Source organism: Salvelinus fontinalis, chromosome 17, assembly GCF_029448725.1.
Source record: "Salvelinus fontinalis isolate EN_2023a chromosome 17, ASM2944872v1, whole genome shotgun sequence".
NCBI lineage: Eukaryota > Metazoa > Chordata > Actinopteri > Salmoniformes > Salmonidae > Salvelinus > Salvelinus fontinalis.
Genome location: NC_074681.1, coordinates 37,221,243 through 37,293,331, shown reverse-complemented (window position 1 = coordinate 37,293,331; position 72,089 = coordinate 37,221,243). Strand labels below are relative to the sequence as shown.

The window sequence follows — 72,089 nt, the reverse complement described above, 5'->3', positions numbered from 1 at the left end:
GACCTGGCCAAGATAAAGCATAGCAGTGTGAACAGACAACAACACATAGTTACACATGGAGTAAACAATAAACAAGTCAATAACATGGTAGAAAAAAGAGAATCTATATACAATGTGTGCAAAAGGCATGAGGTAGGCAATAAATCGAATAATTACAATTTAGCAGATTAACACTGGAGTGATAAATCATCAGATGATCATGTGCAAGAAGAGATACTGGTGTGCAAAAGAGCAGAAAAGTAAATAAATAAAAGCAGTATGGGGGTGAGGTAGGTAAATTGGGTGGGTAGTTTACAGATGGACTATGTACAGCTGCAGCGATCGGTTAGCTGCTCGGATAGCAGATTTTTAAAGTTGTTGAGGGAGATAAAAGTCTCCAACTTCAGAGATTTTTGCAATTCGTTCCAGTCGCAGGCAGCAGAGAACTGGAAGTAAAGGCGTCCAAATGAGGTTTTGGCTTTAGGGATGATCAGTGAGATACACCTGCTGGAGCGCGTGCTACGGGTGGGTGTAGCCATCGTGACCAGTGAACTGAGATAAGGCGGCACTTTACCTAGCATAGCCTTGTAGATGACCTGGAGCCAGTGGGTCTGACGACGAACATGTAGCGAGGGCCAGCCGACTAGGGCATACAGGTCGCAGTGGTGGGTCGTATAAGGTGCTTTAGTAACAAAACGGATGGCACTGTGATAAACTGCATCCAGTGTGCTGAGTAGAGTATTGGAAGCTATTTTGTAGATGACATCGCCGAAGTCGAGGATCGGTAGGATAGTCAGTTTTACTAGGGTAAGTTTGGCGGCGTGAGTGAAGGAGGCTTTGTTCCGGAATAGAAAGCCGACTCTAGATTTGATTTTGGATTGGAGATGTTTGATATGAGTCTGGAAGGAGAGTTTGCAGTCTAGCCAGACACCTAGGTACTTATAGATGTACAAATATTCTAGGTCGGAACCGTCCAGGGTGGTGATGCTAGTCGGGCGTGCGGGTGCAGGCAGCGAACGGTTGAAAAGCATGCATTTGGTTTTACTAGCGTTTAAGAGCAGTTGGAGGCCACGGAAGGAGTGTTGTATGGCATTGAAGCTCGTTTGGAGGTTAGATAGCACAGTGTCCAGGGAAAGGCCGGAAGTATACAGAATGGTGTCGTCTGCGTAGAGGTGGATCAGGGAATCGCCCGCAGCAAGAGCAACATCATTGATGTATACAGAGAAAAGAGTCGGCCCGAGAATTGAACCCTGTGGTACCCCCATAGAGACTGCCAGAGGACCGGACAACATGCCCTCCGATTTGACACACTGAACTCTGTCTGCAAAGTAGTTGGTGAACCAGGCAAGGCAGTCATTAGAAAAACCGAGGCTATTGAGTCTGCCGATAAGAATATGGTGATTGACAGAGTCGAAAGCCTTGGCCAGGTCGATGAAGACGGCTGCACAGTAATGTCTTTTATCGATGGCGGTTATGATATCGTTTAGTACCTTGAGAGTGGCTGAGGTGCACCCGTGACCGGCTCGGAAACCGGATTGCACAGCGGAGAAGGTACGGTGGGATTCGAGATGGTCAGTGATCTGTTTGTTGACTTGGCTTTCGAAGACCTTAGCTAGGCAGGGCAGGATGGATATAGGTCTGTAACAGTTTGGGTCCAGGTTGTCTCCCCCTTTGAAGAGGGGGATGACAGCGGCAGCTTTCCAATCCTTGGGGATCTCAGATGATACGAAGGAGAGGTTGAACAGGCTGGCAATAGGGGGTGCGACAATGGCGGCGGACAGTTTCAGAAATAGGGGGTCCAGATTGTCAAGCCCAGCTGATTTGTATGGGTCCAGGTTTTCCAGCTCTTTCAGAACATCTGCTATCTGGATATGGGTAAAGGAGAAGCTGGGGAGGCTTGGGCGAGTAGCAGCGGGGGGGGGGGGGGGGGGGGGGGGGGCGGGGCGGTTGGCCAAGGCTGGAGTCGCCAGGTGGAAGGCATGGCCAGCCATTGAGAGATGTTTGTTGAAGTTTTCGATTATCACGGACTTATCAGTGGTGACCGTGTTATCTAGCCTCAGTGCAGTGGGCAGCTGGGAGGAGGTGCTCTTGTTTTCCATGGACTTTACAGTATCCCAAAACTTTTTGGAGTTAGAGCTACAGGATGCAAATTTCTGCTTGAAAAAGCTGGCCTTTGCTTTCCTGACTGACTGCGTGTATTGGTTCCTGACTTCCCTGAACAGTTGCATATCGCGGGGGCTCTTCGATGCTATTGCAGTTCGCCACAGGATGTTTTTGTGCTGGTCGAGGGCAGTCAGGTCTGGAGTGAACCAAGGGCTATATCTGTTCTTGGTTCTGCATTTTTTGAACGGAGCATGCTTGTCTAATATGGTGAGGAAGTAACTTTTAAAGAATGACCAGGCATCCTCAACTGACGGGATGAGGTCAATATCCTTCCAGGGTACCCGGGCCAGGTCGATTAGAAAGGCCTGCTCGCAGAAGTGTTTTAGGGAGCGTTTGACAGTGATGAGGGGTGGTCGTTTGACCGTGGACCCGTGGCGGATACAGGCAATGAGGCAGTGATCGCTGAGATCTTGATTGAAGACAGCAGAGGTGTATTTGGAGGGCAAGTTGGTCAGGATAATGTCTATTAGGGTGCCCATGTTTACGGATTTAGGGTTGTACCTGGTGGGTTCCTTGATGATTTGTGTGAGATTGAGGGCATCAAGCTTAGATTGTAGGACTGCCGGGGTGTTAAGCATATCCCAGTTTAGGTCACCTAACAGAACAAACTCTGAAGCTAGATGGGGAGCGATCAATTCACAGATGGTGTCCAGGGCACAGCTGGGAGCTGAGGGGGGTCGGTAGCAGGCGGCAACAGTGAGAGACTTATTTCTGGAGAGATTAATTTTTAAAATTAGAAGTTCGAACTGTTTGGGCATAGACTTGTAAAGTATGACAGAACTTTGCAGGCTATCTCTGCAGTAGATTGCAACTCCTCCCCCTTTGGCAGTTCTATCTTGACGGAAAGTGTTATAGTTGGGTATGGAAATCTCAGAGTTTTTGGTGGCCTTCCTAAGCCAGGATTCAGACACGGCAAGGACATCAGGGTTGGCAGAGTGTGCTAAAGCGGTGAGTAAGGCAAACTTAGGGAGGAGGCTTCTGATGTTGACATGCATGAGACCAAGGCTTTTTCAATCACAGAAGTCAACAAATGAGGGTGACTGGGGACATGCAGGGCCTGGGTTTACCTCCATATCACCCGAGGAACAGAGGAGTAGTAGGATGAGGGTGCGGCTAAAGGCTATCAAAACTGGTCGCCTAGAGCGTTGGGGACAAGGAATAAAAGGAGCAGATTTATGGGCGTGGTAGAATAGATTCTGGGCATAATGTGCAGACCAGGGTATGGTGGGGCACGGGTACAGCGGAGGCAAGCCCAGGCACTGGGTGATGATAAGAGAGGTTGTATCTCTGGACATGCTGGTCTCAATGGGTGAGGTCACCGCATGTGTGGGGGGTGGGACAAAGGAGGTATCAGAGGTACGGAGAGTGGAACTACGGGGTCCATTGCAAACCAAAACAATGATAACTAGCCTGAACAACAGTATGCAAGGCATATTGATATTTGAGAGAGACATACAATAAGGCATAAAGTGATTGCAGGTCATGATTGGGAGAGCTAGCTATAACAACAGGTGAGATAACAGCAGCTAGTCAGCTAACACAGCAACAGAAGGTAAAAATGGCGATGACTGGGCAGAGAGGGTCGGATTAACTACACACAGATCCTGAGTTAAGGCACAGAGCCGACAGATAAAACACAAATAAACAGAATGGAGTACCATGAATTAATGGACAGTCAAGCAGGCATCAGCTATGTAGCCAAGTGATCATAGTGTCCAGGGGGCAGCCGTAGATGGAGCAGTGAGGCCTCCACTAAGCTAGCACGCGTTTAAAGTTAGTAGCCCGGGGGGTGGTCTGCTCAGACGGAGGGGGTCTGCTCAGACGGAGGCCGGTTGAGGGCACCGGTTGAGGGCACGTCTGCAGACCAGACGTGGTCGTGTCGACAGAGAATCCAAGCCGGATAGCGATGGCGAAAGAGAGGTTGTGAATTGTAGAATTGTGTTTGCTAACTGGTGCTAGCTTCCTGGCTGCGCTAGCTGCAAGATAAGCTAGCAGTTAGCAGACCGGGGCAGGCAAGTTAGCCTTTGGGGGACGTCGCGATAGGGGGGGAAGTCAGTTTTTGCCTCTTCGTGCGGTGACGTCGATAGACCAGTCGTGGAATTAGTAGGGTTCCAGGTAGCTCTAGGTAGCTAACAGGCCTAGTAGGTTAGCAGAATGGGCCTTCAGCGGGCGTCACGCCTGAGGGGCCTGTTGGAGTCCTCGGGCAGATTATGTCGGTATTCCAGTCGTAGAGGATCGGCGGGGTTCCGTGCTCCGTACCGGCAGTAAAGGGGTCCGGATATTGTAGCCCAGGAGTGGGCTTCAGTGGTAGCACAGGAGCCCTAGCCGGGCTAGCTTCAGGCTAATTGGTGCTTGCTCCGGGATGGAAACGCTAGCCAGGAGTGGTCACCCGGGATTGTGGTTAGCTAGTTGCGAAGATCCAGATGAAAATGTTCAGAGTTTGCGGTAGGAATCCGGGGATATGGAGAGAAATAGGTCCGTTATGCTCTGGTTTTAGTCACGTTGTTCGAACTAGCGAGAGCTTTCCGAGCTAAAGGTTAGCTGATGACCGCTAGCAATGGTTTGCTAACTGATAGCTGGTAGGCAGTTAGCTGGCTATCTTCAGTAGATGGATTCCAGATCAGAAGTAAATAGAAATACTTTAGAAAAAAGCAGATCCACGCCACATTGGGTGAGGCGGGTTGCAGGAGAGTATTTAGAAGTTGAGGTTTAAGAAAGTATTTTTAAAAGATATGCGAAGAAAAAGATGTAAAAAGATATATACAAGGGACACGGGACACGACAGGACAAAGACGTCTACACTGCTACGCCATCTTGGAAACCTTAAGCCTACCCCTAACCACTTTCAATAAGGATCCTGTTAACCATCAGCAGACAATGAAGTATGCTAAGTTGAGAGCCTAGTCAGCCTCATCAACTAGGTTAACAGAGGGTACTGTGACATAGCATGAGTCAACAACAACATTCCTGCTCCAGTTTATTCCAGTTTATTCCAGTTTATGAATGGAACAGATACTGAGTGTTTAGGTGATTCACTTAAGTGTTAGTAGTATGTGTTATTAAATATATCTTTGAAAACCAGGAAATAGGGGTGAAACAGTGAGTCAGCATGCCATTACTACAGTAAATGACAAGTGTGTGAGTCTTTGAAGTTTTTGCTAGGGGAAATACAGGAACGTGTGTCTAGAAAGCTGGTTCACAGAAAAAAAAGGTAATAGAGCTGAGTCATTGTTTTTGTAATGATCTCTTTTCGGTCCACCAAGAGCTGTATGTGGATTCCTTCCACTTGCATACATCGCACGTATACAATCACACAATACAAATCCAATACAATTTTATTTGTCACATGCGCCGAATACAACAGGTTTAGACCTTACCATGAAATGCTTACACACAAGCCCTTAACCAACAATGCAGTTCAAGAAAATTTTACTAAATAAACTAAAGTAAAAAATAAAGAGTAACACAATTAAAATAATAATAACGAGGCTAAATACAGGGGGTACCACTACCGAGTCAATGTGCGGGGATACAGGTAAGTTGAGGTAATTTGTACATGTAGGTAGGGGTAAAGTTACTATGCATAGATAATTAACAGTGAGTAGCAGCAGTGTAAAAACAGAGGGGCGGTGGGGGGTGTGTCACGCCCTGACCTTAGAAATCCTTTTTATGTCTCTATTTGGTTTGGTCAGGGTGTGATTTGGGGTGGGTATTCTATGTTCTTTAGTTCTATTATTTGTATTTCTATGTTTTGGCCGGGTAGGGTTCTCAATCAGGGACAGCTGTCTATCGTTGTCTCTGATTGAGAACCATACTTAGGTAGCCCTTTTTCCCACCTGTCTTTGTGGGAGGTTGTCTTTGTTTGTTGGGACTATAGCCTTTAGCTTCACGTTTTTTTGGATTGTTTATTGTTTTTGTTGGCATCATATAAATAAATTAATATGTACGCTCACTACGCTGCACCTTGGTCCTCTTCATTCAACGGCCGTGACAGGGTGTCAATGTAAATAGTCCTGATGGCATTTGATTAATTGTTCAGCAGTCTTATGGCTTAGCGGTAGAAGCTGTTTAGAAGCCTCTTGGTCCTAGACTTAGCGCTCCGGTACCGCTTGCCATGCTGTAGCAGAGAGAACAGTCTATGACTTGGGTGACTGGAGTCTTTGACAATTTTTAGGGCCTTCAACTGACACCCCCTGGTACATAGGTCCTGGATGGCAGGAAGCTTGGCCCCAGTGATGTACTGGGCCGTACGCACTACCCTCTGTAGAGCCTTATGGTTGGATGCCGAGCAGTTACCATATCAGGCGGTGATGCAACCGGTCAGGATGCTCTCGATGGTGCAGCTGTAGAACTTTTAGAGGATCTGGGGACCCATGCCAAATCTTTTCAGTCTCTTGAGGGGGAAAAGGTGTTGTCGTGCCCTCTTCAAAACTGTCTTGGTGTGTTTGGACCATTCTAGTTTGTTGGTGATGTGGACACCAAGGAACTTGAAGTTCTCGACCTGCTCCACTACAGCCCCATCGATGAGAATGAGGGCTTGTTCGGCCCTCCTTTTCCTGTAGTCCACGATCAGCTCCTTTGTCTTGCTCACATTGAGGGAGAGGTTGTTATCCTAGCACCACACTGCCAGGTCTCTGACCTCCTCCCTATAGGCTGTCTCATTGTTGTCGGTGATCAGGCCTACCATCGTTGTATCGTCGGGCAAACTTAATGATGGTGTTGGAGTCGGGCTTGACCACGCAGTCGTGGGTGAACAGGGAGTACAGGAGGGGACTAAGCACGCACTCAATGTTCTAATGCAGATCTTAATTTCTTGAAGATATTAGTGCATCAAGAATGACAATGCAACTTATGTGGGCTTATTCTGTCAAAAGTTTGAGTTACTACACACAGGACTAATTTAAAAGGCAAATAGCAGTTTAATTTGTCATGTAAATAAACATTGTCCCATTTTCTAAACACATACCATCGCACACATATTGTCCAGTCCTTGTGATGCCATTTCTTTATCAGTATTTGATACTTGTAAACAACATTTTCTACCTGTGAAACAGGAACCCATAACTTTTATTTACATGAAACATCGCTACACTACCGGTTCACAAAGACAGATTTTAAACACATTCAAACCATTAATGAATCATTGCATCTCCTGGCCCACTTTTTGAATACGTCTCTGTATTGGCAACAGGGCAGTATACTATTTGTTATCTATTATATACAAATAAGGGGTTAACCATTCCACAGGTATAGGTTCACTTTGTTGCATGATATGGCCAGTGGCAGAGTAGCTAAAAGCAGCCCAAAGGAAGAGGTTCCTTAGTGAGACACCATCAATGGAATAGGGCCATTCCAATGTGGAATGTGTGTATAATGAGCTTATGATGTGTTGCCAATCCATTTCAGCCTGCAGCCTGCCAGCCTCTGAGAAACAAATACAGGTTTGCTCAACCTTTCACACAACCACATTTCTTTTCACCCTCACATCACGCCATTCAGTCAGCCATCCCCTGCTTCTCTCCCACTGGGTAGAACAGGGGAAGGGGAGGAGAGCGCTAACATTCCCCCAACTCTTTCTCTGCTTCTCTTCCGCTGTGAAGGGGATGGAGAAGGAGGGAAAAGGAACTGAGCATTGTGTGAATGATGTGAATAGTGAGGTTGCGTAGGGAGAGTGTGGGTATGGGCCAATGGAATTTCACTGATTGACTCACATAAGGAGTGGTGGCGCTGTGGAAAGGCAGGCATGTGCTTCTCATTAGTATAGTGAGTGGTCAGTATCCCCGCCTGTCACGGGTGGGCCAGTCGTGTATAGCCGTAGCACAATTTTGGTGACCTTATGACCTTTTTTAAGACATGGTTTGATCCCACCCAGGAGCACATCATTATTTACAATACTTGTCACACTGTACTTAATAAAACATGAATCATGTGATAACGTTTACTCTATTGATAGGGATCAATGGCGGACTATAGACAACACAGCAGAATGCCTCAAGATAAAAACCTAATATTCAATATCTGACTAAATATTAGCACTTCACTCCACATACTCGTATACTTGTGGGAAATAACTTTCAATCTGGATAACACAAAACAAATTATAAGACTAGAGAAATGTATCAACCAATATTACCAATACATTCAACACCAAAACATGTTGAAGAATAAGCACAGAGAACCAATCCCCAAAAGGAAAACTAGACTCCTCGACTGACACAAACGATTTATGCTTTTCACCACCAGGAACGGTAAGCGCAGAAACCAACTTGCTAAAGTCGATAAATTATAAATTGGGCGTACTTGAACTTGAGATGAGTGACGAAAAAAGACACGACAATAGAGAAACAAACAAACAAACAAGCTTAAAGGTGCAGTCAGTACCATTGAAACGAACGTTCCACATTTCTGAGAGAAGTCTTACTTGAAATACAGACTAAATCTAGGCGAGAAAATCTGGTATTTACCGGTATTAAAGGGAATGAGGGTGAAGATCCAGAGAGTGTGGTGAAAGATTTCCTGGTTAAAACGCTACAGATCCCAGGTGATACTGTAGACAAAATCAAACTTTAGCATGACATAGTTTGAGTCAGATTGGTATTCTTTAAGGATAAATAATGGTTAAAAGCCAGAGCAAATGACTCGCTGGCACGGAAATAGACATGAATGATCAGTTCCTGAAGGAAATTGCAGAACGGCACAAAGTTCTGTACCCACTCTTCAAAGTGAGTAGACTAAAATGGAAACATGTAGCTCTCGTAGTCGATAGACTGTACATTGATAACCAACTATTCCGAGATACCAAGACTACTCCGTGGCTATTTGAAATCATACAAAGTTTGAATAATGGAACACCCAATACTATCCATGGTAGGGATTGTAATATAAAATTGAGGAAAACAAAACAATTGCTGAAGACATAAATTACAAATACACTATACCATTCACGATAGGGAATGTTGTAAAATAATTTGTATTTGACTTTCTTTTTATAAATAGGTAAAAGACAGCATTAGAAGAAGGGACAATTATAGAAATAATACTTTTTCAAATATAAGGAACTGGAATGCAAAAGTACTCAAAATCCCCAAATTAGGTAGGAATCAACATGGTAGGGATAAAAACACAATAAACAGAGGACATAGAGGGCCAGTATGTGGGTATGTGCGGGTGTATATATGGGAGGAGTGTGGTTGTAATTGAATATGGGGTGTGTGTTTTTGTGATTGGAAAAGTGTGGTGAAAAAGGGAAATGGTTGCAAATGCCAGAGCCCATGTGTGTCTGTGAGCAGGAGTTGTGACAGAGTTTTCTATTTTGTGCAGATATGGGATATACATTTGAAAATAAATGACAAACTGGCTATTTATTTATTGTCATGATGGAACGGCCCCCAACCCTATACCCTAGACACCCACCTGAGCGACCCATACACTAAGGCGGAGTACTTATCTGTTTTATAGGCCTACTGCAAGTAGCCTATACGTAGCCAAGACAGAAAGATAAACACGGTCAGAGACCCACTAAAGCAACACTAAAGCCCCCTCAAGAGTCTGAGCCTGCCTGGCAAGGTTGGTCAAACAAAGCCAAAGCCCCCGGGTGGGTGAGCATTATATACAAGGAATTTCTCAAAGCTGCTAATGAGAACCTTGATGACCTTATACCTAGCTGGTGGGAATTCTGGTGGAGATATATTGGAACCAGTGGATATATGGAGGCATAAATATCCTGACCTAGTGAGATATACATGACAGAGGCCCAATCAAGCTAGTCATCTTGACTACTTCCGTATGTCATTCTCGCTGGCACCAAAAGTAAAACATGTATTGATAGGGGACAGAATGCGGTCGGATCATCAAACAATTAGCATATACATTACTCTAACAGAATTTCCACATGGGCGAGGATATTTGAAATCTATTGGAGGACGTAGTGTTGTTATAGTCAGATGTCATTCAGTAGTGTTGTTATAGTCAGATTGTTTTTAACCAGGACAAAAGAATTTACAAATTACTTTTTCCATCCAACATAACATACAGTGCATTTGAAAAGTATTCAGACCCCTTGACTTATTCAACGTTTTGTTTTGTTAGTCTTATATTGATGAAATTGTTTTTCCCCCATCAATCTACACACAATACCTCATAATGACAAAGCAAAAATAGATTTACCTAAGTATTCAGACCCTTTACTCAGTACTTTGTCTTCTTGGGTATGACATTACAAGCTTGGCACACCTGTATTTGGGCAGTTTCTCACATTCTCTGCAGATCCTCTCAAGCTCTGGTTGGGGAACGTCGCTGCACAGCTATTTTGAGGTCTTACCAGAGATGTTTGATCAGGTTCAAGTCCGGGCTCTGGCTGCGCCCCTCAAGGACATTCAGAGACTTGTCCCGAAGACACTCCTGCGTTGTCTTGGCTCTGTGCTTAGGGTCATTGTTCTTTTGGAAGGTGAACCTTTGCCCCCAGTCTGAGGTCCTGAGCACTCTGGAGCAGGTTTTCATCAAGAATCTCTCTTTACTTTGCTCTGTTCATCTTTCCCTTGATCCTGGTGCCAGGTTCCTACAGACGTGACGCTTGGCATTCAGGCCAAAGAGTTCAATCTTGGTTTCATCAGAACAGAGAATCTTGTTTCTCGTGGTCAGAATCCTTTAGGTGCCTTTTGGCAAACTCCAAGCGGACACTCATGCGCCTTTTACTGAGGAGTGGCTTCTGTCTGGCCACTCTACCATAAAGGCCTGATTGGTGGAGTGCTGCAGAGATGTTTGTCCTTCTGGAAGGTTCTTCCATCTCCACAGAGGAACTCTGGAGCTCTGTCAGAGTGACCATCGGGTTCTTGGTCACTTCCCGGACCAAGGACCTTCTCCCCCGATTGCTCAGTTTGGCTGGGCGGCCAGGTTGCTGGTTCAAAACTTCTTCCATTTAAGAATAATGGAAGCTACTGTGTTCTTGGGGACCTTCAATGCTACAGACATTGATTGGTACCCTTTCCCAGATCTGTGCCTTGACACAATCCTGTCTCGGAGCTCTGAGGACAATTCCTTCAACCTCATGGCTCGGGTTTTGCTCTGACATGCACTGTCAACTGTGGGACCTTTATATAGACAGGTGAGTGCCTTTCCAAATCATTTCCAATCGATTGAATTTACCCCAGGTGGACTTCAATCAAGTTGAATAAACATCACAAGGATGATCAATGGAAACAGGATGCACCTGAGCTGAATTTTGAGTCTCAGAGCAAAGGGCCTAAATACTTATGTAAATAAAATAAAATTGCTAAAATAATTTGTCATTATGGGGTATTGGGTGTAGATTGATGAGGAGAAAAATGATTGAATCAATTTCAGAATAAGTCTGTAATGTAACAAAATTGAAAAAGTGAAATATATAATATATATATATATATATAATATATAATAAATATATACAGTGCTGTGAAAATGTATTTGCCCCTTCCCGATTTCTTATTTTTTTGCACATTTGTCACACATAAATGTTTCAGATCATCAAACAAATGTAAATATTACACAAAGATAACCCAAGTAAACACAAAATGCAGTTTTTAAGTGATGATTTTATTTATTAAGGGAAAAAAGCTATCCAAACAGATCCAAAAGTAAAAGTTGCCAAAAATATATATTGTAAAATAAAATACATATACCCCCAAAAAAGACTTAAGTAGTACTTTAAAGTATTAAGCATCACATATAAAACATATTAAGGACGTCAAAGGCAAATAACAATTTTTAGTAGCCTGGTCAGTCATACTACTTTCACTGTAAAGCAGTGTTGTAAAGTACTTTAGTAAAAATACTTTAAAGTACTACTTAAGTCTTTTTTTACTTTACTTTTACTCAAGTATGACAATTTAGTACTTTTCCACCACTGCTGTATAGACAGTTGTATATTTGTCCACATGTCGGCGCCAAATGACTGCAAATGCGTCTGACCGTCCATATATCTCCCACCGTCCATACTGTTCATGGTCCGTGCACGTGGTCCGTTTTGACAAAGCTCTTAAAAAGTAAAGAATAGAACATTTATATTTATCCTACTGTTTTTACTGAACAAATGTCAATGATTTCTATATATATGGTCCATGCCTTACTTACTGGTCATTGCTTTGGAAGTTTGCCAATAATGAATTTTCACCCAAAAAAGAAATCAGGATTATATCTTGAAATAATTGCTTAATTACACAACTATTACACAGCCTAACATTGATTAAATATCTAAATATTAAACAGTAAAATAATATTGTGTTCATATGAATGAGAATACAAATGAGAAAAACAACTATATAAATAATAACCATAATAATAGTCCTAATAAATATTTATGGATGATTATGATGATGATTTATTATGTGATATCCAATTGATTGATTTAACCCTTGTGCTGTGCTGGCGGAAAAATGACGCCCATTGTGGTATGGCTCAGATTGACACGCACAGTTTAAACATGCTCAAGACAGTCAAAGAATCAAGTAAAAACAGACAAAACTTTATTTTGTCTTCTCAGACCTTACAGAAAGAAAAAATACAAGAACATTTGATTTCAAAAACTCTATATTTGAGAATTATTTGTTAAACATATTTCCTTTCTCACAAACAAGCATTTTCTGTTTCCCCAAGCAGGCATTGGTTTTGAATTTCCCAGTAACAGTAACACTTAGGTGTGATTTGACCCTATTGGTCAAAATGATCCCTTCAGTCTTTCTCTCCACATGTTGAACACAATGTACATGTGTGCTTTCTGCAGATGTATTGATTGCATTCTACACGACTGGTGCTGGTTTTACTGTCTTGGCGAGGGGGGGAGAGCAAATTGTGTAGGCCCTGGAACAATTTTGATTACACTGGAAGCTGACAGTCTACCTTGACTTCGTTGTGGTGATTGATGGTGGCCATTCTATAGTACCATCTGTAGACCTTCATGTCCTCTCATCTGATGGACGGGATGGTATGTTAGACTCCTCCTTTGAATCCTCTTCACCAAAGAAAAATGCACTATCTGGATCATCAACAGCATTGTCCTCTGTCTCTGAAATGTCATCTGTCTCTGAAATGTCCTCTGTCTCTGAAATGACCTCTATCCCTGAAATGTCCTCTGTCTCTGAAATGTCCTCTATCCCTGAAATGTCCTCTGTCTCTGAAATGTCCTCTGTCTCTGAAATGTCCTCTGTCTCTGAAATGTCCTCTGTCTCTGAAATGTCCTCTGTCTCTGAAATGTCCTCTGTCTCTGAAATGTCCTCTGTCTCTGAAACCTTCACTGTCACAGTCCAGAATTTGTGAGAAGGCTTCGTTGACTGAACATTTTTTGGAGCTAATTTTGGAGCGTCTGTGTCAGAGATCTGCTGCTCTCGCACAGAGAAGGAGACGCTTGGGGGAACTCCTTTTCACCCAAACATAATGATAAAAGTGCAACCAGAACCAGTCAAAACAAAACACATCAAAGACACTTGTTTATTTTGGACCTGTGCAAATATCTATACACATGAAATGCCCCGGGTCAAAAGGACCCACAACATCATGTTTGTATACAATCTACAGACATTCCACAACACATCAGTGTGTCAACATTTTGAAGTTAGGTTTATGACCCTAAATTAGGAAAAGTCATTTCATTTCATGGCGAAAAAGAGAGGTTAACTAGTATTTTAGACAACTCAAAAGCAGAAATGGGTCAAATTGACCCGCAACATAACAGGAGGGCTAACAATTTAAAACACATACAAATGTTACAACCGGAAACAGATACATACAGTATACCAAAAACTGTTGAGGATATAAACACAAAAAAGTCAAAATACCTTATTATTGTGTGGCAAAACTTTTGTTGACAGCATCAGATAGCCTATGATGGTAAAGTAAATCTTCCCTATGGCCGACAAACTTTAGTGTAGTATTAGCCTGGTGTCTCAAATAACAGTGGATACTTAGACGCAACAGTGTAGGGCTGTAGGCTGTATTTCTTTCAGTTTTGTTATCAATATTCAGTGGGAAAACAAGGAAAAGTCTCAACACGCGTCCAGTCAGATTTATTTTGATTGTAGCTACGCTTTCGGTCAGGCGACCTTCATCGGAGCATTTCTTCAAAAACCATAGTGACAGATAAGGACACACAGAGAGCCAGCGGTCAACTTGCCGAAAGTTTAGCTACGATCAAAATACTTTTTGGATCTACCTGGAAGTGTGCGGAGACTTTTTCCTGTTTTTCGTGGTTTTACTAATCGATTTTGGATGTGCGGTAGATTCTGCCTGTTATACGTTTTTAGAAAATGTGTTACTTTTCTTATCAATCTTTATACAATAGAATAAAATAAGACGAAAAACCAATGTTCAGTGATTGAATACACTGTAAATACCGTTACTTTTGTTTTATTGTTTTAAATTCTCACTATGTGGATGCCAAAAATAGACTGGATGCAGAATAGACCAAGTACCTCCAAGAGGAAGCTGATTGGTTAAAATTTTCCCCTCCCGGCTCCCCCCGACAGGAGCGTAATAGTTTGCGTGGGAGCTTGGAATGAGCATCATACATAAATATGGACCAGGCGTCCAAGAACCTCAGAATCACTGTGACCAGGAGTGAGCAGGAGTCGACTGGAACTTGACATTTTATACCGGATTGCGATTCAATAGAATCTTTCGGAGATGAATAAAGTAGTCTGTATAATTTTGCTCTTGACTGTGGGGCTCTATTTCTGCGAAGGAGGTGAGCATATTTATTTTGATTCTCATATTGATCTTTTTGGTATCTTTAGTTATTCTATTGTGAAAAAAATGTATTTGGCTTATTATAATTATACCTTTACTGTACATAAGGTGTTTTCGATTTATCTGAATTGTTTGTTAAATATTATAATGCTTGTAATGAAGAAAAAAAGAGTCATTAATAATAATTTTGTATCGCCTTCTAAACTTTTGCCGTATCTTTTCAGTTGATCCCTGCTGTGCACAGCCCTGTGAAAATAGGGGGTTATGTAATTCAAAAGGCTTTGACAACTATGAGTGCGACTGCACAAGGACGGGATATTATGGAAAGAACTGCACAACTCGTAAGTAAATCATTTTCAGTAATACAGATTATTCCAACGATATAATGGGGCATTCTTATTAACGTGACTTATTCGTTATTGTTGTTATAAATATTTCCCACTTCTATCCACTCTGCAGCTGAATTCCTAACATGGATTAAAATATCATTGAAACCAGCTCCGAACACTGTTCACTACATCCTTACTCACTACAAAGGGTTGTGGAACGTCATCAACAAGATCACCTTTGTGAGAAACGCTATAATGAGCTATGTCCTGACATGTAAGTTGAAATAGTATAACCTTTTTGTCAGCTCATTATAGAAGTTTGCATTAAGTTTTGCCTATGAATGAAAGAAAGTTGACTCAATTAATCATGTGGATATATGATATTTACTGATATGGGAAGTATGGAGATAAAGTAAGAAAAGAAGAAAGAAATAATACATTGAAAATATTTTTCATTTTTACATTAAATTTAAAAGAATACGTTTTAGCTCAGCTTCCTAACAAAATAATATTTCTGCCTTTGCCTCTATAGCCCGCTCACATTTGGTGGACAGCCCACCGACTTACAATGCTGATTATGGCTACAAAAGCTGGGAGGCCTACTCCAACCTGTCTTACTACACACGGACGCTCCCCCCATTGCCAAAGGACTGCCCTACACCTATGGGAACCGCAGGTAATGAGCTCACGTCTAACCAGTCTTTTGGGATTCCTTACAATTTACCTGAGATTATCGAAACCTTAAAAATCTCCTCAAATGGGTTACTCAATCATTCCCACCAGTCGAAAGTCAGACTTCCCAAGAGTCCAAAACGAGACTGAACAATAACGCAGTCATATGAACATTATTCTAACTGTCTTTCGTAACCAAATAAAGATTTTGTTGAGATAGAACCCCAATTATGTTCCTAACATTTTTTTGTTGTCTCTTGATAGGAAGAGCAGTGCTCCCAGATGTCAAACTTGTGGTGGAGAAGGTTTTGTTGAGGAAGCGGTTTATTCCGGATCCTCAGGGTTCCAATCTCATGTTCGCCTTCTTCGCCCAGCACTTCACCCACCAGTTCTTCAAATCAGACTTAAAGAAAGGACCAGCTTTCACCAAAGCCTTGGGCCATGGCGTAAGTCTAATTTACAATACATGACAAATAGTGCGTCTGTCACATGAAAATATGTTTCCATTTTGTTTCATGGTTGACTTTAACTTAGGCTTAGAGTGTATGTTTAGACTCACTCTTTACCTCTGTGTTTCAGGTGGACTTAAACCATGTTTATGGAGACAGTCTGGAGAGACAGCACAAGCTGAGGCTGTTCAAGGATGGCAAACTGAAGTATCAGGTTTTGAATGGCGAGGTCTACCCCCCATTGGTAAGGGAGGTTGGGGCCGAGATGCACTACCCACCCCAAGTGCCCGAGGAGCACCGCTTCGCTGTGGGCCACGAGCATTTTGGCTTGGTCCCCGGCCTCATGATGTATGCCACCATCTGGCTGCGCGAGCACAACCGTGTCTGTGACGTCCTGAGGCAGGAGCATCCCGAATGGGACGATGAACGCATCTTCCAGACCACACGCCTCATCCTAATTGGTGAGTCACCAGTACCAAAAGTGGACACGCATACTGTACCTACTTGTCATAAACCCTTCAGATCCTTATAATGGGAATCGTATATGATCAAAGTATGGCAATATTCAAGTGTGTTCTAGAAACTGTACAATGCATACAGGTGAAAACAGCTCTGTATAAAACAGATCAAAACTCTATATTTGGGTGTCAGGTGTTAATTGACGAATGTCTCACCAACCTCAAGGACTGTTGTCATGCATTCTCTTACTCCCGCCCTCCCTTCTTTCCTGGATCGCAGGCGAGACCATTAAGATCGTGATCGAGGACTATGTCCAGCACCTGAGTGGCTACCACTTCCAGCTCAAGTTCGACCCGGAGCTCCTCTTCAACCAGCGTTTCCAGTACCAGAACCGTATCGCAGCCGAGTTCAATACCCTGTACCACTGGCACCCGCTGATGCCTGACACCTTCAGCATTGAGGACCGTGCCTACACCTACACCCAGTTTGTCTTCAACAACTCCCTGGTCACAGAGCACGGCATCAACAACCTGGTGGAGTCCTTCACCAAGCAGATTGCTGGAAGGGTGAGTTGTCTGGTGGGGCGGACACAGTTGGTTCCAACGAGGAATAGCGGAAATGAGTGGACACTAAGATCCTCACAGCAATAGTCTTTCATTGAGGCCTAAGTGACAACTCTTATATCAACTTTATATGCTAAGTGATGAATAAATGAGTGGAGCTGTATAAGGGCACTGGAGATTGGTAGGTGTTCACTTCGTAGGGCAACAACACCTATATCTAATGCAGGCTTTATGTTAATGAGAATGACAACAGACACCATACCCCAACAAGATATTTTTACTTAGAAAAAAAGGTGTCAAAAGTTGATATTGACCGAGGATCTTGATTCCCTTTGGTTCCTAGGTGGCTGGTGGACGGAACCTGCCTCCTGCACTAGTGGGCGTGGCAGCTAAGGCCCTGGAGCACAGCAGAGACATGCGTTACCAGTCCCTCAACGCCTACAGGAAACGCTTCAACATGAGGGCCTACACCTCCTTTGAGGACCTCACAGGTGAGAACTAAAACTGTACACACCCTATTATGATATGTATATATCCTCAATCTAATAGTTACCTAGTTACTAGGTGAAAGGTAACATTTAGTAAGCACAGGTCCATGGCAACTGAAGTAGTCCCTGGATAAAGTGACAGGATTGGTTCAGTCAGGCTCAGCTCTTTTGTTATTGGCATGATTACCCACTTCGTGACAGCTGCTGATAGAGAGTGGGCAGGGAGGGAGTGGCTGTCTCCTTTTAAGCTTAAGGTGTATTATTCAAGTCTGCACCTCTAATCTTCAACGTACAATTACATACACAGTTACACTATCACATGAGATTCACACAAGATCCAAGTGTATGGTGTCTGTACTTGTGTCATTGAGTTCCTGTAAATACCAAAACACAGACTTGTCATAGCATGCACCTTGTTTGTCTACTTATTTTTTGGGGAGGTGAGGATGTATTGCAGGCCTTTCTTTTGCTGCATTGTGGTAAAGACATTTGTGAGTAGCAGGCTATATTTATTAACCCTTTGTATGTTGTTCTGTTGGTGTTGCAGGAGAGACAGAGCTGGCTGCAGAACTAGAGAGTCTATATGGGGACGTAGATGCTGTGGAGCTGTACCCAGGCCTTCTGGTGGAGCGCCCCAGACCTAACGCTGTTTTCGGGGAGACTATGGTCGAGATGGGTGCACCCTACTCCCTGAAAGGTCTCCTGGGAAACCCCATTTGCTCGCCGGAATACTGGATGCCCAGCACGTTCGGAGGGAGTGTGGGCTTTGACATCGTCAACACTGCTTCATTGGAGAGGCTGGTGTGCAGCAATGTCAAGGGCTCTTGTCCGATGGTGTCCTTTCAAGTGCCTGATTTTTTGAGAGCATTTGAGTCGGCGTCAGTCAACACAAGTGAGGCACACCTGAGGGGCATGAACCCAGGTGTTGTGTTCAAAGAAAGGACTTTAGAGCTTTAAATAACTAAAACACTAGGGTCTATTCAAGTACACAAATACACAGTTTCTCAGTGTTCTGAAGCTGCTCTCATTTTAGCTTGTTTTGCTTTATTTAGTTATTTATTATTGATTAATTTATGTATTTAATATTTATTTTGTATTGTTGAATATTGAGTTGTTATTAAGTTATTAAGTAATTATTATGTTTTTAAATATGGATACCTATTACAAATGTCTTACATGAACAAAAGCAGGTTAGTTTACTCTGTATACAATGTGGAACTTGAAGGAGTCACATTTACTTGAAGAAAATAACTATTAGAAATACTGTATGTTGTTCAGCTACTGAAAGGATACAGCTGGGCTGTATTTGTCAATCATTTTTTGTTATTTTAAAGACAAACACTTTATTATTGTAAATGGATGAAGTGAATAATGGATGTAGAAATATACAGTGTTTTCAGAAAGTATGAAGACACCATATATTTCACCAGCCCCATCCCTCAGCTGTTAACCAAAGACAGTGGCGGGCTGTCTGGTTTTTTGTTGTTTTAACTGCGGATTGCCCCTTAAATGTTATGAAAGTCATAATTTACATTCCAATTAAAATGGTTAGGCACTTGAGAAAACATTAAAAGACAATTGATTTGTCAAGATTATAATTTTATTAGTCTGATTCAATTGCATTTATTCATGTCACTTTGTTACCACTTGACTTTTTCCACATTTTGTTGTTACAGCCTGAATAAAAAAAATATTAAATTGAGATTTTTTGTCAATGACCTTTACAAAATATCCCATAATGTCAATGGAGAATTATGTTTTTTGAAATTTTTACAAATGTTGAAATATCTTGAGTCAATAAGTATTCAACTACTTTTGTTGTGGTAAGCCTAAATAGACTCAGGAGTAAAATGTTGCTTGATAAATCACATAAGTTGCATGGACTCACTCTGTGTGCAATAATAATGTTTAACATTATTTTTGAATGACTACCTCATCTCTCTACCCAACACACACATCAATCCAGCAATACATTTCAAACACAGATTCAACCACAAAGATCAGGAAGGTTTTCTAATGCCTTGCAAAGAAGGACACCTAGAGTACCTTGCAAAAGTATTCATCCCCCTTGGCGTTTTTCCTATTTTGTTGCATTTAACCTGTAATTTAAATGGATTTTTATTTGGATTTCATGTAATGGACATACACAAAATAGTCCAAATTGATGAAGTGAAAAGAAAAAATTGACTTGTTTCAAAAAATTCAAAAAAATACAAAACGGAAAAGTGGTGCCTGCATATGTATTCACCCCCTTTGCTACGAAGCCCCTAAATACGATCTGGTGCAACCAATTACCTTCAGAAATCACATAATTGGGTAAATAAAGTCCACCTGTGTGCAATCTAAGTGTCACACGATCTCAGTATATATATACCTGTTCTGAGAAGGCCCCAGAGTCTGCAACACCATTAAGCAAGGGGCACCACCAAGCAAGCAGCACCATGAAGACCAAGGAGCTCTCCAAACAGGTCAGGGACAAAGTTGAGGAGAAGTACAGATCAGGGTTTGGGTATAAAAAAATATCTGAAATTTTGAACATCCCATGGAGCACCATTAAATCCATTATTCAAAAATGGAAAGAATATGGCACCACAACTTTACCTGCCAAGAGAGGGCCACCCACCTAAACTCACGGACCAGGCAAGGAGGTCATTAATCAGAGAGGCAACAAAGAGACCAAAGATAACCCTGAAGGAGCTGCAAAGAGATTGGATGATATGTCCATAGGACCACTTTAAGCCGTACACTCCACAGAGCTGGGCTTTACGGAAGAGTGGCCAGAAAAAAGCCATTGCTTAAAGAAAAAATAAGCAAACACATTTGGTGTTCGCTAAAAGGCATGTGGGAGACTCCCCAAACATATGGAAGAAGGTACTCTGGTCAGATGAGACTAAAATTGATATTTTTGGCCATCAAGGAAAACGCTATGTCTTGCGTAAACCCAACACCTCTCATCACCCCGAGAATACTATCCCCACAGTGAAGCATGTTGGTGGCAGCATCATGCTGTCGGGATGTATTTCATAGGCAGGGACTGGGAAACTGGTCAGAATTGAAGAAATGGTGGATGTTGCTAAATACAGGGAAATTCTTGAGGGAAAGCTGTTTCAGTCTCCAGAGATTTGAGACTGGGATGGAGATTCACCTTCCAGCAGGACAATGACCCTAAGCCTACTGCTAATGCAACACTTGAGTAGTTTAAGGGGATACATTTAAATGTCTTGGAATGGCCTAGTCAAAGCACAAACCTCAATCGCAATTGAGAATCTGTGGTATGACTTAAAGATTGCTGTACACCAGGAGCTGGAGCCGTTTTGCCTTGAAGAATGGGCAAAAATTCCAGTGGCTAGATGTGCCAAGCTTATAGAGACATACCCCAAGAGACTTGCAGCAGGAATTGCTGCAAAAGGTGGCTCTACAAAATATTGACTTTGGGGGGAGTGAATAGTTATGCACGCTCAAGTTTTCAGTTGTTTTGTCTTATTTCTTGTTTGTTTCACAATAATGTGTAAATCGAATGATACAAACCCCCCATAATATCTATTTTAATTCCAGGTTGTAAAGCAACAAAATAGGAAAAATGCCAAGGGGGTGAATACTTTCGCAAGCCACTGTATTTGTAGATTGGTAAAAATTAAAAAGCAGACATTGTACATCCCCTTGAGCATGGTAAAGTTATTAATTGCACTTTGGATGGTGTATCAATACACCCACTCACTACAAGATACAGTCATCCTTCCCAACTTAAGAGGAAACCGCTCAGGAATTTCACTCCAGTCTAATGGTGACTTTAATGGCTGTGACAGGAGAAAATGGAGGATGGATCAACATTGTACAGTAGTTACTCCACAATACTAACCTAAATGACAGAGTGAAAAGAAGGAAGAATAAGCATATTTCAAAATATACATCCTGTTTGCAACAAGGCAATAATGTCACATCCTGATCTGTTTCAGCTGTCCTTGTACTTGTCTCCACCCCCCTCCACCTGTCGCCCATCTTCCCCATTATCCCCTGTGTATTTATACCTGTGTTTTCTGTCTGTCTTTTGCCACTTCTCCCCTTACTCACACCCCTCTCCATGCCACCCTACTGGGGGGTGACCAGTCCAGGTCTCTCCAGATACTCATCAACTCAGGAGCCGTTGTGAGTCTCATGTACGCCCTGGCACCCTGGCGTCCGAGCTGGGCATCCCCACTCAGCCCATCTCCATTCCCATGGGTGTAAGAGCAATGGACGGGCACTCTATAGGCCGGGTCACCCACCAGACCACCCCTGTCAACCTATGAGTGTCGGGGAACCACAGCGAGACGATACAATTCCTGCTGGTTGAGTCTCCGCAGGTTCCCGTGGTATTGGGATTCTCTTGGCTCCAGCGACACAATCCCTCCATTGACTGGGCTACTGGTGCCATCGTGGGCTGGAGCCCATCCTACACACTCATTGCCTGAAGTCAGCTTTGCCTGCCCTGGGGCGTCTTCCTGGGGGCATGGAAATTTCCCCAGACCTCTCCGACCAGGTCCGCAGAGTATCAGGACCTCCGGGAGGAGTTCAATAAGGCCCGGGCCACTTCGTTCTGCAGCACTGACCGGTAGCCAAGGAGGTTAAGCCGGATGCGCTGGTACGCCGCTATGGCCCCACGGCTAAACCCCCGGAAGCCGAGACCTTTCCCCCCTGCTCCAAAATCAATAGCCCCTTTGCTGTTGGTCCTGTTGGTCCTGTTTGTTGCCCCGTACCCTCCGTATACTTTCTACTATGTGTCTAGATCTAAACCCATGTCTTACAGCCCTTTGTCTCTTGTCTCCAGGAATCTGTGTGGATGAGGCAAGGTAGACCAACAAGACGTGACTGGTCTGGGCCATATCTGAACTTGTGAAGGCTACTGGACATGCACATGGGTTAATCATACATAGACAACATCAGCCTGAACTTGTGAAGACCTTTGGACAGGAACATTAGCTAATCAGTTATAAGCACCAGTAGGAGTGTGCATGTCACGCCACCAATAGAATCTATGCCCCAATGTTTAAACCAATAAGAGAATGGAAACTAAGCAAGACAACAAGATTCATAAAGTGGAGTGACGATGTTATGTAAGGGTAAGACTGTATAAAAGCCAAGTACTAAGAATGGAGAGTCAGTTCTTCCATGGAATTGCTCGGCTTTGTTACTGTTTGTAATAAAGTCTATCTGAATTCACAAGCTCCGGTATCGGAGAGATATTTGATTCAATATTTCCACGACAGTACCTGCTAACTAAAGTAATACTGCAAAAAAATGTGGCAAAGCAATTTACTTTTGTCATGAATACAAGGTGTTATGTTTGTGGCAGCACATTACTGAGTACCACTCTCCATATTTTCAAGCACAGTGGTGGCTGCATCATATTATGGGTAATATGGGTATGCTTGTAATCGTTATGGACTGCAGAGGTTTTCAGGATAAAAAATAAAGGTAATGAGCTAAGCACAGGCAAAATCCCAAAGGTTCAGTCTGCTTTCTACCAGACACAGAGCTGAATTCACCTTTCAGCGGGACCACAACCTAAAACACAAGGCCGAATCTACACTGAGATGCTTACCAAGCAGACAGTGAATGCACAGTTTTGACTTAAATCTATCTCAAACTCTATGTTAAGATCTGAAAATGGTTGTCTAGGAATGATCAATCAATTTGAAAGAGCTTGAATAATTTTGAAAAGAATAATGGGCAAATGTTGCACAATCCAGGTGTGGAAAGCTGTCAAGCGGTGTGAATACTTCCTGAAGGCACTGTAAACAATTTGTTGCTATAACTGTCTCCCCTCTTCTTGAAAGGCATTCCACAATATGTTGGAACATTGCTGTGGGGACTTCCATTCAGCCACAAGAGCATTACTGAGGTCGGGCACTGATGTTGAGCTATTAGATCTGGCTCGTAATCGGTGTTCCAATTCGTCCCAAAGATGTTTGATGGGGTTGAAGTCAGGGCTCTGTGCAGGCCAGTCAAGTTCTTCCACACCGGTCTCGACAAACAATTTCTGTATTGACCTCGTTTTGTGCACGGGCATTGTCATGCTGAAACAGGAAAGGGCCTTCAACAAAATGTTGCCACAAAGTTGAAAGCACAGAATCGTCTAGAGTGTCATTGTATGCTGTAGCATTAAGATTTCCCTTTACTGGAAATAAGGGGCTTAACTCGAATCATAGGCTTATGTGCGGCTGCTCGACCATGGAAACCCATTTCATGACACTCCAGACTAACAGTTCTTGTGCTGATGTTGCTTCCAGAGGCAGTTTGGAACCCAAGTGTTGCAACCGAGGACAGATTATTTTTACGTGTTACGAGCTTCAGCATTTGGCGATCCCGTTCTGTGAGCTTGTGTGACCTACCACTTTACAGCCGAGCCGTTGTTGCTCCTAGACATTTCCACTTCACAATAACAGCACTTACAGTGCAGAAATTTGATGAACTGACTTGTTGGAAAGGTGAAATCCTATGACAGTGCCACGTTGAAAGTCAATGAGCTCTTCAGGAGGGCCATTCTAATGCCAATGTTTGTCTATGGAGATCGCATGGTGGTGTGCTCAATTTTATACACCTATCAGCAATGGGTGTGGCTGAAATAGCCGAATCCACTAATTTGAAGGGGTGTCCACACACTTTTGTACATGCACAGTGCATTCGTGAAGTATTCAGACCCCTTGACTTCTTCCACATTTTGTTACGTTATAGCCATATTTATAATTTTTTTAATTTTATTTCACCTTTATTTATCCAGGTAGGCCAGTTGAGAACAAGTTCTCATTTACAACTGTGACGTGGCCAAGATAAAGCAAATCAGTGCTACACAAACAACACAGAGTTACACATGGGATAAACAAATGTTCAGTCAATATCACAATAGAAAAATCTATATACAGTGTGTGCAAATGATTCTTATTCTAAAATGGATTAAATAATTTTTTCCCCTCATCAATCTACACACAATAACCCATAATAACAGAGAGACAACAGGTTTTTAGAAGGTTTGCAAATGAAAAAACAAAAAACAGAAATACCTTATTTACAAAAGTTTTCAGACCCTTTGCTATGAGACTCAAAACTGAGCTCAGGTGTATCCTGTTTCCATTGATCATCCATGTGATTTTTCTACAACTTGATTGGAGTCCACCTGTTGTAAATTCAATTGATTGGACATGACTTGGAAAGCCACACACCTGTCGATATAAGGTCCCACAGTTGACAATGCATGTCAGAGCAAAAACCAAGCCATGAGGTTGAAGGAATTGTCCATAGACGAGGTACAGATCTGGGGAAGGGTACCAAAAAAATTCTGCAAAAAAGTTTGGAACCACCAAGACTCATCCTAGAGCTGGCCGCCCGGCCAAACTGAGCAATCGGGGGTAAAGGGCCTTGGTCAGAGAGGTGACCAAGAACACGATGGTCACTCTGACAGAGCTCCAGAGTTCCTCTGTGGAGATGGGAGAACCTTCCAGAAGGACAACCATCTCTCCAGCACTCCACCAATCAGGCCTTTATGGTAGAGTGGCCAGATGGAAGCCACTCCTCAGTAAAAGGCACATGACAGCCCCCTTGAAGTTTGCCAAAAGGAACCTAAAGGACTCTCAGACCATGAGAAACAAGATTCTCTGGTCTGGTGAAACTAAGATTGAACTCCTTGGCCTGAATGCCAAGCGTCATGTCTGGAGGAAACCTGGCTCTGTCCCTACGGTGAAGCATGATGGTGGCAGCATCCTGCTGCGGGGATGTTTTTCAGTGGCAGGGACTGGGAGACTAGTCAGGATCGAGGGAAAGATGAACGGAGCTCAGAGAGAGATCCTTGATGAAAACCTGCTCCAGAGCGCTCAGGAAAACGCAAGAGTGGCTTTGGGATAAGTCTCTGAGTGTCTCTGGAGAGATCTGAAAATAGATTCTCCCCATCCAACCTGACAGAGCTTGAGAGGATCTGCTGAGAAGAATGGAAGAAACTCCCCAAATACAGGTGTGCCAAGCTTGTAGCGTCATACGCAAGAAGACTCGAGGCTGTAATCGCTGCCAAAGGTGCTTCAACAAAGTATTGAGTAAAGGGTCTGAATACTTATGTAAATGTGGAATATTTCTGGGATCTTTTTTCAGCTAATGAAACCAACACTTTACATGTTGGGACCAAGACTTTACATGTTGCGTTTATATTTTGTTCAGTGTAGTTAACTCTCTGTCAATCAGAAGCAAGGATGGTTCTGTGCTATGTACCGAATTGTAACCACTACTCCGATACTCCGAAGTACATTTGCATTTTATATTTTCGATAACCAAATCAAATCAAATCAAATTGTATTTGTCACATACACATGGTTAGCAGATGTTAATGTGAGTGTAGCGAAATGCTTGTGCTTCTAGTTCCGACAATGCCGTAATAACCAACGAGTAATCTAACCTAACAGTTCCACAACTACTACCTTATACACACAAGTGTAAAGGGATAAAGAATATGTACATAAAGATATATGAATAAGTGATGGTACAGAACGGCATAGGCAAGATGCAGTAGATGGTATCGAGTACAGTATATACATATACATTATATTAAGTGGCATTGTTAAAGTGGCTAGCGATACGTTTTTGTTCAATTCCCATCAATTTCCATTATTACAGTGAGTTGGAGTTGAGTCAGTATGTTGGCAGCCGCCACTCAATGTTAGTGGTGGCTGTTTAACAGTCTGATGGCCTTGAGATAGAAGCTGTTTTTCAGTCTCTCAGTCCCTGCTTTGATGCACCTGTACTGACCTCGCCTTCTGGATGATAGCGGGGTGAACAGGCAGTGGCTCGGGTGGTTGTTGTCCTTGATGATTTGTATGGCCTTCCTGTGACATCGGGTGGTATAGGTGTCCTGGAGGGCAGGTAGTTTGCCCCAAGTGATGCGTTGTGCTGACCTCACTACCCTCTGGAGAGCCTTACGGTTGTGGGCGGAGCAGTTGCCGTACCAGGCGGTGATACAGCCCGACAGGATGCTCTCGATTGTGCATCTGTAGAAGTTTTTGAGTGCTTTTGGTGACAAGCCGAATTTCTTCAGCCTCTTGAGGCGCTGCTGCTCCTTCTTCACAACGCTATCTGTGTGGGTGGACCAATTCAGTTTGTCCGTGATGTGTACGCCGAGGAACTTAAAACTTACTACCCTCTCCACTACTGTCCCGTCGATGTGGATAGGGAGGAGCTCCCTCTGCTGTTTCCTGAAGTCCACAATCATCTCCTTTGTTTTGTTGACGTTGAGTGTGAGGTTATTTTCATGACACCACCCTCCGAGGGCCCTCACCTCCTCCCTGTAGGCCGTCTCGTCGTTGTTGGTAATCAAGCCTACCACTGTAGTGTCGTCCGCAAACTTGATGATTGAGTTGGAGGCGTGCATGGCCACGCAGTCGTGGGTGAACAGGGAGTACAGGAGAGGGCTCAGAACGCACCCTTGTGGGGCCCCAGTGTTGAGGATCAGCGGGGTGGAGATGTTGTTACCTACCCTCACCGACTGTAGTTACGTGTACAACGCACATTGCCTTCCTTACAAGTAAGAAGAAAACCAGCATAGGCTAGCAGAATGACCTCTTTAGTGAGCTAGCCAGCTAGTTAATGTTAGCTCATGGTTTATGTAGTCATACTTTTTCATGGGGTGACATGCTATCTAGCATTAGGATTGGGTGTAGAGGGACCATTTGTCACATTTTCCAAGGTGGGTTTGTGTTATGAAAAACAATGAATTTCCTGTCCAGATAAAGATGTTGATACAGCAGTAGCTAACCAACATGAATTATTACAAAGCAGAGTCAGTGCAGTAAGTAACCTCCCACCAGCTGCAGTTATGCACAGTTGACAAAACATGCTGAACTGCGGACTGATTTCTTCTGATAACAATCCCTCTTATTAGGGGCAGCATGTCTACAACTTCAGGGCAAATGAAGCAAGCAATCTCTTCATGTCAGAAGAGATATAGCTAGCAAGTTGTCGAAGTGGGACCATGTCTATGTTCCCTCAGCACTATGTTCCGTCAGTTCTACTAAACTAGGGATCGGCAACCCAAATGGAAAAGGAAGAGTTACTTTTCAAATTCTCTCAATATCTAGTATTTTTGTTATGTGATAAATATTTTATATTGTGCATTTTCTTCATGCCCTTGATGTACGCAGGTCTTTTGGTGAGTTGATCCACTGTTGCATGAATTAATACATAAGGACGATAAATAACGGATTAGATGCATGTTTGTTGTAACATAATTTTACAGTAAACGTGAGTCAGGCCATACAGTTCTGTGTGAATACAGAAAGTATTCACACCCTTTGACTTTTTAAATATTTAGTTGTTACAGCCTGAATTTAAAATGTATTAAATTGAGAAGTTGTGTCACTGGCCTACACACAATACCCCATAATGTCAAAGTTGAATTATGTTTTTAGAAATGTTTACAAATGAATTAAATATGAAAAGCTGGCATGTCTTGAGTCAATAAGTATTCAACCACTTTGTTATGACAAACCTAAATATGTTCAATGAGTTCAAATTTGCTTAACAAGCCACATAATAAGTATAATTATTTAACATGTTGTATTTAACCTTTATTTTATCAGGGAGTCATACTGAGAACAACGTCAGATGAGACCTGAATTACATAAATTACAGACAAATACACACATCAATATAAATACTAAATGCAAGCAGAAAGAGAAACATGGTCATAAAAAACAAACACATTCCAAATCATAAAATGTAGGAACATTTTGAAGATTGTTACACAAATAAAATGTAAAAAAACTAAAAGCTGATTTACCTAACTCCGTAGAGACCAAAGGGATTTCCAGAGTTAACTATCCCTGTGTGGTAACTCATATGTCTAAAGTTTAGTAAAGATGTTAGGTACAGTGGGACTTCTTGTAAAAGGGCTTTATAAATGAAAACATAGCAATGTATCAAACTACGTGACATAAAAGAGGGCCAACCAACTTTCTGGTAGAGAGTGCAGTGATGAGTACGAAAATTGTTGCCTGTAATAAAGCACAGTGCGCTATGATAAACTGCATCTAACGGCTTTAATGAAGGGTCAGCTGTGTTCATATAGATCAGTGTTACTCACAATTTTTTGTAAGGGGGCCACTTTGGGTTGAGACAATCATTCAGAGGGCAACACAGATCTTTAATTTGTTGTACTTATTCTTCCAATATGATCAATTATCAATTGAGAGCAAACTCAGAGCAATAGAGCACATGCAATTGATTTGATGTACAGCACATCACAAATATATACATTCACACATCAAATAGGCTACATCACATGTAGAATTTATAGTCTGTTGTTGCTATCCTTGTCAGGCAATCCAGGTGTGCATTTGTCAGTCTGTTTCTCTGTTTACGTTTCACAATGTTCATTGTTGAAAATGTTGCTTCACATGAATAAGTGCAGACAAAAAATTCTGTCACCTTTTGCACACACTGCTTCAGAAGTGGATACTCTGTGTCTGACACAAGGCTCCAGAAATGGGTAACACCGGGACATTTATTCACATTGTTAAGAGTGATCAGTCTATTATTTTGTCAGTATATATAGATCAGGAATGGGCAACTTTGATGGCCACCAAAAATCTGAACTCATCATGAGGGGCCGAAGTCTGAGTACCCACATCCATGCCCACACATGCAGTCAGAGCAGGCCCTAGCCTTTTGGGGCCCTAAGCAACATTTTGCTGGGGGGGGGGGGCATGGTGTTTAATTGTAACAAATTAACAAGATTAACAACATTTAGAGGGATTTTTACATCCGTACCCCAGTAGGGGGGCTTGACCGCTGTGAAACATCATTCTGCTTTAGCCTCATGGGGGGTGTAGTTCACAGGGGCAGGGAGAAGATGGAATCTCCAAATTCCTTCAGTATCTCCAGGGCACAGTTTTTCAAAACTTAATTGGTCAAATTTCGGCAGTGAGATTGGATTAAATGTTAGAATTGGGTATTTCAAAACTGAAAAATTATGTTTTGATTCCTCGAATCAGTCCAATCTGCCATTTAATCAGGACTGCGTTCAGTACGAAAAAAAACTATTAAACGGAAACTGTGCTGTTCTGAACGACCAGTTGAAAAAAACGGGGAGGGGTTGGGGAACGATTTCAGAACGATTGTTTACGTCACTCATTGCTTCAAGCCACCCCCTGCCACACCCACCTAACCAGAGTAAACATACAGTGCCTTAAAGTCTGTTCAAGAACGTTTTGGAGAACGTAGCAAATGTTTAATTGAACTGAATGCACCCCTTGGATTAAATGTTGTTTTTGTCCTTTATTCATGTCATTTCCATACTGCTGTTTCCCTATGACAGTGTAGAAGTAGTAATTGAACCTGTCCAGTAGATGGCAAGGTGTAAAAGTACTGGCAATCCGGATTATGTGATCTTGTGGTATCCAGATTGATTTTTATCCTGGATAAAAATAAACAAAAGAGGATTACAGAATCTGGATCATTCTCTAAGAGCTTTGCTAGAATCACATTTGGCAGCAATTATAGCTGTGTCTCTAACTGTCAAACCCTGATCCTGATCTCTGTACCTTGTTACACCACACTGCATTATTGACCTCTGCCTGCCCTGAGACTGCCTGCCGTTCTGTATAGTTCACTTCACCAATCTGGGCTTTATGGGAGTGGCCAGGTGGAAGCACTCCTGAGAAAAATAACCTGCTTCAGAGGGCAAATTACCTTAGACTGGGGTGAAGATTTACATTCCAACAGGATAATGACCCCAAGCATATAGCCAAAGCATAGCTGGAATGGCTTCAGAACAAGAATGTGAAAGTCCTTGAGTGGCCCAGTCAAAACCCAGACTTGAATCCCATTGAAAATCTGTGGAAAGACTTGAAAATTGCTGTTCACTGCCGCGCTCCATCTAACTTAACAAAGCGTGAGAAAATCTGCCAGGAAGAATGGAAGAAAATCCCTAATCCAGATGTGCAAAGCTGATACAGACATACCCAAGATGACTCACACTGTAATCGCCGCCAAAGGTGCTTCTATAAAGTATTGACTCAGGGGTGTGAATACTTATGTAAATTAGATATTTCTGTATTTCATTTTCAATAAATTGGCAAACATCTCTAAAAACATGTTTTCACTTTGTCGTGTTGTGTGTAGACGGGTGAGGGGAAAAAATATATTTAATCCATTTTGAATTCAGGCTGTAACATAACAACATGTGGAATATGTCAAGGGGTATGAATACTTTCTTAAGGGGCTGTATATATCTGATATATTCTTTGCAACATCGACCTATATATACAGTACCAGTCAAGGATTTGGACACATCTACTCATTCAAAGGGTTTTTATTTTCTTTGTTTTACTATTTTCTACATTGTAGAATAATAGTGAAGACATCCAAACTATGAAATAACACATATTGAATCATGTAGTAACCAAAAAAGTGTTAAACAGTGGCAGGTGGGGCCTGTTTTGTATGTTATTTTGGCATTAATACGTGTCACATATCAGTTTGCAAACAATGTAAAAAATATATATATAAACTCAAAAAAAGAAAAGCCCTCTCACTGTCAAATGTGTTCATTTTCAGCAAACGTAACATGTGTAAATATTTGTAGGTGTCACGTTCTTGAAAATGATCGGACCAAGGCGCAGCGTGAGTATAGTTCCACATCTTTCTTAAAGTAAAACTAACAAAACAATAAACAATAAACAAACAACGAAACGTGACTACGTAGTGCACATGCACAAACACAAAATAATCAATATCTCACGAACACAGGTGGGAAAAATAGCTACTTAAATATGATCCCCAACTAGAAGCAACAATAAACAGCTGCCTCTAATTGGGAACCATATTAGCACCAACATAGAAATAGAACATCTAGATAACAAGCCAGTCACACCCTGATCTGAAACACCATAGAGGATCAAGGGCTCTCTATGGTCAGGGCGGGACAGTAGGTACGTAACAATATTCAACAACTGAGACATAAACTCTACAAGTTCCACAGACATGTGACTAACATAAATGGAATAATGTGTCCCTGAACAAAGGTGGGATCAAAATCAAAAGTAATAGTCAGTATCTGTTGTGGCCACCAGCTGCATTAAGTACTGCAGTGCATCCCCTCCTCATGGACTGCACCAGATTTGGCAGTTCTTGCTGTGAGATGTTACCCCACTCTTCCACCAAGGCAGCTGCAAGTTCCCGGACATTTCTGGGGGGAATGGCCCTAGCCCTTACCCTCCGATCCACCAGGTCCCAGACGTGCTCAATGGGATTGAGATCCGGGCTTTTCGCTGGCCATGGCAGAACACTGACATTCCTGTCTTGCAGGAAATCACGCACAGAACGAGCAGTATGGCTGGTGGCATTGTCATGCTGGAGGGTCATGTCAGGATGAGCCTGCAGGAAGGGTACCACATGAGGGAGGAGGATGTCTTCCCTGTAACGCACAGCATTGAGATTGCCTTCAATGACAACAAGCTCAGTCCGATGATGCTGTGACACACCACCCCAGACCATCTCCACCTCCAAATCGATCCCGCTCCAGAGTACAGGCCTTGGTGTAACGCTCATTTCTTCGACGACAAACGCGAATCCGACCATCACGCCCTGGTGAGACAAAACCACGACTTGTCAGTGAAGAGCACTTTTTGCCAGTCATGTCTGATCCAGCGACGGTAGGTTTGTGCCCATTGGCGATGTTGTTGCCGGTGATGTCTGGTGAGGACCTGCCTTACAACAAGCCTACAAGCCCTCAGTCCAGCCTCTCTCAGCCTATTGTGGACAGACTGAGCACTGATGGAGGGATTGTGCGTTCCTGGTGTAACTCGGGCAGTTGTTGTTGCGATCCTGTACCTGTCCTGCAGGTGTGATGTTCGGATGTACCGATCCTGTGCAGGTGTTGTTACACGTGGCCTGCCACTGCGAGGACAATCAGCTGTCCGTCCTGTCTCCTTGTAACGCTGTCTTAGGCGCCTCACAGTACGGGCATTACAATTTATTGCCCTGGCCACATCTGCAGTCTTCATGCCTCCTTGCAGCATGCCTAAGGCACGTTCACGTAGATGAGCAGGGACCCTGGGCATCTTTCTTTTGGTGTTTTTCAGAGTCAGTAGAAAGGCCTTTTTAGTGTCCTAAGTTTTCATAACTGTGACCTTAATTGCCTACCGTCTGTAAGCTGTTAGTGTCTTAACGACCGTTCCACAGGTGCATGTTCATTAATTATTTATGGTTCATTGAACAAGCATGGTAAACAGTGTTTAAACCCTTTACAATGACGTTCTGTGAAGTTATTTGGATTTTTACGATTTATCTTTGAAAGACAGGGTCCTGAAAAAGGGACCTTTCTTTTTTACCTGAGTTTATAATTGAGTTACTAAAGTCGCATACAAACATGGTCTCTTTTTTGTTTTCTTGACTAAGGCACATCCTAAATGCAGGTGTTTCAGCCTAACTCAGTGCTTTCTGTGGTGGTGGGGCAAGCCAGCAGAAAATACGGAGCGTTGCGCCATGATTGGCTCAGTGTTCTGTCACTCATGGGGACACTACATCACCGCCAAGTCTAAGGGTAGAGTTAGAAAATTCTAGCCCCTTGCGTGCTTTCATAGAGTTACATTAGAAGTGCCCATCCAAGAAGGCTCAAGGTCATTGGCCACAGATAAGATGATGTCAAATTACGTTATATGTACAGTAGCTTTGATTGGACTGATCATGTCAACATCATTAGCTAGCAGTCATAATCATGAATCAAGTCGACAATCTACTGACAAATCCTTTTTAATCCTTGTCATATGAAGATAAATAATTAACAGAAATTATAGATAAAATGTATCGGTGCTCATCGGCAATTGGAAATCGAAAATTCAACAATGAGTGGTTTGGAAGGAATCAGTGACAGTAGCTAACTGCAAGCATTACAAAGCAATCACTAGCCTGTTATTCAGTGGAGTGGATGTGTAGTCTCAAATCTGGGATTAAGGGTCTCTTTTCCAAATTCAAAATGATAAACATTCAATATTGGCCATCTTGTCAATGAAGCATGATTTGTGCTGCGCTCAAAACAACTGTTAACTCGGAACTGCGAAAACTTGACTTCAGTGAGTTCAAGACAACTGAGAAGTCAGGAATAAACGAGCTCCGACTGGGAAAATACGTTTTGAACGGTCATCCAACTCGGAATTGTAAATCCGGCCTCTTTCTAGAGCTACAACTTGAAGATCAATGACGTCATCACCATTCGAACTTGTTTTTTCCAAGTTCCCAGTTGTTTTGAAAGCACCATAAATCCTGAGAAAACCAGACTTTGATGACAAAATTTGCCCACGAAGAACCGCCATGCCGCCTTCCTATTCAAGTGAACACAGCACAACAAGGTGAGTCCAACAATGTATTGTATGATGCTGCATAAATTATGTAATATGCCTTGGAGATATGTATACTGTAGCTAAGAAAGTAATACTAAGTGTATGTTGTGTAGTTAGCTGTTAGTAGCCCATGTGCCTCACCCTAAAAATTTGGTACATTTACCCTTCTTAATTTCACCTACTGTTCTGACTTGGTGGTGCACGTGTAGCCTATAACCTGTTTAGAGAAATGTGACCCGATTCAGGAAACTAGGCGTTTGTCATGACTTCACAGGAGAGCCGTTTGAACGTAATTTCTTTTTTTAATCAAAATGCATTTTTGGCATAAATTCCTTCTTGAACATGTGAACTTTCATGTGCCTTAATAACAAACGTGTATGCCATCTGTAAATACGAATACAATTGTTAAATTACGAGCCTTATTGGTTATACGACAGAAAAAGTTGGCAACCTTACAACTACCTATGATTGGCTGAGAAAATTAGTGGGCTGGACATGCCAAGAGAGGAGTTTGGATTGGTCTGCCATAGAAGCTCGTCAGTCTGTGTTGATAATCCTGTCGAACGCGTCTATTGCATAGTGGAGCTGCATAAGTGTGGCTCTCCACTTTCTGGAGGAAATGTCTTAATCGAAATTACGGATTGCCTCTTATACATTTGTCATCCCCTTATGCCATAGTTTGTACATTTCAATTGTCAGTTTAAGCAAGTCAGCCATATCAGCGTTGTTATTTTTTAAAGGCAGTAAATGAGGCTGAATGAACTGTTTCGCTGCCAGTCAAGGCTCTGCTGATAGCGAGGTGTAACAGTGGTAAGATGTTGGGACTGCTGACAGCTTTATGAAGGCCCTAACAGTTTGTGGGCACAGTTTGTCACCGTTATAGTAAAATGAATGTATTGTTTAGTGTTGTGTTGTGGCTTCGCTGTCATATATGTTGTTGTTTTTTTGCCCCACCAAGATTTACATGCTAAAATTGCCACTGTAAACAAAGAGTGTTCAAAGCTGTCATCAAGGCAAAGGGTGGCTGCTTTGAAGAATGTCACATATAAAATATACTTTGATTTGTTTAACACTTTTTTGGTTACTACATTTTTCCATATGTGTTATTTCATAGTTTTGATGTCTTCACTATTAAATTACGATGTAGAAAATAGTAAAAATAAATAAAAACCCTGGAATGAGTAGGTGTGTCCCAACTTTTGACTGGTGCTGTATATAAAATATTACATTTTATGTCCTTTTCAACCATTCTAGCACAAGTACAAGATGCCAAATTACTTGAATATGGGAAAGGTGTAACAATTGTTATTGCATCAAAAGTTACTGAAATGTACCAGAAAGGTGTTGGAAAGTTTCGGTAAAACATAAGGGAAGTTCCTCAGGTAATAAATGTGTGTCGAAATAAAGATCTGCATTGCTTTTAATTTGTCACAGTCCCTTCCAACTTGTTCTGCGCAGCATGTGAGCGATGTAGAGGGAAACAAAAGACACATAGCCTACTTGTTCCCGAGAGTCTCAGCTTTCAGGAATGCGGTCATGAAAGCTAATAGCCCCAACCGTTCATAAACTAGAGACAAATATGGAGGAAGAAAACTAAACTGCTCTGTTTGTCCAACTGCTAATAGCGGACATCGGAGGTTACTCACGTAACCGCGGTTCTATGAACCAAGTGGCTCAGCCACTTGACTACAATGTTTTAAAAACAACATCCACCTCAGGCTCCTATTAATCGGCTGGTGAGCCTGATCCAGGCCGTATTATGCCCAGCCCTGTCCGTGTCTCTTTAGTTTCATCCCCCCTTTTCTCCATCCTCTCTTTTTGCCATCGTTTTGCCCTTTCATCCCTTCTGCTCTACTCCTTTCCTTTCACTCCTTTGTCATCCTCGGGTCTGTCCCTCTGCATTAACTTTTTTTGCAACCCTGACAGTCCACTTACAGGCAGCGCTTCTGGGAAAGTTGTAATAACCATCTCTGAATACTGGAAGAGGCATTAGAGAGTACATGGAAAATCGCTGTCTCTCACCTCCACAATCAGCGTTACTGCACTAGTAGCAGCTTTTCAGAAATGACGAAATGATAGCTATCACCATAACCAAACAAACCATAAAAGCGCTGGAAATGTATTGTGGTGTACATGGAGGCTACACGTATGTATGGACCCAGTAGTGGAAATGTGGTCCCATTTCATAGCAAGATAATTACCTTGGAGATTAAAAAAATATATTTTCCAAACGATTCCAAACTAACCAATTGATTACAGCATTACCCCAAAAATGGAGGAGGCAGCTGACAGCGGGAGGAGGTAGGGAATTGGTCTGTCTGCCCAATATATAGGATCAAAACTGCTGAGGAATAAAAATAGCATAAATAGGAAAGTATACCAGTTTCATTTGAGGACCAGGATGTTGACAACTGAGCCATACAGATTGCAAAATAGTTGGGAAGAGATTTTTGTTGTACCGATTCCATGGTACAAGATGTATGAGTTGATACATAAAACAAGGCAAGATTCAAGACTTTGTGCTTTTAGCTCAAATTATTACAGTATATAGATTTCTTGCCACCAACAAAATGTTGAACATTTGGGGCATAAAATCATCGAAGCTCTGCAGATTTTGTTACATTTACATTTAAGTCATTTAGCAGACGCTCTTATCCAGAGCGACTTACAAATTGGAAAGTTCATACATATTCATCCTGGTCCCCCCGTGGGAATTGAACCCTGGTCCCCCCGTGGGAATTGAACCCACAACCCTGGCGTTGCAAGCGCCATGCTCTACCAACTGAGCCACACGGGACCACATTGTTATGAGGATACAGAATCAATAGACCATTTATTTTGGTATTGCCCTCAGTTAGCCTGTTTCTGGTCTCAGGTTCAGGAATGGCTGAAAATGCATAGCATTGATCTAAAATTGACCCTAGAAATAGTACTGTTAGGAGATCTGGAGAGACCGGGTCAGTCAATTACTAATATACTATTACTCTTAGTAAAAGTATTTATCTTCAACTCGCAATCTGTGGATTGTATTCGATTAGATAGAGATTTTACTTTAAACATCACATCATAGTTGAAATATATATGTTGCGTAGCTATTGGGGAACTGTGGGGGGGATCTTGGAGGATTCGGGTTCACGTTCTTTTTGGCCTGGTGGGAGATCTGTCAACGTGCCCTTGAGCAGGGCATTGACCCTGGATGCTTCTGTGTGTCGCTCTGAATGGGAGTCTGTTGGATGACTTGTATGGTGTAGTTGGTGAGCGGCTTCACTGCAAGTATATTGTATGTTTGGATATTCAATTTAAAAAAATATATATTTAAAAACATACTATTTAATACAGTAGGTTCCCACAAGTTAATTCAATTAGGACCATCAAATTCCACTGAATAACATGGTCTCATTGAAGCTGTGGAAAGTTACAGAGGACCTGTTTTGCTTGGGTTGTCGCGAACAAAGGAAATCCATCAACCAAGTCAAAACACTAAACTTTCATAGTCATCTACGTTTAGATAAGGTCCTTTGAGATAAGGTATACGCTCACATCAATGACTACTTACTGCCTATTCATTAACGCTTGACTTCCTGGGAAAGCATGTGTGTCACCTTTCAGTAGTCTTAAAAGACCTAGAACTTGAAATAACTCACTATATGTTTTACAGATAGGACAGGAAGTAGAGGGGACAGGAAAGACAAGAGGAGAGTATGTCAAACAGGCAGTTGGACGGATGCATTACCATGCCAACAGCAGTAGGCTCTACAGTGCATATAATGTAGATAGTCTAACACCCCCCTTGGATTTCTTCCAAAAAAATGTGTTACAAAACAGGATTAAAATGGATTTAATAGTCTTTTTTTTTTTGTCAACAATCAACACAAAATATTTTCAAGATTCATAAAAAATAAAACACTAATATACCTTGATTAGATAAGTATTCACACCCCTGAGTCAATTCTGGTTAGAAACGCCTTTGGTAGAGATTACAGCTGTGAGTCTGCTTAAGTAAGTCTCATAAGAACTTTGCACGCATGTATTGCGCAATATTTGTCCATTATTCTTTTCAAATTTCTTCAAGCTCTTAAAACATGTTGGTATTACAGACTCGGACAGGAAGAGGTCAAAATTGTCAGTGAAGACACTTGCCAGTTGGTCAGCGCATACTCGGAGTACACATCCTGGTAATCCGTCTGGTCCTGCGGCCTTGTGAATGTTGACCTGTTTAAAGGTCTTACTCACATAGGCTGCAGAGAGCATGATCACACAGTCTTCCGGAACAGCTGGTTCTCTTATGCATGTTTCAATGTTATTTGCCTCGAAGCAAGCATAGAAGTAGTTTAGCTCGTCTGGTAGGCTCGTGTCACTCATGTTCCATCAGCCGTATTAATTGCTACTGCATGTACGGTTGCAAGAAAAAGTATGTGAACCCTTCGGAATACCTGGATTTCTGCATAAATATGGCGTAATTTATTCGATTCGATGTCCTTCCCTTTGTAGTCTGTAATGGTTTGCAAGCCCTGCCACATCCGACGAGCGTCAGAGCCGGTGTAGTACGATTCGATCTTAGTCCTGTATTGACACTTTCCCTGTTTGATGGTTCGTCTGAGGGCATAGCGGGATTTCTTATAAGCTTCTGGGTTAGAGTCCTGCTCCTTGAAAGCTGCAGCTCTAGCCTTTAGCTCAGTGAGGATGTTGCCTGAAATCCGTGGATTTTGGTTGAAGTATGTATGTACGGTCACTGTGGGGACGATGTCATCGATGCACTTATTGATGAAGCCAATGACAGATGTGATGTACTCCTCAATGCCATCGGAGGAATCCCGGAACATATTCCAGTCTGTGCTAGCAAAACAGTCCTGTAGCTTAGCATCTGCTTCATCTGACCACATTTTTTATTGATCGAGTCACTGGTGCTTCCTGCTTAAATTTTAGCTTGTAAACAAAATGATGGTCAGATTTGCCAAGTGGAGGGCGAGGGAGAGCTTTGTATGCATCTCTGTGTGTGGAGTAAAGGTGGGCCAGAGTTTTTTCACTCTGGTTGCACATTTAACATTCTGAGAGAAAATTGGTCAGACCAATTTAAGTTTCCCTGCATTAAAGTCCCCAGCCACTAGGAGCGCCGTCTCTGGGTGAGCGTTTTCCTGTTTGCTTATGGCGGAATACAGCTCATTGAGTGCGGTCTTAGTGCAGTCTGTGGTGGTATGTAGACAGTTATGAAAAATACAGATGAAACTCTCTCGGTAGATAGTGTGGTCTACAGCTTATCATGAGATACTCTACCTCAGGTGAGCAAAACCTCAAGACTTCCTTAGATATCGTGCACCAGCTGTTATTGACAAAAATACATAGTCCGCTGCCCCTTGTCTTACCAGACGCCGCTGTTCTATCCTGCCGGTACAGCGTATAACCATGTTGATGTTGATAATGTCATCGTTCAGCCAAGACTCCGTGAAGCATAAGATAGTACAGTTTTGAATGCCCCGTTGGTAGTTTAATCTTCCGCGTCAGTCATCGATTTTATTTCCCAAAGATTGCACTTTGCTAGCAGAGTGGAAGGAAGTGGGGGTTTATTTGATCGCCTACGAATTCTCATGAGGGAGCCTGCCCTCCGGACCCTTTTTTCCCGCCTCCTCTTCACGCAAATGACGGGGATCTGGGCCTGTTCCCGGGAAAGCAGTATGTCATTCACGTTGGGCTCGTCGGACTCGCTAAAGGAAAAAAAGGATTCTGCCAGTCCGTGGTGAGTAATCGCAGTTCTGATGTCCAGAAGTTATTTTCGGTCATAAGAGACGGTAGCAGCAATGTTGTGTACAAAATAAGTAAAAAAAATAAGTTACAAACAACGCAAAGAAACAAACAAAAAAACACAATTGGATAGGAACACGTATAACGTCAGCCTTCTTCTCCGGCGCTATCTTAGCCATTGCGCCGGAGAAGAAGGCATTGAACAGCCATTGAACTCTGTGGTTGATTTAATCCCCAAAGCAGTTTCTTTCCCGTCCTCCAGGTCAAAAGGACAACTGCATCTTTGATGTGTCTGGGTGGTTTAATACATCATCCAAAGCATAATTATTATCTTGACCATACTTAAATATATATTCAATGTTTGATTTGATATTGTTACACATCTACCAATCACTGCCCTTCTTCATTAACCTCTCAAAAAGCTCCCTTGTCTTTGTACTTGAATCTGTGTTTGAAATTCATTATTTGACTGAGGGACATTATTTGACTGAGATGTTGTATGTACTGTATGGTGGACAGAGGAAGGGGTAGTCATTTAAAAATCATGTCAACCCCTATTATTTCACACAGACTGAGTGTGTTGAATTCATATGACTTGTTAAGCCACAGACTTCTGAACTAATTGCCTAAACAAAAGGGGTGAATACTTATGCAATGACAATATTTGAGTTATTTCATTTTTATTAATTTGTAAATAGAATGTTCTTTTCACTTTGGCGTTATGCAGTATTGTGCGTAGATCAATGACAACATTTTTGTTACAATTAAATCTATTTTAATCCCACTTTGTAAGGCAACAAAATGTGAAAAAAGTTCATGGGGGTGTAGATTTTCTATAGGCCCTGTATGTGCGCGGCGGTATTAACTGCTAGACCAGGGCTTCCCAACCCCAGGGCCCGTTTTTCACATTTGATAAATATTTTTAGTCTAAAGCATGACAGATGTATGCCACCCCAAGGTGAGTTCAAAAGGCTCTCTCACACCCTGAACTAACAATGACGGTTGTATGAACCTATTCGTCGTTTACCTAAGACGTTGGAGCCACCTTCTTATCAACGCTATGTAATATAATGGTTGAGTACTGTAGGCCTGCCCGGCGCAGCACAAAGACAAGAGCAGTTAGTTTTAACCACAAAAAACCTTTGGAGCAGGTACCAATGCCTCTTTGTTGTAGCAGTGTTTCAAAGTGCAAGGGACATTTTCGATTTTTACATCAACAAATAACCTTCAATTCATTACATTTTCATCCCTCTGATCAAATTATCTTAGTCAAACATGTTTGTATATTGTACCATACAATAATCTGTACTTTTTAACCTTTGACAACCTTACTGTCCCCATTTTGAATATCACAGCTGTAAAGGATCTGACAAGAAAACATTATTCTTAGTCATCAATCAGAAAAACATACTGTACACACACACACACACACACACACACACACACACACACACACACACACACACACACACACACACACACACACACACACACACACACACACACACACACACACACACACACACACACACACACACACACACACACACACACACACACACAGGCCTGTGTGACCGCATGTGTGTACACACAAACACAAAGACTCGCATGTGAAGGGATCGTCAGGCCTGACTGACGTGGCTAAGGAGGGTGATTATTGGAATGGGATGTGAATAACATAAGAACAGCGAATAACTTCAGTTACCAATGCCTCTTTGTTGTAGCGGTGTTTCCAAGTGCAAGGGGAAAGCTTGATCGCTCTCCCGTCACATTCATTTTAGGATTTAAGATATGGGATGTTGGGAGGCATGACTCTTAGCCAAAGACAACATGACCTATGGCGCAGACACATACAGTGGGACAAAAGACTCTCCTGGCTCTTGTTAAGAACACCCACACTGTAAAGTTGGTCCACAGTCTGGAGTTGTAGTTGAGTGAGGGGGTTGCTGAATATGGAAGTGGGGGTGGTAGATGAATCATGTCTAAACAAGAGACATGAAAATAAAGACCAGTTAGGCCACCTGTTCCATATGCCGACTCTGTCTGGGAATAATGAATCATGACGAGGTCACACATTCACAAACCTGACCAATCACTGGATTATTAATGTTACTATTATTTAGTATTAGTATTAATGCTTTGAAGATGTCCTCGTCGGGCTGTTGGAGTTGGAGGAGGCTCTGGAGATCTCCAGCATTTTTCCCTTTGCTGGTTATTGTGTTTTTGTGTCTAGACTTGACAGTTCATGCAGCTTTTGAATTCTGATTATAGAGTTCTGATCATGGAATTCCGAACGGGTCATGCATCTACACCTACATTTAAATGTGTCTACCGTGTCCACAGTGTGTATGGATTCTCTTTTCCCGTGCTATATTCAAATGCAAGTATGCATTCTACAAATGGTGGAACAGGCAAAATATGATAATAACAGAACAACAACTGATGGCAGTAGCTAACTACTCTAGCTAACTAGCCATCTAACCTCTGAAGCTAGCCAGCAAACTAGCAAGCAATGCTAAAGGGATTGCAAGCGGGATAACTCTAGCCAAACAAGCTGGCTACCAATTATGAGGCCAGCAAACACATTCCTCATACGCTAGGAGCGTATTTGGTGGGCCGCCCCAGGTGGTAAGGGTAGGTAACAACACATCTGCCACGCTGATCCTCAACACAGGGGCCCCTCAAGGGTGCGTGTTCAGTCCCCTCCTGTACTCCCTGTTCACCCATGACTGCATGGCCAAGCACGACTCCAACACCATCATTAAGTTTGCCAACGACACAACAGTGGTAGGTCTGATCATTGACCACGATGAGACAGCCCATAGGGAGGAGGTCAGAGACCTGGCAGTGTGGTGCCAGGATAACAACCTCTCCCTCAACGTGATCAAGACAAAGGTGATGTTGTGGACCACATTAAAAGCAGGACCGAGCACGCCCCCATTCTTATCGACAGGGCTGTAGTGGAGCAGGTTGAGAGCTTCAAATTCCTTGGTGGTGTCCATATCACCAACAAATATCATGGTCCAAACACACCAAGACAGTCGTGAAGAGGGCACGACAATGCCTATTTGCCCTCAGGAGACTGAAAAGATTTGGCACGAGTCCTCAAAGTTCTACAGCTGCACCATCGAGAGCATCCTGACTGGTTGCATCACCGCCTGTTATGGCAACTGCTCAGCCTCCGACAGTAAGGCACTACAGAGGGTAGTGTGTACGGCCCAGTACATCACTAGGGCCAAGCTTCCTGCCATCCTGGACTTCTATACCAGGCTTTGTCAGAGGAAGACCCCAAAAATTGCCAAGGACTCCAGCCACCCTAGTCATAAACTGTTTTCTCTGCTACCGCACGGCAAGCGTTACCGGAGTGCCAAGTCTAGGTCAAAAAGGCTTCTTAACAGCTTTAACCCCTAAGCCATAAAACTCTTGAACAGTTAATCAAATGGCTACCCAGACTATTTGCATTGTCCCCACCCCACCACACATTTTTACGCTACTGCTTCCCGTCACCTTTTCTAGCTCCGTCTGTGAGAATGGGAGACATTGTCACGCCCTGGCCATAGAGAGGCTTTTATTCTCTATTTTGGTTAGGCCAGGGTGTGACTAGGGTGGGCATTCTAGTTTCTTTATTTCTATGTTTTGTATTTCTATGTTTTGGCCGGGTATGGTTCTCAATCAGGGACAGCTGTCTATCGTTGTCTCTGATTGGGAATCATACTTAGGCAGCCTTTTTTTCTTTGGTGTTTCTGGGTAGTTATCTTTATCTTTGTCTCTACGGCCCAGGATATCCTGCGCCAGCTCTGCGCACTGTGTCTCCGGTGCGTCTGCACAGCCCAGTGCGTCCTGTGCCAGCGCCCCGCCTTTGCTGGGTGAAGGTAACCATCCAGCCAGGACGGGTTGTGCAGGCTCTACGCTCGAGACCTCCAGTGCGCCTCCACGGCCCAGTGTGTCCGGTGCCTACTCCCAGAACCAGGCCTCCTGTATGTCTCCCCAGCCTGGTGAGTCCTGTGCCTGCTTCCAGAACCAGGCCTCCTGTATGTCTCCCCAGCCTGGTAAGCCCTGTGGCAGCTCCACACACCAGACTGCCTAGACGTCTCCTCACTCCAGTGATGATCCATGGCACGAAGCCTCAAGTGATGATCCATGGCACGAAGCCTCCAGTGATGATCCATGGCACGAAGCCTTCAGTGATGATCCATGGCACGAAGCCTCCAGTGATGATCCATGGCACGAAGCCTCCAGTGGTGATCCATGGCACGAAGCCTCCAGTGATGATTCATGACACGAAGCCTGCAGCGACGGTCTCCAGTCCGGAGCCTGCAGCGAGGGTTCCCAGTCCGGGGCCTGCAGCGAGGGTCCCCAGTCCGGGGTCGGCGACGAGGGTCCCCGCACCAGAGGTGCCACCAAAGTGGGGGGAGCCAGAGGTGGAGCGGGGTCTACGTCCCGCACCGGAGCCGCCGCCGTGACTAGATGCCCACCCGGACCCTCCCCTATAGAGTCAGGTTTTGCGGCCGGAGTCCGCACCTTTGGGGGGGTACTGTCATGCCCTGGCCATAGAGAGGCTTTTATTCCCTATTTTGGTTAGGCCAGGGTGTGACTAGGGTGGGCTTGTAGATGGGGTTGTAGATATTTACTACTGTTAGCGCCTCTATTTCAATCAGACTCCATACTCACATTCGTTTCTTAATTGAAAATGTAGATGTCTGTGTGACAGGCCTTTCTTGATAAAAGTTGCACACCCTCCCCCTTGTCCACTCTCTCTATCCTTCCTTATCCCCTCATATCCCATTATGTTAACGTTTAATCTTGGTGATAGCCATGTATTTCCTGGGCACAGATTAGGTCTGGTTTTGTGTTGACTTCCTCTATACACATCTTCACTCCTTATCCGTGTGCTATTAAGTTACTTGCATTTTCCATTGGAGGATGTGGAGGGTCATTATCCTGTGTCATTGCAGTGCCTCGTCTGGGGTTTGGGTCTATGTTCTTCTATGATTTGTGATGAGTGTCCTCCTGTGCGTAAAGGGCTGTATTCTTCTACGACCTGTTTGGTCATCTCAGTTCTGGCTTGTCGAAATACCTCCCAGTAAAAGAGACTATCAGCCGTGTCTTCTCGGTCCTGGTCTCGTTAAAGCTAGTGCATGTTATTATTTACGCTAGAAGACTCACAAAGGTCAGTTTATGTTACCTGTACTTGACAATGGGGCTGCGTGGGACCTCCTCTGCATATGACACACTTTCAGTCACCCCTATACTGAATCTTTCCATGATGACACATTCACTCCCTGACCAATCAACTACTTAGCGTCTCATTAACACGGACAGACATTAGAGGAGTGACTAATGATAGGGATTTAACATTAAACATTAAATCATTCTATCATTATAGAATTTGATTACACAGTGAGCAAGCACATCCTCCCTTATCTACTATAAGCACCTCCCTCTACTTCCTTCCACTACCATATAAGCCAGCAGGCCTGTTTGCATCCAGACCCTAGGAAAACACTATGCAGATGCCATAGGAATATATCACACACCATTTACGTAGGCCACAGGACTCCTGTCAAAACCCCACACATCTGACACACAAAGAGCTGGAGATTCCCACAAGTTAGCAGATGTAAAAAAAAATCATCAAAGGTCACACGCCTACTATAGGAATAACATAAAAAGTAAGACAATACAAGGTGCCACAGTAATATCATAACAACATCAGACCATCCTTTGCATGTGTATGTTTTGTATTGTTGATAAACTATCAAATCAAATCATATAAAATATTTAAAATAACATCAGACCTTTTGATGACTTGTGACACCAGGAATTACAAATGAGAAAAGGAAACATTCACGTTCATTGAATGAGTAACGGGGTAACACAGAAACCAAACAGAGTTACGCAACGAGGCAAAAACAACAGCTGCGGTTTGTCCTGTCATAGAAAGGTCCCATCTGGGTTTGAAAGAAGTAGAGAAAGGGAGAGCAAGTGAGTGTGAGAAAGAGAGGTAAATTGTAAAAAAAAAAAAAGAAGATCAGTGAGGGAGAATAAAAAAGGAGAGTGTGAAAGAGAGACAGGTAGAATGAGAGATTCCCACTGAGATGGGTGACTGCCTTGCAGCGCTCTGTCAATCACCCAGGCCCTATCATCAGATCATCAGCAGTTCACCAGCAGTTCATACACTAAACTGTGTGAACTGTGCCTGGCTGTGTAGACAAACATTTCACACAGGTATTAGCTACACTCACCGCTGAGGCATCTCCAAGTTCCTCATACCGAAGTTTGTAGAAGCCTGAATAATTCCCAGTTGTTACATGACAATTACACACACCAGTGACACCTGTTGTAGACACCTGTATGGAGAAGGTGACAGGATGGTGACAGTGTAAGGTAACCAGGCTATTCTGATCAATACAAAACATCAACAAAGAAATCCTTGAGGTTAATGTGTGTATCCTGGAAATCAACCAGGAAGGGACATATAATTCAAATGCGTTACGATCTGAGATATGCGCATCAACAAATTGTATATTTTCAAGACAAGCTGGTGTCCTCATTCAGACAGACTGAAACTGACCCCGGCACACAATTTGTTCAAACAGAATAGAGACCTAGAAAAGTCTGATACAATGATAAGAACTGGTTGCTATCCAAGACAGAGCAGTCAGTTTTTTTGAACAAGACAACTGCATGTGTTCTCTGAGTGTGTGACCCTGATGAGATGGCGCTGCAGGCATAAACAATGGGTCAAAGTGACAACAACAAGCAACAAGAGAAAACAGCATGTAAGACATGTCAGTATACATTTTGTGTCTTTACAATATTATATATTTTTTTGTCGTTTGAATTTGAGTAATTTAGCACACGCTCTTATCCAGAGCGACGTAGAGTTAGTGCGTTCATCTTCAGATAGCTAGGTGAGACAACCACACGTCACAATCGTATCAAGTACATTTTCCCTCAAGTGTTCATCAGCAAAGGCAATACTTGTGGGAAAAGAGAAAGAGAAGTGTATTTTGGGGGGGGGGGGGGGGGGGGGGGCGTCGGAGGCGCCGTGAGTTGTTTATGATACTCTTTAAAGAGGTAGGGCTTCTTTACATCTTATAAATGTCACTTCTTGCAGGAAGAGCAGAGGACAGAGTGAGAACCCCCCAAAATACCCTGCTGCCGTAGTGTAACCAACATGACAGTAAGGGTTGTATAAGGACAATGAGCTATTTTTTATGGAGAAAATCACAATGTCTTCCCACTAAAATCTGATTATGAAGTAGGTCATTTACTCATTGAACATTTATTAGCAAAATGATGTAATATGTCAAATCTGTTATATTAAATATTACTACAGTCTTATTAGAAAGCTAGAAAGAAAAACCCAAAGAGTTGTGCTTAGCTTCCGATGACAATGTTTTGGAAGGCTTCCCCATAGTAACTTTCCACCCGCCTCTTTTCCACATCTGTTTCCGATGTTATTACAGCAACATGCCGGTAAGCAATGATCCTGTATGAAAACCATCTGTCAATCTGCCGTGTGTATGTAGACGTTTGTCCACGTCTGAGAGAGCAGGTCCCAAGGCAGTGTGAAATAATTGCTAGTGACAGATTTATCAGTATCCACACAACTGCTTTTAATAAAGCAAACGTATGTTATTCAGGTTTGACAGCAGTAATGGGTTTGGTTTGAATTGAGGTCAAATATATATATTTCTGTGCCTGAGGATTACGTCTGGTCTTAGGCAAGATGTAATTGTTATCGTCTCGACCACCATATACTCTGCATCCCGTTCACATTAAAGGATCTGTGTGAGCCACAGCAAACATGAGGGCAACAGTTTAAACCAACAGAATCTCTCATAAATGTGACTGGGTGGTAGTTAGGTAAAACCTGGTATGAATCATGTGGTCTAGGAAGGAAATTCAATCTGATTCAATTCATCATATAAATCAACTATTGGTTTTGCCCTGCAATGCATGTGTGATACTGTGATTTAAAGAATGATTGGGAAATCATTTTCAGAGGCCTAACAAAACACATGCTTACTGACTGAATATAGAATTATTCTATTCTAATATAGGATTCCTCCGTTTCCCACGATACCCAATAATGTCTAATCACACACCCATGCAATCAATCACGGTCCCAAAGAGGGAACAGCTCATTTAAATCCTTCTATTATCTCTTCAATAGATTTCAATCGCAAAGTCTGGCAGCGGCCAAGTCTGAGAGAGCAGGTCCCAAGACAGTGTGAATTAATTGCTAGTGACAGATTTATGGGTTATGGTTCACATTGACTCATAGACACCATGCACCAGTCCAATGCCAGTTGTGCTACTTACGCCAATGTGGTCTCATTTGAACCATTCATAACCATTCGTAACCTATGTCACCTTGTTACAGTGGGTTATGTTATTCCATACAGACAGTTGTGATTCATCTTGTAGTTCTTGGTGATTCACAGACTCAATAAGTCTGAATTGAAATGGGGATGTTTTATAAAAATCTAACGTTTGGACTGTCTTTCTTCGCTCAACTTTCTGTATTCAGTATGTGTTATGCTTGGAGTTGAACACAAAATTGCAGAAGTGAAAATGTCCATGTCGGCTCTTCTGGGAAACTGTTAAAATTGGGGGTGGGGGGTGTGGTTAGAAAGCCGAGGTTGCCATGGTGAGTGTGAGTGAATCAAACTATGCTTTAGCGAGTTTCCAGAGAAAAAATCATGGTAGTGTTTGCCCAAATTTCCCAACATGAAAACAATGGCCAGCAAGAGAGTTCTAACAGGCCCAATCATTGTAGCCTGGTCCCAGATCTGTTTGTGCTGTCTTGCCAACCCATATGGTAAACTGACAATAAACATAGTAGTTGACAAGAGAGCACAAACAGTTTTGGGACCAGGCCATCTTGACCTTGTAAGAACCCTTTCTGGATGTGGTCTGACTGCGTGCTTCTCAGATGTTTGCAGAATGTTTGCTTACTTTACATTAACAGTGATGCAGTCACACAACCAGGGAGGAGTATCTGGTTGAGCATGTTTATAAGATGAAAATAAACTATTGTGACGTATCCAGTCGGGGGCTGTGTTGACGATATTATGCTTTTGGAACACACTCTAAACTATGCATGAGAACATGTCCTTGGCTTCTATGACTGACTTATGTCACTGGTGGCAAGGTTTCCCTTTCATGGCCCTGGCAAGTTGGGTCTTGACTCTGTAGTCATTATTGTCATATTCTGCAGGTGTCTCATAGCAACATGAAGGAAATATATCACAAGCCTTAACAAGATATCGACATAACTTCAATTCTGCATTCCCCACCGAGCAATGCTGTACAAGTGCCTTTGTTCAGCATTTCACCCAAGGCTGATTTTGTGTGTCAGAATTCATTACCACTATTATAAAGCATTCAGGGTTCAACCTTATCCCAGCTATACCTGCAATCACTGTTTTTTTTAAATATTATCTTGACACTTTTGCCACCTAGTGGAGGGGTTAATGGGAGAGGATGGGGGAGGTTTGGATTCTCTGCTCATGCAATAAATTAGCTTGTCTTTGTGGTCACTCCTGGGGCCCCTGTGATGAAAAGTGGAACATTCCTGACCTGTGAGGGCTGTTTAGATTTCTGGTCCCAGCTATGAGGTCAGAGAGAGGGGGGTGCAGCGTCATTTCCCACATCCCCCTCATTTTGCAATCTAAGTCAGTGTCTTTTCACTTCTGAGTAACACATACATATACTGTCACCTTCACTTTTTAACGGCAGACGGGGTGACGAAGTATAACACTGGGAAATTCCATTAAAACATCACAGTGGTTTCAATTCGATTTCTATATCCTGCATCCCTAGACTTTCTTATCTTTCGCAACTCAAGAGGCAGAAATCCTGTATGTCACCGTGCCAGGTACTGACTGACAGGGTTGTAGGTGATTAAATAAATATTTGTTTGCCTTGCATTTGTACTAAAAGCATGCCTTGAAATGGCAACTTGTAATATACATGCCATGCCTGTGGTATCAGCCATTTCACAAAATGCATGGAATGTTATTGGATTCCTACTTGCTTATGTAGACTGGGTGCAATAAAGTCCAGACAATTTCCTGTTTTCCGTTCTAGATATTGCAAGAGTGACTGATGGACGAGCCTGCCCCTAGCTGACCATATCTACAGAGTTTTATCTCCACCTAGTGTTGACTACTGCTCTGGTCATTTGAAATGATTGGTTTCAGATTTGATTTATCTTAATCACCTGAATCTGAGCTCTAATCCCAGAGTAATGAAACACGGTCCTTACACCTATCGCACAACCCAGTGACGCACAACACACACTGTAAGACCCTATAAGCCTTTTACACCTATGGATATAGGCACGCAGCCAATCTGAGGTAGTCCCGTTCTTGCACGGTGTACAATCGGCCTCCATGATGTAATTTCCGCAGATTGAAGATTATGAATGGATGTGGCCCATACTGCAAAAACATGATTTGAATGACAATGCATGTCTTGCATATCACATACACTGAGAAAAAGTGCACATCACATACTGACAGAAAATCATCTACACCTCTCAACAACCCCTCTGTTGCTCTCTCCATGTCGCTCTCCCACACACATATACTCTTCTCTGAGCAGGTCTAATTCCTAATCCTATTATACACGTCACCATAAGACTTGGGAGAGATGTCACTATGATGATGTCGATAATTAATTCACGTCTAATTCCACACAGCCTTCCCCAGCTGTCTTCAGACGAAACCCATTCCTACGCATCAGCAACAACAAACCTGGTCAGGACTATAAGGAGACTAACCTGCAAGAAGGAAGTGCAGCTACCCACACAGGTAAGCATTGCTGCTGCTATCGTTTGATTATTAATTCATATTGAACCTACTTGACAGAGCAGTGAAAGATGTGGTGTAATTCTCCACTAGGATTGGAGAAGATAAATTATGAATGAAAGATTTGATAAAATCTGAAGTGATCATCCATAATGTTAGAAGATACACGTGGAAGATAGAAGATGCAGAAGATACAAAACATTTGGCCTACTCTATTCTGTTTCTGTAGAGTGATAAGGATTTCAACATTTCAAGGTCATGTCACCAGAACAATACAAGACAACATCAGGCGCCCATAATCATAATTCATGCCAACATCATGGGAAACATTGAAATGCTTTGCTTGTGCATGTACATATACCTAAAGACTATTCTGTAACTTACTGTAGGACAATACCAACTTGGGGGACAAATGAGCCTACAGTACTGGGAGTTTACCTTGGACACAATGACGACGTACAAGACAAACCAAAATAACCTGAACAAATATATAAACGCAACAATACAGATATGCATCTGTTGGTCACAGATACCTTTAATAAAAGGTAGGGGTGTGGATCAGAAAACCAGTCAGTATGTGGTGTGACCACCATTTTCCTCATGCAGCGCAACACATCTCCTTCGTATGGAGTTGATCAGGCTGTTGATTGTGGCCTGTGAAATGTTGTCTCCTTTTCAATGGCTGTGCGAAGTTGCTGGATCGAACACACTGTCGTACGTGTCAATCCAGAGCATCCCAAACATGCTCAATGGGTGAGATGACTGGTGTGTATGTAGGCCACAGAAGAACTGCGACATTTTCAGCTTCCAAACTTGTGTACAGATAGATCCTTGCGACATGGGTCTGTGCATGATCATGCTGAAACATGGTGATGGCAGTGGATGAATGGCACGACAATAGGCCTTAGGATCTCGTCACGGTATTGCTGTGCATTCAAATTGCCATCAATAAAATGCAATTGTGTTTGTTGTCCATAGTTTATGACTGCCCATACCATAACCCCACCGCCACCATGGGCCACTCTGTTCACAACGTTGACATCAGCAAATCAGTCGCCGACACGACGTCATACAAACTGTCTGCCATCTGCCCGGTACAGTTGAAACCCGGGATTCATCCATGAAGAGCACACTTCTCCAGCGTGCAAGCAACCATCGAAGATGAGCATTTGCCCACTGAAGTTGGTTACGACGCAGAACTGCAGTCAGTTCAAGACCCTGGTGAGGACGACGAGCACACAGATGAGCTTCCCTGAGATGGTTTATGACAGTTTGTCGAGAAAGTCTTCGGTTGTGCAAACCCATAGTTTCATCAGCTCTCCGAGTGGCAAGTCTCAGACGATCCCACAGGTAAAGAAATTCTCTAAAACGATGTTGGAGGCGGCTTATGGTAGAGAAATGAATATTAAATTCTCTGGCAACCGCTTTTGTGGACATTCCTGCAGTCAGCATGCCAATTGCACACGCCTGCAACTCTTGAGACATCTGTGGCATTGTGTTGTGTGACAAAACTACACATTTTAGTGGCCTTATATTGCTCCCAGCACAAGGTGCACATGATCATGCTGTTTAATCAGCTTCTTGATATGCCACACCTTTCAGGTGGATGGATTATCTTGGCAAATGAGAAATGTCCATTAACAGGGATGTAAACACATTTGTTCACAAAATTTGAGCAAAATAAGCTTGTTGTGCGTATGGAGACTCTTTGGGATCTTTTATTTCAGCTCATGAACCATGGGACCAACACTTTACATGTTGCGTTGATATTTTTGTTCAGTGTACATTGACATACTGTACATGTTTTGTAAGAATCTAACAAGTAGTGTTGGCAGTTATTGTATTATCAAAGATTAAGTTTAATTTTAGCTTTTTAGAAATTATGGAGTTCATTCTGTATTACGGTGGCCCTAAAGGCCAAAGTAGCTTTTCAAATTTAGTGACAACGCACACAGAAAGTCAATGAGGAAGGTTTCCGGTTAAAGAGATGTTGTAATGTAGTTGCTGTAATGTTGAAGAGGGAGAAAGAGAGATTTTGGGGCAGGGTGTCCTATATCACAAGGGTTATCAGGATTAGTAAGACTTCGGTTTGACGCATTGTTTTGAGTTGGCCTAGGAACACAAGACACACACTCAGAAGCATAGGCTTGTAAAGAAGCTTGTTTATGGCCTCTTCCGATGCTACACCTGAAGAGTTGTATTGGCTCCTCATACAATCCCTAGGCTTTGGCTTAGTGGTTATGAGGGTCTGTATCATACATGTGGCACATTGTCATCTTTATGTCCCAGCTGTCTTACACATGTAGGCCCATGAATTAACACAGTCTTAGAAAACGCTAAGTATTAGACCTAATCATAATCTGATAATACTGCATCAACCTGGCTCCCTCTGAATGTCTCTGACAATCACAACTTACTGCAGTATACAGTACACAGCCCGGACACCGATGAACCAATGCAATGCTACAGTTTTGTTACAAGCCAGTCTCTTTGACAAAATGGTGATAAGAAAACGGTTTTCATTGCTAATCTTTGGGATTTTGTCTCTTCATTCAGAAAGTTCAGTATGTCAAGCCCAACACCAGCTGAAGATGAGGTGCAAGCAATCCAAACAGGTGACACGTCATCAACTGATCACCCTTATAGTGAACTCTTTTTTAGGTCCGTTTATCATCCAAACTTCAATTAAAATGAGAGCGAAGTCTGTATTAACTCTCTTTCTGATGCACAGACCTTTCTCTGTTAACCTCTATTCTTTGTTTTCACATGTTGATCGACCCCTCTCAATCCATAGAATTACAAATAGAACACTAGAATGGAGTTTGACATTTGTAATGTTTCCTTACCAGTATGGCTGCCGTTATCAGCACATTCTAGAGATGTAGTTAAATGACATCAGCCTCTCTAGTCTATTATACATGTCTCAATTCCTCTACAAGGCCCCAAGGGTGTAATCAATGACTGGAGGAAGTTCAAGTGTGAGGACCAGGACACCCCTCCCAGCAAGAAGGCGCTCCTCAGACAGATATCCAACCCCCAGAGCGACGACATCCACGACAGACTTAACCGCAAGGTCAGTCAGCGTTCAAACACAACCATACAGTCAGACACTAAGAGACTTGACCACAGAGGGAGGCATATGTCTAGCAAAACTCTTGAGAATCGAGATGTGTTTACGTGACCTATTTTAACCCATAGAAATAAAATGACTAGAAGGGACTTTTCCATTCAAGTCAATTCTACTTCTATGTTTCAGCCCCCATACATAATACGAATGAGCCCTGACTCAGCTCCTATCACTTTTTCTTGACAGATGAGTGTCCAGGAGTACGAGATGATTGCAGAGGAGGATGAGAAGGGCCTGCGCAAGTACCGCAAGCAGTGCATGAAGGAGATGCACGAGCGATTCAGCTTTGGGCCGACATTCGACAGCGTGGTGGAGCTGGACAATGGCGAGGCCTTCCTGGAGGTCATTGAGAAGGAGCACCGGCTCACCCTGGTAGTCGTCCACATCTACAAGGACGGAGTCAAAGGCTGCGAGGCGCTCAACTCCTGCCTAGACTGCCTGGCCACCGAGTACCCCAGCATCAAGTTCTGCCGCATCGAGGCGGCCGCAACGGGAGCCGGCGAGCGCTTCTCAGACGACGTGCTGCCCGCCATGCTGGTTTACAAAGCAGGCGAGCTGCTAGGAAACTTCCTGTCCATGACACAGCACCTCAGCGAGGAGTTCTTCGCCGCCGATATCGAAGCGTTCCTCAATGAATACGGCCTCCTCCCCGAGAAGGAGTTTGTGGCTTGTCCTGATGAGGAGGAGGCGGCAGGTGTTGAGGTGGAGTAAGGTTTTTTTATAGGGTGTCAGTGAGTCAGTGCACATTTCTGGACTCATTAGCCTACTGTAAATGCAGTCTTTTTAAACAGCCTCCAGTCAGCTTCAGTTTACCACAGGCAGTGTCCATTAACATGGGCAAAGCTACAGATTTCAAGCAGCCATTACTAGCTCAATATATGTGTATCACTGCGAAATGCTTTTTCCTTTTCGCTTTAACCATTGTATTGGTATATTATTGATAAGTATATGACATTGCAATCTTTGTGAAAGGTTGTGTTGGCGTCACAGTATGTGATCCTGCGGTTGGAGTAATGCACCCCATTTTATGGCTTGGGCTACTTTATCACCATTGGCCCAATGTCATTGTATTTTCTGCTATATTTTCACGATGTTTGAAATCAAAAGGGATAAAGTGTTAACCCCAAGTCAGTCATTAAAAGCAGTATTTCCCCATGGAAGTGTTGGTTGATTTCTCTGTCTAATTGTTTTAATACTATTAACTAACAGCATTTAACATGAATAGAACACACACCAAAAGTGAGTTACTTTGAACGGACTTCTTTATTCTGCTCATCTAAGTCATAGATGAATACATAAAATACAGTATTTCCGATATTAAGGCCAAGCATGAACGATCCTTTGGGAGGATCAAAGCATAGAATATGCCCATCATACCAAGCATAACCATACAAGAACATAACTTAGGCCTAAATCATTGCAAAAAAACGAGATTCAAACCAGACGCTCTAAGCACTTCTGACGCATGTCCGTTGTTCGTTGTGCCAGCACTGTGGTTGAGGAGCGGTCCGATACGGTTGGCATTAGGCAATATGTGAGGATAGAGCAGAAAGTTTATGATTGGCACATATCAGAATATCTGTTGATGACTGAAAGAACTGAACAACAATTAGCGGGGGAATTTTGAATATATGGCATTAGACATACACTTTCTGAAAGACATTAAAGCATACGCTGTACACGTTTCTTTGTGTAACCTTTTACAACTGAAACAAAAAAAATCAAAACGAACTGTATTTATTTATTGTTTTTCTCTCTACACAATTCTGCTTTACAATTCATATGAAAATAAAATGTTGAATTATCAATACCAAACATACAGCTTGCATATACTTTTATAATAACCATGTCAACTCAATTTCATGAAAATCTAATTAATCAAGCGATTAAGTCACTGCGCATAACAACAGCTCTCGTGGTGTGTGTATCCTGTGCCTCCACCGTTAGTCGCTCAGGTAGATCAGCGAGGTGCCTGTTGCTAGAAGAGCGATTGCGGCTGCCATGGCAACACCTACACAATGACACAACAGTATCCGGGTGAGTGAAGAGAAAGCTATGCTACATACCGGATGCTGATTCATATTTTGGGTTAGGTGTTAGGTTCACATAATAACCACAAAGCTATCGACACTTCCTGTACACGCCTTTACATACGACAGAGCCAGGTGTTTTTCCTGACCATTGTACCTCCTGATTTCTGACGAAATGGCTGTTTGAAGAGAGTATTTAAAAAGGACATACCAGCGTAATATGTTTTGTGGCTTTTGTGGGCTTCAGTGGGATCTTCAGAGGGTGTCTTAGGACGAGCGTCAAGAGTAGATTTAGCCTTCAGGTTCTTCTGAACAACCGTGTTCTTTAGGTCAATCGTAGGAGCTTCTAAATACGAGACATTTTCACCAGACAATGTCAACCTTACACTCAATTGAAGACAAATAGTAGTATGGAAAGTATAGAAAATGGAGATTCAAAACTCAGTTGAGGAAGCTAAAATAATCCATATGATATTATCCGCTTAACCAACATACCAAGAAAATAGCATTTGTTTGAAGAATGAGTAATGACAATCATAAAATATGGGTCTTTCCTCACATGACCAAATAGAAACAGTTGAAAATAAGGTTTTCCCACAACATTGTGTGTCCTGGTGGGGAAATATGTTACCATTTGGTCATGCAGGTGAGTAAAGAAATATACATTCTTTCGGTGTGATCGTATGCATCTCAGGCTAGTGATTGCAACTCTGGTTCCGGCTGGAATACCTGTTTCATTCCTCATAGGGAGTAACTAACACAATGGGCTTTAGTGACTCAAACCAGGTCACTGGAAGATTACAGTTGATACTGTAATAGTATACAGTTATGGCCGCCTGCTACATTGACCCTTGACCCCTGGTTATTATGATAAACCACCTGGGACGGCCTCCTGGGAGGTGTCTATGCTGTCCTCGGGCGTCTCCCAGTCCAGCATCTCTTTGAGACGGTCACTCACATCGGACACACACTCGTCAGGGAACATGTAGTCACACACACACAGGCTCATTCCGGGCACGGGGGCAAACACTCTGCGAGGGAGCCCCTGCTGTACACCGACTGACCCTGCCGAATAGAGGAGAGCAGAAAAATCATTATGTACACGTAGCTACAGATTTGATAGGAATAAATGAGTCATTGTCCTGTATTTGATTTGTCATTGTTTGGAGGTATATACAGTACCAGTCAAAAGTTTAGAGACACCTACTCATTCAAGGGTGTTTCTATATTTTTACTATTTTCTACATTGTAGAATAATAGTGAATACACCACAACTATTAAATAACACATATGGAAGCATGTAGTAACCAAAAATGTGTTAACAAAATCAAAATATATTTTATATGAGATTCTTCAAAGCAGCCACCCTTTGCCTTGATGACAGCTTTGCACACTCTTGGCATTCTCTCAACCAGCTTCACCTGGAATGCTTTTCCAACAGTCTTGAAGGAGTTCCCACATATGCTGAGCATTTGCTTTTCCTTCACTCTACGGTCCAACTCATCCCAAACCATCTCAATTGGGTTGAGGTCAGGTGATTGTGGAGGCCAGGTCATCTGATGCAGCACTCCATCACTCTCCTTGGTCAAATAGCCCTTACACAGCCTGGAGTTGTGTTGGGTAATTGTCCTGTTGAAAAACAAATGGTAGTCCCACTAAGCCCAAACCAGATGGGATGGCGTATCACTGCAGAATGCTGTGGTAGCCATGCTGGTGGAGTGCGTCTTGAATTCTAAATAAATCACAGACAGTGTCACCAGCAAAGCACCTCCACACCATCACACCTCCATACTTCACGGTGGGTACCACACATGCGGAGATCATCCGTTCACCTACTTTGCACCACACATAGACACGGCGGTTGGAGCCAGAAATCTCAAATTTGGATTAATCAGACCAAAGAACAGATTTACACCGGTCTAATGACCATTGCTCGTGTTTCTTGGCCCAAGCAAGTCTCTTCTTCGTTCTATGTTTCAATGCCATGACAGAGGGTATCACGTCTGTTGCAGACACAGTTGATTGGCTTATTTACAGAGTCAGTTGTTCGAATGGATTTAGGAGTGTGTTCATGTTTCCAAGTTTCAAACATGTTCTCAAATGCCATTAAAATGGCAGCAGCAGTATGAGAACCAGCACATTCTTGAGCATACAATATGGGTTTCCTCAGTACAAATTTTTTATTTCATCTTTATTTAACCAGATCAGCTAGTTGAGAACAAGTTCTCATTTACAACTGCGACCTGGCCAAGATAAAGCAAAGCAGTGCGACAGAAACAACAACAAGCGTACAGTCAACACAATAGAGAAAAAAAGAAAGTCTATATACAGTGTCTGCAAATGGCATGAGGAGGTATGGCAATAAATAGGCCATAGTAGTGAAGTAATGACAATTTAGCAGATTAACACTGGAGTGATAGATGAGCAGATGATGGTGTGTAAGTAGTGGTACTGGTGTGCAAAAGAGCAGCAAAGTAAATAAAAACAATATGGGGATGAGGTAGGTAGATTGGGTGGGCTATTTACAGATGGACTATGTACAGCTGCAGCGATCGGTTAGCTGCTCAGATAGCTGATGTTTAAAGTTAGTGAGGGAAATGTAAGTCTCCAGCTTCAGCGATTTTTGCAATTCGTTCCAGTCACTGGCAGCAGAGAACTGGAAGAAATGGCGGCCAAAGGAGGTGTTGGCTTTGGGGATGACCAGTGAGATATACCTGCTGGAGCGCATGCTACGGGTGGGTGTTGTTATCGTGACCAGTGAGCTGAGATAAGGCGTTGCTTTACCTAGCATAGGCTTGTAGATGACCTGGAGCCAGTGGGTCTGGCAACGAATATGTAGCGAGGGCCAGCCGACTAGAGCATACAGGTCGCAGTGGTGGGTGGTATAAGGCGCTTTGGTAACAAAACGGATGGCACTGTGATAGACTGCATCCAATTTGCTGAGTAGAGTATTGGAAGCTATTTTATAGATGACATCGCCGAAGTCGAGGATCGGTAGGATAGTCAGTTTTACTAGGGTAAGTTTGGCGGCGTGAGTGAAGGAGGCTTTGTTGCGAAAGAGAAAGACAATTCTAGATTTGATTTTGGATTGGAGATGTGTGAGATGAGATGAGTCTGTACCTAGGTATTTGTAGTTGTCCAAGTACTCTAGGTCAGAACCGTCCAAAGTAGTGATGCTAGTCGGGCAGGCGGGTGCGGGCAGCGAACGGTTGAAAAGCATGCATTTGGTTTAGCTAGCGTTTAAGAGCAGTTGGAGGCCATGGAAGGAGTGTTGTATGGCATTGAAGCTCATTTGGAGGTTAGTTAACACAGTGTCCAAAGAAGGGCCAGATGTATACAGAATGGTGTCGTCTGCGTAGAGGTAGATCAGGGAATAACCTGCAGCAAGAGCGAGATCGTTGATATATACAGAGAAAAGAGTCGGCCCGAGAATTGAACCCTGTGGTACCCCCATAGAGACTGCCAGAGGTCCGGACAACAGGCCCTCCGATTTTACACACTGAACTCTATCTGGTTGGTGAACCAGGCGAGGCAGTCATTTGAGAAACCAAGGCTATTGAGTCTGCCAATAAGAATACGGTGATTGACAGAGTCGAAAGCCTTGGCCAGGTCGATGAAGACGGCTTCACAGTACTGTCTTTTATCGATGGCGGTTATGATATCGTTTAGTACCTTGAGCGTGGCTGAGGTGAACCCGTGACCAGCTCGGAAACCGGATTGCACAGCGGAGAAGGTACGTTGGGATTCGAAATTGTCAGTGATCTGATTATTAACTTGGCTTTCAAAGACTTTAGAAAGGCAGGCCAGATGGATATAGGTCTGTAACAGTTTGGGTCTAGAGTGTCACCCCCTTTGAAGAGGGGAATGACCGCGGCAGCTTTCCAATCTTTAGGGATCTCGGACTAAATGAAAGAGTGGTTGAACAGACTGGTAATAGGTGTTGCAACAATGGCGAAGGATCATTTTAGAAAGAGAGGGTCTAGATTGTCAAGCCCAGCTGATTTGTACGGGTCCAGGTTTTGACGCTCTTTCAGAACATCTGCGATCTGGATTTGGGTGTTGAAGCTGGGGAGGCTCGAGCAAGTAGCTGCGAGGGGTGCGGAGCTGTTGGCCGGGGTTGGGGTAGCTAGGAGGAAACCATGGCCAGCCGTAGAGAAATGCTTATTGACATTTTTGATTATCATGGATTTATCGGTGGTGACCGTGTCGCCTAGCCTCAGTGCAGTGGGCAGCTGGGAGGAGGTGCTCTTGTTCTCCATGGACTTTACAGTGTCCCAAAACGTTTTGGAGTTAGAGCTACAGAATGTAAATTTCTGTTTGAAAAAGCTAGCCGAGGACTATTCGATGTTATTGCAGTCCGCCACAGGATGTTTTTGTGCTGATCAAGGGCAGTCAGGTCTGGAGTGAACCAAGGGGCTATATCTGTTCTTAGTTCTACATTTTTTGAAAGGGGCCTACTTATTTAAGATGGTGAGGAAATTACTTTTAAAGAACGACCAGGCATCCTCGACTGACGGGATGAGGTCAATATCCTTCCAGGATACCTGGGCCAGGTCAATTAGAAAGGCCTGCTCACAGAAGTGTTTTACGGAGCGTTTGACAGTGATGAGGGGTGGTCGTTTGACCGCGGACCCATAGCGGATGCAGGCACAGACGCAGTGATTGCTGAGATCCTGATTGAAAACAGCAGAGGTGTATTTGGAGTGCAAGTTGGTCTGTATTGTTCATGGCGTCATTATGTCCTCTACCTACGTTATATAAGTATACACGTCCGTTTTGACATCGGTTTTGCACATCGGCGTTAAACTAGACAATCGGGATGATGCCGATGTTGGCATTTTTAGCTAATATCGGCTGATTCCAATATGCTTACCGATATATCGTGCATCCCTACATTATTTCATGTGTTATTTCATAGTTTTGATGTCTTCGCTTTTATTCTACAATGTAGAAAATAGTCAAATAAAGAAAAACCCTAGTAGGTGTGTCCAAACTTTTGACTTGTAATGTACCTCAATGCTGTTATGCAGGAGAACAAATGGGACAGTGAGTATAGCGACAACAAGTGAATGGTCAACAGTGCCATCTTGTGGTTGATCTGCATAGCTTGCTAAGCACACTGACAGCACTGCAGTTCAGTTCTGTTCTGTTAATAATACGAACAATATTTATCTAACCCCCAAGCTAAAGTAGAGAACGAATACTGTGCCTTTGTCCTCCCCCTCCATTAAAAGATCTTCCAGGAACATCTCCACTCTGCTAGACACCGTGTTGATGACATCTCTCTTGATGACCTATCAGGACAAGGCATGAGAAAAAAGTGAAAGATCAAATGTATGCTTATTTCCAAATAACCTTCAGTTGCTAAGACCTGGATGGTGTGCAAGATCTGGTTTAGAGAAAGTTCTGGTTGCCAATGTACTATATATGTGTGTGTGTGTTGTGCAGTACCTCTGTAGCGTGCTTGGCTCTGGGTTTGTTGCTGTGGAGGTAGGCCCTGCACTGCACCATTCCCTTCAGGGTGAGAGACCCACTGCACACCTTCACAGACGCCGTCGACCTCCGCTCTGATTGGGGTTCCGCCTGAGGGAGAGATGACCGGACATTATATACACACCATAGAAATGAATAGAACGGGCTTGGAACCTCTAACCCTGGCAATTTGACTGGTAAACTAATGGATACACTTACAATGGCTAGCTGGTATTGTGATGTAATCATTTCCATGGTAATTTTGAATGTTCTATCAACTGATGCTGGGATTACCATGGTAATGAAGAACGTTCATTTAAATGATGCCAACTGATACAATGTGGCTCATGCAATGTAATGCATTTGTTGTAATGTCAGTTGAGTTGACTCAACAAATCACAGCACAGATTAAAGGGTACACTTCCTGCTTTTACTTCGTGCATTGCTCCTATGGGTACACTCGCAATGGCTGCCAGTCCAGCCCATTATGTCCTAATTGACTTGAATGGGCACGTTTGTTCTATTCAATCGATGATACACACACACGAAATTAGGCACACACTCACAGAAGCATAACACGCAAACAAACGCACAGGCACACACACAAATCAACTTCAGCAAGGAAAAACTCTGAGCCCTTGTTATAAGCTACAACAACAAAAAACTCCCTACTAATGATATTCTTACCATTGGGATGAGGATCTGGGCTCGGAACGTCTGCTGAACAGCCTTTGCATTCTTTTTCTGAACAGAAAACACAGACTTGTTAAAAGCCGTGATCTATTTCTATGAGCGACATCGTGCCACCCAAAAACGACCGCTGCGTTTACCTGCCCTCCCAGTAGCTCCACCTCGCCAGGCATCGCGTCGCCATTGATGAGGCAAAGCCCATCTTCAATCTGCTTCGCCCACGTTTGAAGTCCCTCCTGAAATCACACAAAACAAAAATGATTGGTTCCACTAGAACTGACATTTCAATCTACTGTCCTGTTTGAGAACGTCAGAGTCAAAGTGAGCTCTGCTAAAGAGGACCTCAACAGGCATTTCCTGAAATGTACTGTTGTTAATCTCTCACATAGTAACATAATGCTGACAAGCTTAATAAGGGTGTTATAAGTGTTCCTATGGCGCTTCCTAAGGGTACTATAACAATACATTTACAGGTAATTAATATCCAATATAACCCACTCACCTTCATACACTTTTCCATGTCCTGTGGTAAGACATGCATCTCTAACACAGGGAACACCAGGTTCAGTCCCACTGAGCATGTCAACAATGGCCAGGAAGTACACACACCCGACTGGTACTTCCAATCAGCAGGCTTAGCAGAACTCTGAAATCACCAATCAGAATGCAGTTAAGACCTTTTTCAAAGATGAATATGAACACAGAAAAGAGCAGTAGAGGACAATTGACTGCTTTAAAAAGGCAATACTGTCACACCTATGAACTCACCTTGGGATCTCGAACATCAAATGTTCTGCAAACGACTCTGAGAAAGTGGAGTTAAAGGCGTTTTCCAATGCTAAGGGTTCTCCTTGTATGAAGCACACAACTCGGCAAAGATGTCATCACATTTACTACGGACTATGGTGAAACCACTGTTCATCGTTTATTGTCTTTGGGCAGCGAACAGATGATGCAATTGAGAGCAATTTGACCCATCAGTTGGAGCGGTTAAGGATACTTCCTGGTTTTGGAGCAGATGTGAAGTGTGACCTTCTCTGTTACGTCCTCCTCGGTTAGACTCCATAGCCGTCCCTTGGATATATGCTTGTCCACCGCAAAGATCAACTGCAAAAGACACACTAGTTTAAACTAGAGGCCCACTTTCTATCAATACAGTTCCTGTTATTAATATGTATGATCTCTATCAAAAGTAATACCAACAATCTTGCCTCAGTTTTAGTTTGTGTTGCTTACCCGTCTCAATGTATTTTGAGCCTCTTTGGACAGCTCAGGTGGGGTGACAAGAAACACACCTATAACTGAAATACCTCCCGGTAACATCCGGGAGACCTTCAGAAAACATACATTATTATTATATTATTATTATACATTATGACAGAGTGAGATTGAGATACAAGTGATGGCTCACAATGCTTAAACTGTGTAATGTTATGTGAACCAACTAGAAGACGTGACGTTTTCATTTTAAAAGTTGCATTATCATCGTTATCTACCTGTCTGGCATGCTCGGTGACCCACTCCACGTCCAGGTGTTCCAGTGAGTCCCCAGTTCTCCTGCTGACCGACGGAGAGCGCTGTCCCTCTGTTTCCTTCTGAGGTGTCCTCACAGCCAGCACCACAAAGTCTCTCTGGGACGAACTCTGCCAAAAGAGACAAGAATGTCCTACTTAGGACCAAGAGGTTTTCCTAGTCACGTGACCTAAATAGGAAAAACTCAAGGCCCTCTGGAAAAAGTAGGCTATTTTTTGGTCAAATCGGGCTGTGAGGGAAAACACCTGGGTCGTTTTCAGTAGACACCAAACAGAAGGAAAAAAACAGACTAAAACCTGGGGGGAGGAAGACCGTAAGCAAACAGTTGCAAATGTTTTTGCAAAGGAAACCATTTACACCAAACTGAAAAGTGTTTAAACAAAAATGTGTTTCTATTGGACAAATTCTGGTAGGTCCCTCGCTGTTTGATTCCGTTTAGTTCTGTTGGTTCCTAGTGAATATACCCCTTGCAAAACGTTTTGCTACAGTGTGTACTTATAGTGAATGACAGGAGACTGGTTTGTTGCATGTATAAGATCCATGATGAGTGAACCTTACCTGGCCAATGAGAAGTCCTGTGACACAAGATGCACCTGGTACACTGAGATTGGACAGATATTTCTCCACCACATCCTCTACTATGTAGCCTCTGCCCATTCTGACTACAGGATAAAGAGGGGAAAGGCAGTGACTGCACATTAACGTGCAGTCCAATGACTGCACATTCACGTTCCATCATGAAGATGTCAAGTGATGCTCTGCAATGTTATATCAAAAGTCGTCAAACACAAAAAAAATCTGAATAGCACGGCAGAGTATTTCAAATAACTAGTGAATTGGTTTAGCAGAACAACTTGTTGACACAGAAGCTAATTTAGCTAGCTAACGTTACCGTTAGATAGCTATATATTTCACCACAGCTGTTAGCTAGCTAACGTTAGCACACTAGTTAGCTCAGTCTGGCTCAGTGGATGGATAACTTGGCTTTCAAACAAAACCAAATCCTAGAGGTTTGACAATCGCACCGTTTTGTAAGCTTATGCGTTCATCTTCAAATCACTCAAATGTAGGCTTAAATTCGTTGTTATAGCTACCAGATTGACGTGAGAGTTCACTTCATGAACGGCTCCAGCAGCAGATGAATGTTGATACGTGTGACATCGCTTGAAATTTACGTCACTGCACCCGAGGAAGATGATTGGACCATATAATCAGCGCTACTTCTGATTGGATGATACTTAGGGTATGCTCGTAAATTCACTATGGAGTGCCAGTGCGATCTGGTGTTCCTAATTTCAGAGCGTTTCTCTCTTGGAGCGTTCTCTGGCTGAGAAGTAGGGTTGATCGGAACGTTCTGTCCTCACAACGGCAGTCAAGCAGGCAAGCTAACTAGCTAACGTTAGCTACCTTGCTAGCTACTCTCAGACACAAACGAGAGGACACCTCACTCTGACCATTTTACTCGCCCTATCAGATCTGGTTAGGCTGTTTTCATGATACCCAGAGCGTTGGTGACTGTAACTGTGCTGCTGGCAACAATTTAATTACGTTTTTTTGCCGACGTTTACTGACACCATTATATTCAACGGGTGTTGAAAGTTCTTTAATTAATCAGTAATTCTGCGCGCTGGCACACTCAGACTAGTGTGCTCTGAAATCTGACTAGATAGCCAGAGTTAATTTAAGAACGCACCCTCAATTCACCTATAACGTTATGTGTCGCTTCTTGATAACGTAGGTTTTCGGGAACGGCGTGATAGAGTTGAGGGGTAGGGGGAAAAAAAGAAAAAGTTGAGGGGTAGGGATATACAGTACACAAAATTCCAGTGAAACTTTCTGCTTTTCATCGGCAGGTTTTCTTGTCATGGTCCTTCCTTTATAAACACAATTTTTCTCCACACAGATATTATACATGGAATAATCGGGATATATTGTATAAAAATACTTCTTTGTTTTTAGAATATTGGTGTCGAAATAATATCCTATTGGTGAGCCAACTGGTAAATGCAGAGGATATTTTACTCAGTTATAAGGAATTCTTATCACTTTACAAGGTCCCTGTGACACCTAAAGATTTTGCAATTGTTTTAGACGCCATTCCCTCTGGTGTTGCTCTGTTATTCAGGAACGTGTCAAGACCTGGCCCTCAGAGCCTACCTTCTATTGACCCTGTTGACTCATCAGTAGGAAAGATTTGTCTCTCTTTTGGTCCATTCAACAACAGAGCGATACAAACCTTGTTTCAGCAGGATGTTGTATCTATACCTTATGTCATGCCTTATTGGAATGGATTTATTGATAATATCTGTTGGAAAAAAGTGTGGATGTTGCCACACACATACCTACTTGTTAACAAAATTAAGGAAGATTCCTTTAAAATTATTCATAAATATTATCCTGCCAACTACTATATGAAGAAGTTTAAGGAAAACATCAACTCAAATTGCTCCTTTTGTAATGACCACCCAGAAACAGTGTTGCATCTTTTTTGGCATTGTATTCATGTAAGAAAACTGGCAAGACATCAGTAGATTTATAATTGAACACATTTATGAAGAATTTACACTATTGTGGAGAGATGTACTGCTTGGATGCTTTACATACGATAGAAATAATCTGAAACATTTTTATGTAATTCATTTCATTATTCTTTTGGCCAAATTTCATATACACAAATGTAAATTTACAAACAAGAAAACTAATTTTCTTACCCTACAAAAAGAAATTGAACTGTATTTTAAGACAGTTAAATACTCTACTAACAAAAAAGCTGTTAGAATTGTAAGTGTATGTATGTCCCTTAAGGTCCTTGTGTAATTGTAATGTGATATTGTACCCCCTAGCTCGATTGTCCATTGTATATAATCTATATAAACTTGTGTTCCCTCATGTACTTTCTGTATTGATTTGTTGTTAATAAAATACAATTTTAAAAAAATAAAAAAGTTGAGAGTTAGGGTGGGTGTTGTGCTGCGTTCATTAAAGAACGTGTATAGTGTATTGGAGATACAGAAATTGGAATGTGTGGGGTATAAATTATGTAGGAATAGAGGTTACATTGTATAGGTCATTTATACAACCCCTGCAAACCTCTCATGTTGGCACAGTTAGAAGGGATTGATAGGATGTATAGGGAGGGGTGGGAAGGTCATATGGTGTGATGATGTTAATGCCCATAATGAAATATGGGAAAGTACGCATGAAGATAATAATGGGAACATAGTTGAAGAATGTATGGATTACAGGGGATTAGTATGTGTTAATGATGGGAGGGGGACGAGAATCAATGTACAGAGACATACTTGGACTTGACATTGGTAAATGCGGCGGTGGCTGGGAGGTGTGAATGGGAAGTGATGAGAGAATCCACAATAGGGAGTGATCATTTTCCGGTTCGATGTAAGGTCAATATGGGTGTGTGTATGCAGATTAGAGGCAATAACATGAGGTGGTACTTTGAGTAAGCTAACTGGAAGATGTTCACGTATCTGTGTGAGCGGGCTGGACAAAATGTATCAATGGAGGGGTCTGTGGATGAGTGCGCAGAGGCAGTAACGTCTGTAATTATATCAGTAGCAGATTTGACTGTTCCAGTGTGTGTGGGGGGGGGCTGATGAGGAGAGAGTGGGTAGATACTCAGGTCCTGTTGGGCCGTAGGCAGCTAGTTTCCTTATTTTTTAAGCTATGAATGGCAAATTTAACATGGTTCATCATTGATTTGACAAACCTAAAAAAGTTAAAATTTGATAGGCCATTGTGGAGGGGATTTGCAAAGGATTTAAATGGACACCTAAAATCTGATTTCCTGATTTATCAATAACTCGGCCGTCTCAAACTAAGTCAAGAGATGGGTCTATACTCCTTATTTGGTGTTATTTGGATGATGGGTTATGATAGGTTTTTCAAAGGTTTTCCAAAATTTCCAAGATGGAGGAAAATCTATCCTGACAGACCTTATGGGTCCTTGAGGCAAATTTGTTCAGTGTGAGGAAAGAGCCTACATCAAAGTTTCACAGCACCATCTATAGGCCAATCAGTGCCAATCTTTTTGACCAAGTTACCCATGGCCTCTAGTTTTGCTGTGAACCCCTAAATATTCAGTAAGGAAATACATTTCCCACATTTTGTTATTGCATCAGGCATTTTAATTCACTGTACACTACCTACCTCTTTAACGACCATGTAAATACACAATTTTTATGACGGTGATCAAACGTTTCACTTTTTAGTTAAACAAAATCTTTTTAAACTTTGTTCCAGTTGAACGACTCCTTCACCACGTTCAAGAAGGAGAAGGCGGATAACGACAAAATGCTGAACGAGCAGAACGTCAAGCTCCAAGAACATCTGTCTGAGGTCCGCTTCCAGAAGGCAAAGCTCTCCACACAGCTGGGGTTCGCCTCCAAGAGGTAATTTAATACAACTTAAACCACAACCAGGCAATAAGAAAAATCCAATGACAATACTGATGTGTATGCTCAGCATTGCTTTTTCAGTACTCCACCTGACTTATGTTGGACAATTCTGAGAAAATATGGCTATTGATCTTTTACCACTTTCCCTATTCGAATGCACTGAACACACACATCTTTTTGGGAAGAAGTGTCCATCTGCTGAAGTAAATCTAACCATGTTTGTCTTTCTCTCTGTCATGTATGAGATGCTGCAGGAGAACCTGAACGGAAACAGGCGGGAGATCGCCGAGCTGCACGAGAAGAGACAGAAGATGGCCGCCACGGCTCAGAAACACGAGCAGATCATCCACACCATGACCCAGGACCTATGAGAAACTGACCGTGACAGAGGTAAGGGGTCAGGGGTTAGGAGGTCAAGGTTGGGCCAGGTGGGGATAGTACAGTTTGGATGGGGTATGTAAGAGAGGGATGTGAGGCAGAAGTAAGTCAACTTTGGCCTTTATGATTGACAAGCATTTAGTGCAAAATCATTTCTCCCCCCCGTCCTCTCCATTTCCTCTCTCTATGAGCAGAGCCCAGACTGAACCAGGAGAAGGAGCAGCGCAACCAAAACCTAGTGCTGATCAACCTCAAATCTATCCAGGTACAAACACACCAGGTTTAACCAGGTACATACACACACACACACACACACACACACACACACACACACACACACACACACACACACACACACACAAACACACACACACACACACACACACACACACACACACACACACACACACACACACACACACACACACACACACACACACACACACACACACACACACCTACCTCAAGTCTGTTTCAGGTACGCACACACACCGCACTGCTCTTACCCAAGTCAAGTCTAACCAGGCACACAGACTGTCTCCCCCATTTCAAGTCCAATACACCCTTCCCATAATCGTAAAGAAACCATCTCCATCCCTGCCTTGCCCTTGTCCCCTAGCTGACGATGGAGTGCACAGAGACAGAGACCAGGCAGTGCCTGAACCGCCAGATAGAGAGACTGGAGAGAGAGCACACACAGTTTAAGAAGAAACAGTCTGAGGAGGTAGAGCAGAGGCACGTGCTGGGCTACAACCAAGAAGTACAGATACACTGAAGTATTTTTTTTCTCACCAGCCAATTTACTTTCCTTTCCTCATTCTTTCTGACAGTGGTCGTCTTTATTCATGTTAGTTGTTTAGCATACACTCTTATCCAGAGCAACTTACAGAAGTGTGTGCATAAAATGTCTCTATTTTTTTATCTGGTACTTTTACACCCGTGAGAATCGAAGTGCCATGCTCTACCAACTGAGCCACACAGGACTATTCCTCTCTGTCTCCTTTCTCTCATCTCTGTCGCTTTTTCGTCCCGTTTCTCCTTCACAAACCCTTTCGTTCTGGAAGTGAACAAGAGCATAATAGATCTTCAGTGGCGTTTATGATCACATCACTTAGGCCCCCTCTCCTTCCTCCACCAATTCTTATTTTATTACACTCCCTCAGGCTCAACTGCTGGAGGCCAAGAAGCAGCTGGAGGCCCAGTGGTCTCAATACCAGAAGACCAAGGAGCTGTTGAAGAACGCTGAGCTGCAAGCTACTGAGGCAGCAGCTCAGCCACACTGAGAACCAGAATCGGGGTCAAAACCAGGGCCTGCAGGGTCAGAGTTCAGGTCTGAGTCTAGGCCAGGGCCAGGGTCAGACCAACTCCAGGGTTCCCATCAGAGTGCCACTCGGAGGTAGGCATTGGCACTGCGAGCTGGGTTCTGTTGGGGAATCTCAACAATATGTGTCATCCAATCAAAAATGTATGGCTGAGACATTTCAGGATAGCAACTGTTATTGCAAATGCATTAGGAGTTTACATTACAAACCTCTCATTTTGAAAATGCTTTTTCTGGCCTCAGACGGTTTCGTGTTACCACTACATCGCATTCTCTCTCTGGTTTGTCTTCATGTGATTGTGTTTGAAGCTCCAGTGACCGCTCCATCTCCAACCCTAAATCCCAGTCCCAGGCTGACCAGGAGGCCCAGGCCAAGCTGCAGGAGAAAATAGAGGAGGCGCGCGGGCATCTGCAGCAGGCCGAAAAGCAGATCAAGTGACCGGCAGGAGCGCATGCAGAACGCCAACACCAATTCAGAGCAGTACCGCACTGTGGTGCTCAGCGAAACAGGTACTGCACGAAGAAAGGTTCCAATTCATTTGGTTCTGATTCTGTTCTGTGGTACAGTGCTGTTTTGTTTAATAATATAACAGAGTAAGTAGCCTGTCTCATTAAACTCTGTACAAACTGACCCTGAACGTTAAAACCTCCCCATACTTTGCCATTGAAATTTGCCATTCATTTCCTCGTACTATTGACTAACCTCTTCCCTACACAATTAACAGTTTGGGGCTGAACCACAGGTACCAGTAGAGTCCAAACCAGATTAGAATTTGATGCTTGAATTCCCTTAATGTCTTACATCGTCTCCACCCTTTGTTTTAGTCTAGTGTCCCCGTGGAGAATCATCTGAAGGAAGCCCAGGATTTCCAGCGTGGGCTGGAGAAGAAGCTGGTGTATGCTGAGGAGAAACAGGACCTCCGTAAGGAGAAGAGGAACGCTGTGGACATTTTGGAAAAACAGGTAAGATGGCCAATTAGTATTTTGTTCCAAAATACTGCTACAGAACATTAAAAGCTACAGCTTCTGGTAAATGTATTCATGTATTGTCCCTTGTAAACCTTCTTAGAACGGGCATGTTATTCTGGGCTCAATGAGTTTCCCTTCTCTGCCATCCTCCACTCACACTCTCCTCTCCCCAGGTGAATGAGCCGAAGAAAACCATGAGGAACATGCAGTCAGAGCTCCAGGGGGTGATGAAGAGGAAGGCTTCAGCTGTGACCCAGGAACAGAAGGCCATACAGGATAGCCTGCAACAGGTTGGCCTCAAACTGTCCCTGGATCAGATCAGAATGTGCTTTAGCCAACTCCTCCGACTATCGTAAGTAAGAGGAGTTGGCGAAAGCACTTGCAGAGCTGGACCTGGCTACACAAACTGATCCTGGATCAGCCAGTACCTGGTCAGATGCTCTCTTTGAATGAATTGAGAATTTAAGGACTGCACCAGCTGCCCTGGATGTTTCTTACAGGTCCATCTTGGAGAAAACACAATTAGAAGTGAGAAAGTGAAACTTTGACTAACTGATTTCAAAACATTGCATTATAGCAGTAGTCTTTCACATCTTCATTCTCTGAACTCTGCGCTATATGTCTCTTCATCCTTCTCTCCCCCAACCCCCCTCTCAGGGCAAGCTGACGACAGAGCCCCAGAACAAGTACGAGCGGGAGCTGATGCTACACGTGGCCGAAGTGGAGGCGCTGCAGACGGCCAAGCGGCAGGGCCCGCAGGGGAACCAGAGCAGGAAGCAGCTGGAGGAAAAGGCCAAACAGACCACCACACAGCTTCAGGAGGCTCGCACCAACTGCAAGCAGCTGGAGAAGAAACTCCATGTAGGTTTGGTAGAGGGTTGAAGAGGACAGCCAAAGGGGGATGAATGGAGAGACTGGGCTCGACGGAAGAGATGAGGCTCTTGATGGGGAGGGTCGTATGATATCCACAATATGGAATAAGAATGTTGCGACGTTAGTAACTGCCAAAAATGGCAATGTGATTTGGTCAGTATTTTGCCAAATACTTAATGTACCCAACATATTGAAATGATCAGAGTTTCATGGCTCCGTAAGTTCCTGTTGAAGTGATATGCACCCCAGGCCTGACTTACCGCATGACCAACATCATCTCTGTGAAAGTACAAAGGTCAGGGCCCGAAGTCTTAGAATCTCTCGATCCCTCTACCCTCAAGAGTGATCTGTCCAAGCGGCAGAAGCAGGCAGACGAGCGGCACAAGCAAAACGGCCTGCTGCACCAGCAGATCGAGAGCCTGGGAGCCAAGATGGCGGCCACGGTGCTGCAGCAGCCTCCAGGATGAGCAGCCTCTACCTGTCCTTCAGTGAGGAGGGCAAGTCCCAGGAACAAATCCTGGAGATTGTCAGGTAGTAGATGGGGATAG

The 72,089-nt window shown here is 43.0% G+C and overlaps 2 protein-coding genes across 4 annotated transcripts; one reads left to right on the top strand and one right to left on the bottom strand.

Annotated features, from left to right (window-relative positions):
- Positions 1 to 14,437: 14,437 nt before the first annotated feature.
- LOC129813512 (prostaglandin G/H synthase 2-like) lies at positions 14,438 to 55,011 on the top strand. The gene is made up of 13 exons (XM_055865805.1): positions 14,438 to 14,854; positions 15,081 to 15,197; positions 15,316 to 15,459; positions 15,718 to 15,861; positions 16,122 to 16,303; positions 16,437 to 16,767; positions 17,045 to 17,331; positions 17,672 to 17,819; positions 18,364 to 18,766; positions 50,710 to 50,736; positions 53,290 to 53,348; positions 53,673 to 53,806; positions 54,047 to 55,011. The coding sequence occupies exons 1-13, from the start codon at positions 14,794 to 14,796 to the stop codon at positions 54,569 to 54,571; spliced, it is 2,562 nt and encodes an 853-aa protein (XP_055721780.1). The 5' UTR covers positions 14,438 to 14,793; the 3' UTR covers positions 54,572 to 55,011.
- Positions 55,012 to 55,104: 93 nt separating this feature from the next.
- Positions 55,105 to 64,786, bottom strand: LOC129814273 (protein odr-4 homolog). Of its 3 annotated transcripts, none has more exons than XM_055867294.1 (14): positions 64,680 to 64,786; positions 64,144 to 64,247; positions 63,549 to 63,695; positions 63,289 to 63,384; positions 63,053 to 63,159; positions 62,821 to 62,857; positions 62,555 to 62,698; positions 62,193 to 62,288; positions 62,050 to 62,106; positions 61,342 to 61,473; positions 61,100 to 61,184; positions 56,770 to 56,955; positions 56,102 to 56,236; positions 55,105 to 55,871 (listed from the first exon to the last, which is right to left on the bottom strand). In XM_055867294.1, the coding sequence occupies exons 2-14, from the start codon at positions 64,240 to 64,242 to the stop codon at positions 55,804 to 55,806; spliced, it is 1,389 nt and encodes a 462-aa protein (XP_055723269.1). In that variant the 5' UTR covers positions 64,243 to 64,247; positions 64,680 to 64,786; the 3' UTR covers positions 55,105 to 55,803. The 3 variants fall into 3 exon arrangements, with proteins under 3 accessions (XP_055723269.1, XP_055723270.1, XP_055723271.1); XM_055867295.1 differs by having other exon boundaries at positions 64,144 to 64,276; positions 64,680 to 64,777; XM_055867296.1 differs by having other exon boundaries at positions 64,611 to 64,694.
- Positions 64,787 to 72,089: the final 7,303 nt, after the last annotated feature.

Excerpts from the sequence above, each read along its gene's own strand:
- LOC129813512 (XM_055865805.1), top strand. The coding sequence starts at position 14,794 with ATGAATAAAGTAGTCTGTATAATTTTGCTCTTGACTGTGGGGCTCTAT. Across the intron at positions 14,855-15,080 it reads GCTCTATTTCTGCGAAGGAG|TTGATCCCTGCTGTGCACAG; the intron begins GTGAGCATATTT and ends GTATCTTTTCAG. Across the intron at positions 16,304-16,436 it reads CCAAAGCCTTGGGCCATGGC|GTGGACTTAAACCATGTTTA; the intron begins GTAAGTCTAATT and ends TCTGTGTTTCAG.
- LOC129814273 (XM_055867294.1), bottom strand. The coding sequence starts at position 64,242 with ATGGGCAGAGGCTACATAGTAGAGGATGTGGTGGAGAAATATCTGTCC. Across the intron at positions 62,289-62,554 it reads ACATGGAAAAGTGTATGAAG|GAGGGACTTCAAACGTGGGC; the intron begins GTGAGTGGGTTA and ends GTGTGATTTCAG. Across the intron at positions 62,107-62,192 it reads TGGAGCTACTGGGAGGGCAG|AAAAAGAATGCAAAGGCTGT; the intron begins GTAAACGCAGCG and ends TTTTCTGTTCAG.